General features: G+C 47.8%; 3 protein-coding genes and 2 non-coding genes across 5 annotated transcripts; 2 read left to right on the forward strand and 3 right to left on the reverse strand.

The window, feature by feature from the left end:
- Positions 1–2,773: 2,773 nt before the first annotated feature.
- Positions 2,774–11,681, forward strand: LOC119934747 (NXPE family member 1-like). Its single transcript, XM_038754292.1, has 6 exons — positions 2,774–2,781; positions 2,926–3,004; positions 7,292–7,998; positions 10,107–10,165; positions 10,595–10,810; positions 11,146–11,681. The coding sequence occupies exons 1-6, from the start codon at positions 2,774–2,776 to the stop codon at positions 11,679–11,681; spliced, it is 1,605 nt and encodes a 534-aa protein (XP_038610220.1).
- A 10,176-nt stretch (positions 11,682–21,857) lies between these two features.
- On the reverse strand, positions 21,858–28,322 carry LOC119934748 (NXPE family member 4-like). Its single transcript, XM_038754293.1, has 6 exons — positions 28,254–28,322; positions 28,102–28,170; positions 24,062–24,756; positions 23,446–23,507; positions 22,674–22,892; positions 21,858–22,393 (listed from the first exon to the last, which is right to left on the reverse strand). Exons 1-6 carry the CDS (start codon positions 28,320–28,322, stop codon positions 21,858–21,860), a joined length of 1,650 nt encoding a protein of 549 aa, XP_038610221.1.
- A 13,596-nt stretch (positions 28,323–41,918) lies between these two features.
- On the forward strand, positions 41,919–42,056 carry LOC119935271. The gene has a single exon (XR_005453158.1). It is a non-coding gene; the product is annotated as a small nucleolar RNA SNORA7 (small nucleolar RNA).
- A 1,733-nt stretch (positions 42,057–43,789) lies between these two features.
- Positions 43,790–43,927, reverse strand: LOC119935337. Its single transcript, XR_005453223.1, has one exon. It is a non-coding gene; the product is annotated as a small nucleolar RNA SNORA7 (small nucleolar RNA).
- A 1,841-nt stretch (positions 43,928–45,768) lies between these two features.
- LOC119934616 (NXPE family member 4-like) lies at positions 45,769–54,526 on the reverse strand. The gene is made up of 5 exons (XM_038754165.1): positions 54,448–54,526; positions 47,977–48,671; positions 47,413–47,474; positions 46,634–46,855; positions 45,769–46,354 (listed from the first exon to the last, which is right to left on the reverse strand). The coding sequence occupies exons 1-5, from the start codon at positions 54,514–54,516 to the stop codon at positions 45,819–45,821; spliced, it is 1,584 nt and encodes a 527-aa protein (XP_038610093.1). The 5' UTR covers positions 54,517–54,526; the 3' UTR covers positions 45,769–45,818.
- Between the last annotated feature and the right edge of the window lie 16,339 nt (positions 54,527–70,865).

The following is a 70,865-nucleotide window of genomic DNA, read 5'->3' on the forward strand; positions in this document are numbered from 1 at the left end:
AAGCCCGTGCTCTTTCCACTGAGCCACTCTGCTTCTGCTGCTACTACTATTACTACTACTACTACTACTACTACTACTACTACTACTACTACTACTACTACTACTACTAATAATAATAATAATAACTACTGGGTATTTCAATATATGCATAAATATAGAAAAACCCCAAGAAGCAGGTTCACAGAGTAAGATCCTTTTTTTTCTGGTAAAGCAGTAGATGATCTTGGAGCTAATCTTCTGTGTTGTCTTATGCTGTCAAGTCATGTCCGACCCATAGCGATGCCATAGACACATAATAACAATAATAATAATAATGGCATTTATTAAGTGCTTACTACGTGCAAAGCACTGTTCTAAGCGCTGGGGAGGTTACAAGGCGATCAGGTTGTCCCACAGGGGGCTCACAGTCCTAATCCCCACTTTACAGATGAGGTAACTGAGGCACAGAGAAGTGAAGTGACTCACCCAAAGTCACACAGCTGACAATTGGTGGAGCCGGGATTTGAACCACAACCTCTGACTCCAAAGCCCAGGCTCTTTCCACTGAGCCACGCTGCATCTCTCCCTCAGCAACCCACTACCACCTGCAATCGTTCTGGTAGTATCTTCAAAAATGGAGTAATTTCTCTCTTTCCCCCTGTCTCTTCCTCTCTACCTCTCCCCCTTTCTCTCTGTCTCTGTCTCACAGTGCTGTCAGCTGATATCTAAGAGCTGCAGTGGCTTAAAGTGAAAATGGGATAGTATTTTTAGCCAAAAGAAGTGCATCGAAATATGTCCCAAGATGCTATGGGACTCCCACTGGGTCGTCTTTTCCCAGAAAGAAGGGTCAGATGCAGTGGCAACGTGGGGACTTCTCAACTTTCAGAGCACCAGGAAGCCAGTGGCTGCTGCCAGGACTGTGACTGTGGCCACGGCTGGGACTGTTGGACTGTGAACTGTGACTCTGGGCCCCAAACTCTGCTCTTCTAATCACAACACCCTATCCCTCTTGCCGTGTGTATCGTTGTCCTTGTCTTCGATGTTGTTTCGTGTTTACGTTGTTTCATCCTCTCTTAAGGTGTCTGCCACCCACCCCATCTCTCCTCCCTTCTTCTTAGATTGTGAGCCCCTTGAGGGGCCAGGGATTGTGTCTGGCTTTTATCTGTGGATTTTTCCTCAGGGCTTAGTACAATGCTCTGCCCAGAATAAGTGCTTAATAAATACCATTGTTACTCCTACTGTCTTATAATATCAAGCCAAATTTTGCAAATAAAAGTATCATGCCTTTGGAATGATTTGAAAATTCAAATCCTGGCTCTGCTTCTTACCCTCTAAGTCACAACTTTTCTGTGCCTCACGGCTGTCATCAATAAAATGGGTATTCAGTACCTGCATTCCTCATACTTAGAATGTGAATCCCAGTTAGGGCAGGGACTGTTTTGAACTTGAATACCTTGTACCTACACTGTGCTTTGTATAGCACTGGGAACATAGTAGGCACTTAACAAATACTATTATTATTATTATCATTATTACTGTTATATTTCACTGTCTAGCACTATTCAACTGGTAGTCATATTTTCAGCTAGACTACTGCATCAGCCTCCTCACAGGTTTCCCTGGCACCTACTGCGTCAGCCTCCTCACAGGTTTCCCTGGCACCAGCATGTTTTCAGTTCTGCTGCCTGGATCCTCTTTCAGAAATATTAATTCTATACATACTTCTGCACCAAACTATATCTCTTGTTCACAAACAAGGAAATATTGCCAGCATAAAAACAATTCATAATATCGCTATCCGATGTCCATACTCCAACTATAACATAGTTGTCTAACCTACTCGGAGAGGTCATCACTGACGGTGGAACTCACTTTGGAGTGCATGAGAAGCAGTGTGGCTCAGTGGAAAGAGCATGGGCTTTGGAGTCAGTGGTCATGGGTTCAAATACCGGCTCTACCAATTGTCAGTTGTGTGACTTTGGGCAAGTCACTTAACTTCTCTGTGCCCCAGTTACCTCATCTGTAAAATGGGGATTAAGACTGTGAGCCCCCCGCGGGACAACCTGATCACCTTGTAACCTCCCCAGCGCTTAGAACAGTGCTTTGTACATAGTACGTGCTTAATAAATGCCATTATTATTACTATTATGTGTAACTGAAAAAGCCCATATGGGCCCACAATCCCAGTCCCATTGTCCACATAGAGTGGCTGTCAATCATCCAATCAATCAATCAATTGTATTTATTGAGTGCTTACTATGTGCAGAGCACTGTATTAAGCACTTGAGATAGTACAACAGAATTGGCAGACTATGTTCTCTCCCCTTAATGAGCTTACAGTCTAGAGGGGGAGTTAGACACTAATATGAATAAATATGCAATTTATAATATATAATATAAAGATATATACATAAGTACTGTGGGGGTAAGGGGGTGAATATCAAAAGTCCAAAGGTCACAGATCCAAGTGCCTCTAGACTGTGAGCTTACTGTGGGCAGGGAATGTGTCTCTTTATTGCTGTATTGTCCTCTCCCAAGTGCTTAGTTCAGTGCTCCGTGAAAAGTAAGCACTAAATAAATTTGATTGAATGAATGAGTGAATGCATAGATGCAGAAGGGAGAATGAGCTGGCGAAAAGAGGGCTTAATCTACTTCTTCTTCTCTTGGAGAAGATGTGACCTGTCCCTTAGTGTGTTGTCACATTTCACATTTGCAGCAGCTGGTGCTGTTTTTGCTTGTAATTTTGTCTCTCCGTCACTAGGTAATCTCAAAAAGAGTCACTCCTTCCCACACGATGGTCTGGTCTGGTCTTTTTTGTTGGCCCAGTCTGGTCTTTCCTCAGCTATGGATTCCCTGATTTCAGTGGGGACACAAGCGTGGTCTGAGATTTCATTTTACCATGTTCTTAAATAAGTTCCCCTGCCCTTCTTGTTTGCTGATTCCCAGTTTCAGCTCCCCCTACAGTTCTGGTCCCCTGCTGCTGCTCATTCTCCTCACATGTGTCACCCAGCATGGTTATGTTGAGGTGAACATAGCTCCAAAGCTAATGACGGCCTTCATTCCAAGACATCATTGTTACTGATCGTGTCTTACCATCTGATGTTGAGTCTGGACCAGAAATGATGTTGAAGGAAATGCCCCAAGTCAAATGCAATACTTGTGTGGGGTTCAGGTCTCACACCCTAAGAGAAGTTTGTACAACACCACAGGTCTGTAGGCCTGTAGTTTGGTGTGGAGCATGACACTCTACTGCCACCACCCTCTAGCAGTTCAGCACATATTAGTTGCCTAAAAATATTACTGATTGGTTGCTTATAGTAGCACTTGAGTGGCATGGGACATTTTAAATGATGTGGAATCAAGGAGGTAATTTGAACTAGGAAGCTGGGGCACAATTCTGCTGAGACATCTGGTGCAGCTGTTTCAGGTGCCTGGGTTCAGGGGCTTGGGTGGGCTTGAGAGGCCCCAGTGGAATTTCAGGGCTAGGTCCCAGCTGCAGGCAGAACCAATCTGAGTTGGTTCCATTTTGGTCGGGTAGTGGGTGAATTAGCATAGCTCCGCCAGTGTCTGAGCTCTAAGTCAGGAGCCCCTGGGGCTGGATTGGGAGGCAGAGTGACCTAATGGAGGGAGCATGGGACTGGGAATTAGGGACCTGGGTTCTGATCCCAACTCCACCACTGGCCTGGTGTGTGATCCAGGATCAGCCACTTAACCTCTCTGGTTCATTTCTGCTTTTGTTTTACCCATGGCTCTAGGGAAAGACAGAGGAAAGACTTTCACCTGGCTGTTCAGGAGTTTTTGAAGTATTTATTCCAGAAGCCAGTGTTGAGGAAATGATGAATCCCAGCTCTGCCACTGGACTGCTGTTTGACCTTGGGCAAGTCATTGAAACCCTCTGGTCTCATCTATTACTGGGGTTTTGATAGCTGCTCTTCCTAACTCTTAGATTGGGAATGCTGCCTGGGACAGGGTCAGTGTCTGATATTGTTATCCTTAATCTACCCCAGGGCTGAGCCCAGGGCCTTGTTCATAGAGAAGCCACCAGATGGCCTCACTGAAAGAGCAAAGGCTTGGAAGTCAGAGGACTTGGGTTCTAATCCAGGCTCCATCACTTATCTGCTGTATGACCTTTGACAAGTCACTTTACTTTCCTGTGTCATAGTACCCTCATCTGCAAAAAAGGGGATTTGATACCCATTCTCCTCCTACTTAGACTGTGAGCCCCATGTAGGACCTGATGATCTTGTAGCTACTCCAGCGCTTAGTACAGTGCTTGGTACATAGTGAGTACTTAACAAATACCAAAATTATTATCAGTTAATAATAATATTATTATTCCCCTCCCATCCCCTTACTGTGGGGGTTCCCCAAGGTTCAGTGCTTGGTCCCCTTCTGTTCTCGATCTACACTCACTCCCTTGGTGGCCTCATTTGCTCCCACGGCTTCAACTATCATCTCTACGCTGATGATACCCAGATCTACATCTCCGCCCCTGCTCTCTCCCCCTCTCTCCAGGCTCGCATCTCCTCCTGCCTTCAGGACATCTCCATCTGGATGTCTGCCCGCCACCTAAAACTCAACGTGTCCAAGACTGAACTCCTTGTCTTCCCTCCCAAACCCTGCCCTCTCCCTGACTTTCCCATCTCTGTTGACGGCACTACCATCCTTCCCGTTTCACAAGCCCTCAAACTTGGTGTCATCCTCGACTCCGCTCTCTCATTCACCCCTCACATCTAAGCCGTCACCAAAACCTGCCGGTCTCAGCTCCGCAACATTGCCAAGATCTGCCCTTTCCTCCTAATCCTCCTCGACCTCTCAGCTGCCTTTGACACTGTGGACCACCCCCTTCTCCTCAACACGCTATCTGACCTTGGCTTCACAGACTCCGTCCTCTCCTGGTTCTCCTCTTATCTCTCCGGTCGTTCTTTCTCAGTCTCTTTTGCAGGCTCCTCCTCCCCCTCCCATCCTCTTACTGTGGGGGTTCCCCAAGGTTCAGTGCTTGGTCCCCTTCTGTTCTCGATCTACATGCACTCCCTTGGTGACCTCATTTGCTCCCACGGCTTCAACTATCATCTCTACGCTGATGACACCCAGATTTACATCTCTGCCCCTGCTCTCTCCCCCTCCCTCCAGACTCGCATCTCCTCCTGCCTTCAGGACATCTCCATCTGGATATCTGCCCGCCACCTATAGCTCAACATGTCGAAGACTGAACTCCTTGTCTTCCCTCCCAAACCTTGTCCTCTCCCTGACTTTCCCATCTCTGTTGACGGCACTACCATCCTTCCCGTCTCACAAGCCTGCAACCTTGGTGTCATCCTCGACTCCGCTCTCTCATTCACCCCTCACATCCAAGCCGTCACCAAAACCTGCCGGTCTCAGCTCCGCAACATTGCCAAGATCCGCCCTGTCCTCTCCATCCAAACCGCTACCCTGCTCATTCAAGCTCTCATCCTATCCCGTCTGGACTACTGCACCAGCCTTCTCTCTGATCTCCCATCCTCGTGTCTCTCTCCACTTCAATCCATACTTCATGCTGCTGCCCGGATTATCTTTGTCCAGAAACGCTCTGGGCATATTACTCCCCTCCTCAAAAACCTCCAATGGCTACCAATCAATCTGCGCATCAGGCAGAAACTCCTCACCCTGGGCTTCAAGGCTCTCCATCACCTCACCCCCTCCTACCTCACCTCCCTTCTCTCCTTCTACTGCCCAGCCCGCACCCTCCGCTCCTCCGCCGCTAATCTCCTCACCGTACCTCGTTCTCGCCTGTCCCGCCATCGACCCCCGGCCCACGTCATCCCCCGGGCCTGGAATGCCCTCCCTCTGCCCATCTGCCAAGCTAGCTCTCTTCCTCCCTTCAAGGCCCTGCTGAGAGCTCACCTCCTCCAGGAGGCCTTCCCAGACTGAGCCCCTTCCTTCCTCTCCCCCTCGTCCCCCTCTCCATCCCCCCATCTTACCTCCTTCCCTTCCCCACAGCACTTGTATATATGTATATATGTTTGTACATATTTATTACTCTATTTATTTATTTATTTATTTATCTTACTTGTACATATCTATTCTATTTATTTTATTTTGTTAGTATGTTTGGTTTTGTTCTCTGTCTCCCCCTTCTAGACTGTGACGCCACTGTTGGGTAGGAACTGTCTCTATGTGTTGCCGACTTGTACTTCCCAAGTGCTTAGTACAGTGCTCTGCACACAGTAAGTGCTCAATAAATACGATTGATTGATTGATTGATTAATAATAATGATGGCATTTATTAAGCGCTTACTATATGAAAAGCACTGTTCTAAGCACTAGGGAGTTTACAAGGTGATCAGGTTGTCCCACGTGAGGCTCACAGTCTTAATCCCCATTTTACAGATGAGGTAACTGAAGCACAGAGAAGTTAAGTGATGTGCCCAAAGTCACCCAGCTGACAAGTGGCAGAGCCGGGATTTGAACTGATGACCTCTGACTCCAAAGCCCGTGCTCTTTCCACTGAGCCACGCTGCTTCAGTTATTATTAGCACTTAAAAAATCTCCAAAATATCATAATTAAGGACTGGAAATGAAATAAATCTTACCCCATAAGGGCTCCTTGGGAGAATCCATCCTAGTGGGTGGCTCATTCATTCAATCATATTTATTGAGTGCTTACTGTGTGCAGAGCACTATACTAAGTGCTTTGGGGAGTACAATACAACAATAAACAAGATACATTCCCTGCCCACAATGAGCTTACAGTATAAGGGCTGGAGACAGACCTGGGGCTTCCTAGATACCCTGGTGGCTAGTACCCTGGTGAATAGATGCAGCGTGAGAAGCAGTGTGGCACAGGCTTTGGAGTCAGAGGTCATGGGTTCAAATCCCAGCTCTGCCAATTGTCAACTGGGTGACTTTGGGCAAGTCACTTAACTTCTCTGGGCCTCAGTTCCTTCATCTGTGTAATGTGGATGAAGACTGTGAGCCCCCCGTGGGACAAGCTGATCACCTTGTAACCTCCCCAGTGCTTAGCACAGTGCTTTGCACATAGTAATTGCTTAATAAATGCCATCATCATTATCATGCCCTAGTCAACAGGTGCCTTGATGGATATAGGCCCTGGTGGCTCGATGTCCTGGTGACTATATGCCATTGTAGAACATTGTCCTGGTGGAGAGATTCTCTGGTGGTTAGATGCCCTGGTGGATAAGTGTCCTGTTGGATAGATGTCCTGGAGGATATGTGCCCTGGTAGGTATGTGCCCTGGAGGAAAAGAAGATGACACCAAAAGATGGCAATGATGTGGTCTCTGGAAGGTCATACTCCTCCCATTTGTTTTCAGTGGACACAGCCACTGTATCGACACCCCAGCATGCCCTCGCACCCAACCTCAGCCAAGCCAACCAAACCGCCCACCGAGGTTGATCTGGAAATCCAAGAAATCATCGGGAGGCTGGACCGGCTGGTGCCTGACCACCCATTCACACACGTGAATGCCACCACCAGTGCCCAGCACAGCGTGGCCACCCTCCTCCACCCTCGAGACACATTCTGCGTCGGAGAGTGGCTCGAGATCCGTGTGGAGGCCAGGGACCACCAGGGACGCCCCAAGGAGTACGGTGGCGACTTTCTGAGAGCCAGGATCTCCACCCCGGCCAGGAAGGCGGGCGCTTCGGGAAGAGTGGAAGACTTCCACAACGGCACCTACCTGGTCTCCTTCATGCTGTTTTGGGAGGGCCAAGTTTCCGTGTCCCTGCTGCTCATCCACCCCAGCGAAGGGACATCTGCGCTTTGGAGAGCCAGGAAGAGAGGCTATGATAAGGTCATCTTCACAGGCAGTTTCCTCAACGGATCGTCATACGTCCGCACCGAATGTGGCTTAATTCCTCGTGCAAACACCGAACAGTGTCAGTACCTGGACCAGCGAGACCAAGAAACGTTTTGTTGCAACAAGCCCCAACTTATATCTTGCAATGCTTTGACCCACATGACCACCAGGAGCAGTCCACTTTCATATCTGAGCATTGAAGAGAGAAGCCTCTTTGTCAGGTAAAAACCTTAGTAATTTATTGTCAGAATTAGTAGTAATAGTAGTCATAAAATGCCTATTAAGTGCAATACACTTGGCTAAACACATGGGAAGTCCAATTGAAACAAAAAACATTCCCTGCCTGCAAGGAACTTACACTCTAATGGTGGTGGAATCACATGAACAGTATTTCAGTATTATTGAAACATTGGACTTTGGGGGGCTTTGGAAACAGCTGATGTATCACTACTCGGCTCCATATTTTTCAGTAGGTTCAGTGTGTGTATTTTTGGTGGGGGTTTTTAATGGTACTTGTTAAGCACTTACAATGTGGCAGGCACTGTTCTAAGCACTGGGGTAGATACAAGACAATGAGATTAGACACAGGCCCTGCCCCACATAGGGCTCATTCATTCATTCATTCATTCATTCATTCAATCGTATTTATTGGGCGCTTACTGCGTGCAGAACACTGTACTAAGCGCTTGGGAAGTACAAGTTGGCAACATATAGAGACGGTCCCTACCCAACAGTGGGCTCACAGTCTAGAAGGGGGAGACAGAGAACAAAACAAAACATATTAACAAAATAAAATAAGTAGAATAAATATGTACAAGTAAAATAAATAGAGTAATAAATACGTACAAACATATATACAGGTGTTGTGGGGAAGGGAAGGAGGTAAGGTGGGGGGGATGGAGAGGGAGAGAAGGGGGAAAGGAAGGAGGGGGCTCAGTCTGGGAAGGCCTCCTGGAGGAGGTGAGCTCTCAGTAGGGCCTTGAAGGGAGGAAGAGAGCTAGCTTGGCAGATGTGGGGAAAGAGGGCATTCCAGGCCAGGGGGATGACGTGGGCCAGGGGTCGATGGTGGGACAGGCGAGAACGAGGCAAAGTGAGGAGATTACCAATAGAGGAGCGGAGGGTGTGGGCTGGGCTGTAGAAGGAGAGAAGGAAGGTGAGGTAGGAGGGGGTGAGGTGATGGAGAGCCTTGAAGTTAATCCCCATTTTACAGATGAGCTAACAGTCATAGAGAAGTGAAGTGTCTTGCCCAAGACTGTGAGCCCCGGGTGGGATGGGGATTGTGTTCAACCCAATTTGTTTGTATTCATCCCAGTTCTTGACACATAGTAACCACTTAATAAATACCACAATTATCTCCTCCAAGAGGCCTTCCCAGACTAGGCCCCACCTTTCTTCTTCTCCTATTCCCTTCTGTGTCACCCTGACTTGCTCCCTTTGTTCTTCCCGTCTCCCAGCCCCACAACACTTATGTACATGACCGTAATTTCTTTAATTGTATTGATGTCTGTCTCCCCACTCGAGACTGTAAGCTCACTGTGGGCAGAAAATGTGTCTTGTTTGCTGTTGTATTGTGTTTATGTATTTATTGTATGTATTGTATTGCATTGTATTGTATTGAAAAGCAGTGTAGCTCCGTGGGAAGAGCACAGATTTTGGAGCCACAGGTCATGAGTTCAAATCCCAGCTCCACCAATTGTCAGCTGTGTAACTTTGGGCAAGTCACTTCACTTCTCTGTGCCTCAGTTACCTCATCTGTAAAATGGGGATTAAGACTGTGAGACCCCCGTGGGACAACCTGATCACCTTGTAACCTCCCCAGTGCTTAGAACAGTGCTTTGCACATAGAAAGCGCTTAATAAATGTCATTATTACTATCCTTGTGCTTAGTAACAGTGCTCCACACACAGTAAGTGCTCAATAAATTCGATTGAATTAATGAATGAATGATTATTATTATTAAGGTCACACAGCAGGCAAGTGGCGAAGCCAGGCTAAGAACCCAGGTCCTTCTGACTCTCAGGCCTATGCTCCATCCACTAGGCCATGCACTGTCAGGGAATGTTTCCCTCAATGGGCACCATTAGAACTAAGCTTTCTGGCTGCAGATCATGGCTCTAAGACATCCAAGAGTCTAAGAGGTCCTCTGTCCCCTGGGCTGGTCCTCTCGGGTGCTTGGGCCAAGCCCTGAATGTGTCATGTGGAGGAAATGTGCCCCTGGCAGGGAGCAGGAAGGGATAGGTCTGGGTGGAAATTTAGCAATGAGAATGCATGCATTGCCTTCACTGCAACCCTTCTGATCCTGGGGTGTTTGTGTTTCTCTTTACTGAAGATCCAGAATGGGTGTTCCCATCTCGATGACGTTTGGCTCGGTCAATGTTCAGAGTTGTGGCAGTGAGTACCTCCTGTGGCTGATGGGGCAGCTGATGGGGAAGGTTCAGTACCAACCGAGGGCCCACACTGGGCCAGTAGAAGGTCAGGTATTCACCCTCGGGGTTTCTGGGCTGCTATGGCCTATGGGAAGGGCACCCTTCCCCAATGTGTCCCCCACAAGGGTATGGGCTACTATAGAAAGTGGGGTCAAGGGCGGGGAGTGGCACCTCAAGGTTGCATCATTCACAAGGGGCAGCATGGACAGATGCTGGGAGTTGGGCTCTGCATTAGGGAGGGGCAAGGGACCTTCATGGCCTCATCCCACCCACTGTCCAGGGGGAGAACATATTTCTTCCTATGCCGAGGCTTCGGGGATGGAGAAGCCCAGGCAGAAGTTCCCCGCTGGTCCGGCCCCTCGGTCTGCCAGCCGATTTCTTTTCCTTTCAGGGAGAGAAACCGTGACGGAGTCCTGCCGGGTTGGAATGGACTCCCCCTTCCCCAGTGGCTTCGTCTTGGAAAATGAGTGGAGGCCGGCCCTTTGCAGATTGTCCCGGTTTAGCACCCTGAATGGGACTCTCAACTGCCTGACGGGAAAACTGATTTACCTCATGGGAGACTCCACGCTTCGTCAGTGGATTTACTATTTCCAGAAATTTGTGACCAGTACGTCCCTCTTGTCTGCTCGGTTCTAAGTTTGAGTAGGAATTGTTTCGCCTTGTTCTAGGAGGAAACCCCTGTTACCACCTGGTTTTAATGGGCATGGGTCTTTGATTGTTTTTCCTCTCTTTTCACTGAGAAATAATTTCCTATAACTTTCAGAGCAAACACTGAAATATTGCAGTGGGTTTTAATTCACAGATTCATATCCTGCTTTTGGGAAAAAATTATTTTGGCTCTACCCCAGTGAGTCTTCCTAAAGAGGAGGTTATTTATACAATTGTGCCTGCTCTTTAAACGTTCTGTAGGCTTCCTTTTATATCTTATCTTTTTTCCACCAGCCCTAAAATTTTTTGACCATCATGGAATTGGAGTTTTGGGGATACACGTACTTATGGATGTTGGGAAACACATAAAGATTCAGTGGAAGAAACATGGAAAACCATTTGTGACCCAAAAAATATATGAAGTGAAAAATGATGAATATATCACTCGTGAAATTGACAAAGTTGCAGGAGACAAACGTACAGCTATCGTCTTCACCTTGGGCCAGCACTTCCGACCCTTCCCCATCGACATCTTCATCCGCAGGGCCATCAACGTCCGCCGAGCCGTCCAGCGTCTGCTCCTCCGGAGCCCGGACACCAAAGTCATCCTCAAGACCGAAAACACCAGGGAGCTGTTGGCAGAGCCAGAGAGATTTGGCGACTTTCACGGCTACATGCAGTATCTTGCTATGATGCATGTTTTCCAGGACGTACCTGTGGGGGTCATCGATGCCTGGGATATGAATGTGGCATTCAGCACGAACAATGTTCACCCTCCCGAACATGTCATTGGGAACCAGATTAACATGTTCCTAAACTACATTTGCTAGTGGATCGGCACATAAAAACATACCAAAGGAAATCCAAGCCTGAGGCAGACCAGCCAGCTCCTTGTTCTTTTTCCAACTGTCCTTGATTCTCTCTCTGACAGTAGCCTGGGAGAACAGTGAAGATCCAATGTATTGGTCATATTTGGTATCCATCTACCTCTTCCCGAGAGGACACAAACTATCATTCATGACTTTTGGAATCCTTCTCAGTCCCTCAATAGATTCTGCTACAGCATTCCTGAAGTCCTAAATCCCCTCAGCTAACTCCCTTATGTGTGTAAAAGGATTACCTCCTTTAGTTCCTCTTCACTTACCTCCAAATTTCCATAGGTGCCTCAGTAGTTAGGATTTCATAAGTGGCAATTCTAAGGTCACCATCCCCTCTGTCTATCCTGATTTTGGAGAGTTAAGTGGTGCTTTCTTGCTGGCTGCATCTGCCCAGGCTGAAGCATCCAAATCTTTCTGCCTATCCTCTCACTGAAGTTACTCCCCTCTTCTGGTCATTTTGTTTGCCCTTCCCTGTACTGTTCTTTGGACCTTTCTCTACTCCGTACCATTCCTAGTTTGGTGTTTCCTTCAATCTCTTCCTGGTGCTCTTCGTATCTGGCCAAAATTCCTTCTCTAGTAGTAGAAGTAGTAGTAATAGTAGCAGTAGTAGTGGTAGTGGTAGTAGTAGTAGCAGTAGTAATAACAATGATGGCATTTATTAAGTGCTTACTATGTGCAAAGCACTGTTCTAAGCACTGGGGAGGTTACAAGGTGATCGGCTTGTCCCAAAGGGGGCTCATGTCTTAATCCCCATTTTACAGATGAGGTAAGTGAGGCACAGAGAAGTTAAGTGACTTGCCTAAAGTCACACAGCTGACAGTGGCAGAGTCGGAATTTGAACCCATGACCTCTGACTCCAAAGCCCGGGCTCTTTCCACTGAACCATGCTGCTTCTAGTAGTAGCAGTAATCTAATTTATTGACTATCTACTGTATGCAATGCACTGCACTAAGTTCATTCATTCAATTCAATCGTATTTATTGAGCTCTCACTGTGTACAGAGCACTGTACCAAGACCTTGGGAGAGTCCAATACAACAATAAACAGACACATTTGGAAAGTACAACAAAAGCACAAGACACATTCCTTGCCTTCAAGGAGCTTACTTTCTAATGGGGGAAACACCTGTAAATATATCTTCAGAGAAGTCAGAATTAATAAACTGAATGTTCTGTTGACTAACATATTCATACAAATTCAAGCTTCAGCATCATCATCATCAATCGTATTTATTGAGCGCTTACTATGTGCAGAGCACTGTACTAAGCGCTTGGGAAGTACAAATTGGCAACATATAGAGACAGTCCCTACCCAACAGTGGGCTCACAGTCTAAAAGGGGGAGACAGAGACCAAACATACTAACAAAATAAAATAAATAGAATAGATATGTACAAATAAATTAAATAAATAAATAAATAAATAGAGTCAAAAAATATGTACAAACATATATACATATATACAGGTGCTGTGGGGAAGGGAGGGAGGTAAGATGGGGGGATGGAGAGGGGGACGAGGGGGAGAGGAAGGAAGGGGCTCAGTCTGGGAAGGCCTCCTGGAGGAGGTGAGCTCTCAGCAGGGCCTTGAAGGGAGGAAGAGAGCTAGCTTGGCGGATGGGCAGAGGGAGGGCATTCCAGGCCCGGGGGATGACGTGGGCCGGGGGTCGATGGCGGGACAGGCGAGAGCGAGGTACGGTGAGGAGATCAGCGGTGGAGGAGTGGAGGGTGCGGACTGGGCTGTAGAAGGAGAGAAGGGAGGTGAGGTAGGAGGGGGCCAGGTGATGGAGAGCCTTGAAGCCCAGGGTGAGGAGTTTCTGCCTGATGCGCAGATTGATTGGTAGCCACTGGAGATTTTTGAGGAGGGGAGTGATATGCCCAGAGCGTTTCTGGACAAAGATAATCCGGCATTCGGAACTTCAGCATGTAGTTCCTGGGACAGATCACTCTGAAGTCAAGCTGAGAAGTACCATGGCCTAGTGGAAAGAGCATGGTCCTGGGAGTCAGATTCTGCCATTTGCCTTCTGTGCCACCTAGGGCAGATCACTAAAGCACCCAGTGCCTCAGTTTCCTTATCGGTAAAATGGGGATGAAATGCCAGTTCTCCCTCAATCTTAGACTTTGAGCTCTGTGTGGGACAGGGGCTGTATCTTACCTGATCATCTTGTATCTACCAGTCAATCAATCATTCAATCAATCGTATTTATTGAGCACTTACTGTGTGCAGAGCACTGTACTAAGTGCTTGAGAAGTACAAGTTTACAACATATAGAGACAGTCCCTACCCAACAGTGGGCTTACAGTCTAGAAGGGGGAGACAGAACAAAACCAAACATATTAAGAAAATAAAATAAATAAAATAGATATGTACAAGTAAAATAAATAAATGGAGTAATAAATATGTACAAACATATATACATATATACAGGTGCTGTGGGGAAGGGAAGGAGGTAAGATGAGGGGATGGAGAGCGGGGTGAGGGGGAGAGGAAGGAGGGGGTTCAGTTTGGGAAGGCCTCCTGGAGGAGGTGAGCTTTCAATGCTTGGCATATAATAAGCATTTAGCAAATGCCACAATAATTGCAACCAACAAAGGGTGTAGTACAGTGCTGTGCATATAATCAGCACTCAGCAAAGGCCACAATTCTTGTACCTACTCCAGGGCATAGAACAGTGCTCTGCATCTAGTAAACCCTTAGCAAATACCAGTTATTCAACTGAATGAAGTCTTTACTCTGTGAATCAGTTCATTCATTCATTCATTTATTCAATGGCATTTATTGAATGCTTTTGGTGTGCAGAACACTATACTAAGTGCTAGGAAAGTACAATTGTCCCAAGGTGACCCTTGGGTACCAGCCATCTCAAGGTCAAATGCTATCTCACGGCCACCTGAGCCAGCAGGCAGAACTCGGAAGTGAGGATGAGATACCGCCCCCACAACCAAAACTGCTAGACTGACAGCCCAAGCTGGGAATACAGAAGATGTCCCTCTCCCCCATGCCAATCAAATTAGATATGGAGGGGGAGGGCAGAGATTGGATAAGCTGAGGCTGGAAGCTGGAATGGCCTAGGAGCACAGGTGATAAATACCTGCAGCCTCTGGCCCTCTATGCAGAGGATGGAGACTTGCAGCAGATGGCTGCAGGGCACCGCTGTCCAGAGCGTGAGAAGCCTGCTCTGCCTGCACCAGGTGAGAAGCCCTGGGATGGGAAGCGTCCTGTCCCACTGGATGCTCGTGGGGCTGGAAGCCAGGCGCTTCGCCATGGGTACGTAATGAATGAATGGATTCCTCCCAAATGGAAAAGCCTCTTGGGTGGGAGCTAGGGGCTTCCCCCATGGGTGTGTAACTCAAGTGGATTCCTCCCGAGTGGAAAGTGTACATGAGTGTAAACAAACTGTAAGGGAATTCTGCCTGGGTGGGACCTGGGGGTTCTGCCACGCACAAGTAATGTATATGTGTGTTCCTCCCGTTGGGGAAGCTCTAATGTTACTAATTGATTACATTTTTCCTGAAAGAGAAGTTCAATCCATTGCACCTTAACAATTTCGGAATTCAATTCACCTCGCGGAATAAATTTTATATAAAACTCAGGCTTTCTGTCCCTGGCCTCTCTCTCTCTCCACGTCAATTACTGAACAAACCTGTCTCCGCGGAAGACGGGTGATAACAATTCAGCAACAAAGAGACAGTCCCTACCCACTAAGGGCTCACAGTCTAGAATGGGGGAGACAGACATCAAACAAAGCAAACAGATATCAATAGCAACAACAACAACAATAATAATAATAATACTGGCATTTATTAAGCACTTACTATGTGCAAAGCACTGTTCTAAGCACTGGGGAGGTTAATATAAATAAATAGAAAAAATAAATAGAAATAGGATAAATGGATATGTACATGTCAAAACAAGTAAACAGGCATTGATATAAATAAATAGAATTATAAATATGTACATACATACACCCACCTCTCAGGGTCACACCTGGAGAGTTTCCAATACTCTGCCAGTCTCAACTAGGGACAGAGAGTCAAGCAGAGGCATACTCCTTCCATTTCTAGCTTGGGCAGTGGTTAATGAGTGGAAGGCAATTGGCTACAAGTTAAAACACCTGTGCTGGGCAGCAGCAGCATGGGAGAGAGTCAAGGTTTACTGCATGGAAGGAGGCAATGATAAACCGCTTTCATATTTTTACCAAGAAAGCTCTATGGATACACTACCAAAATGATTGCAGATGGAGAGAGGGGTGTTCAGGGAGGGATGTGTCCATGGTGTCACTATGGGTAAGCATAAGCATAAGGCAACAGCAACAGCATATACACACAGGTGTTGTGTGGTGGGGAGGGGGGTGTAGAGCAAAGGGAGCAAACTAGTGGGAGAAGAAAATCTCTTTACATTTTTGAGAACATTGAGGAGGCTGTTGGTGTCTCTAAGCTGCCAAATGTCCTGAGAAGAAATCATGCATTGGAAGATTTGCCCTCAACCCTCCAGGGGACTCTCCCTCCCTTCCCCACATTTCTGTTCTAGTATCCCCTCCACTCCTCATCCTCCCATCCCTCAAAACATTGTCAGTCCTCTTACCGTGCCCCTGCACACTCAGTCTCCATTTGCTTCCTCCTGCTCCCTCTTCTCCTCTAACACTATTCCCCTGTGATCTGGGGAATGCCAAGTTCATCAGGAACACATTACTCTCCATTACTGAACTGATCCTAGGCCCACTCATGCCTCCTTCTCACCCACCACCAAGATTTCCCTTCAAAGCCCTACTGAGAGCTCACCTCCTCCAGGAGGCCTTCCCAGACTGAGCCCCCTCCTTCCTCTCCCCCTCATCCCCCTCCCCATCGCCCCCCTTACCTCCTTCTGCTCCCCACAGCACCTGTATATATGTATATATATTTGTATGTATTTATTACTCTATTTTACTTGTACATATTTATTCTATTTATTTTATTTTGTTAATATGTTTTGTTTTGTTGTCTGTCTCCCCCTTCTAGACTGTAAGCCCACTTTTGGGTAGGGATTGTCTCAATATGTTGCCAACTTGTACTTCCCAAGTGCTTAGTACAGTGCTCTGCACACAGTAAGTGCTCAATAAATACGATTGAATGAATGAATGAATAAATTTGGCTCTGGCCTGATGATCCCGTCTTGCCTATGGCTCTTCCTCTCAAGGGGACTCACATTGTTTCCCCACCTCCCAGGGGGAAGGGGGACAGTAAACCTGCTTCTTGCCCCAACACTGACACTCCTCCTCTTGCTCACCCTCTCTTTTCTCACTTTCCTCTTCATTTGAAATGGTTATCGACAAGTAGGGGGAAAAATAAGTTAACCGGTGTAAATCGGCCACAGGGTTCGAGAACCCAAGGTGGTGAAGCAGATAGGAAAAATGATTTGGAGACATGAGTTCAGATACAGCAGTAGAGGGAAGAAAGCTGACTGCTTGCCCGTTCACCTCCCGAGAGGTACGAGTGACGAACAGCCCCGGTCCCAGCCGCTTCTTCCCTCTTTATTTGGTTCCCCATCGGAACTACACAAAGGAGTCCCGCGCTTATGGAACTTTGGCATCCAGTTATCAGGAGATGTTATCAGCAGACATCACCCACACAGGATGGGGTAGTCATAGACAGGGCGTACCCACTTTGATCAATGTCAGCCCTCCTTGATTAATAATAATAATGATAATACAGAATCTTACAGATTACAGATTACAGAATCTTCCGGGAGGCCATGCACCTATTCCTCACACATCCTGTTATTAAGACCTGTATACAGTGGAGTCGGTTATGCTAAGCCTTTAGGGAAAATGCAGTCGATGTCGCTTCTGCATACTGGAGTATAAGGCGAGGATGGACAACAGTACTAAGCACTTGGGAGGGACAACAATATAATAGAGTTGGTAGACATGATCCCTGTTCGCAAGGAGCTTACAGTCTAGAAAGGGAGGTAGACACTGAAATAAATACAGAAAGGAGAAATGGCACTGGTCCTGCCTTTGCATTTCTGCCTGGCTTTGACCCTTCTCTCTTCTTCCAACTTTCATTTTCTTGGTTCCTTGAGCCTTGGGAACCTCAAACCTCACGTTGATGATAATAATAATAATTGTGGTATTTGTTAAGCGCTTACTACGTGCTGGGGTGGAGACAAGCAAATCGGTTTGGACACAGTCCCTGCCCCATGTGGGGCCCACAGTCTCAATCCCCATTTTACAGATGAGGTTACTGAGGCCCAGAGAAACAAAATGACTTCCCCAAGGTCACACAGCAGACAAGTGGCAGAACCAGGATTAGAACCCATGACCCTCTGACTCCCAGACTCATGCTGTAGCCACACCATGCTGCTTCTCTTATCTCTCCGACTCTGCAGCTGGCTGCTTCCTCCCACTTCTAGTCTCTGCAGATTTGTCAAACTCAGTGCTCTGCAAAGAGTAAGTGCTCAATAAATACAATTGACTGACTGAGAAGATGGATCCACTCATAAACCCAGTAGCCTCTCAGGAAGATCCCCAAGTGGATTTACCTAAGAGGACACCCTCAAATCCTGGAAGATCAATGGTGTTGGTGGGGGGACACAAAAAGGAAAGTGACATGGAAGAGGGAAAGAAGGGAAGATAAACCCTGGGGGACACTTCCCTTCCCTTTGAGAAGTAGCATGGGCCTGGGAGTCAGAGGATCTGGGTTCTAATCCTGACTCTGTCACTTACATGCTGTGTGACCATGGGCAAGTCACTTAACTTATCTGGGCTTCAGTTTCCTCATCTGTAAAATGGAGATTAAATCTTACTCCCTCTTGCTTAGAACGTGAGCCCCATTTGCGGCAGAGACTGCGTCCAAACTGGTTATCTTGTATCTGCCCCAGTGCTTAGTAAAATGCTTGACACAATGTAAGGGCTTAACAAGTACCATATCAACAACAAAAAAGAAATAGGGACTGTGGGGTTGGGGGAGAAGAGAGAGGAGATTTTGATGGGAAAATAAAGAAAGAGTGTAAAAGCAATGCAGGAAGAAGAATGCTCTCACAAACTTGTCTCAAGGAGACAAAAACGGTGAGGGAAACTTATTTTGTTTAGCATCCTACCTGTGTCACATCAGGAAGCTATTCTGGCATTGCTCCTGAGAGACTGGCTCAGCATGGGGCACACCCATCTGCAAAGCCAGGAAAGAAGCAGTGTGGCTTAACGGAAAGAGCCCAGCCCTGCCCACTAGGAGGACCTAGGTTCCAAGCCCAGCTCCTCCACTTTTCTGCTCTACAATCCTGGCTAAGTCACTGAATTCTTCTACACCTCAGTTTCCCCCTTTGTAAAATGAGGATCTAAAACCTTCTCTCCCTGCTGCTTTGACTGTGAGCACCATATGGGACAGGGACTGTGTCTGATCTGATCACCTTTGTATCTACTCCATAAGCCTTTAACAAATATCATTATCATTATTATTATTATTGTTTAATGGTATTTGTTGAACACTTACTATGTGCCAAGCAATTGTACTAAGTGCTGGGGTGGATAAAAACTAATCAGGTTGGACACAGACTTTGTACTAGATGGAACTCAGTCTTAATCCCCATTTTACAGATGAGGTAGCTGAGGCACAGAGAAGTTGTGACTTGCCCAAGGTCACAAAACAGACAAGTGGAGGAACTGAGATTAGAACCCAAGTCAATCAATCAATGAATAGCATTTACTGAGCGCTTACTGCAGAGCACTGTACTATGCACTTAATATAGCAGAGTTGGTAGACCTCTGACTACCAAGTCCAGGCTCTTTCCACTGGGCCATACTGATAATAATGATAATGACAATAAATAATAATGAGAATGAGAATACTAATAATAGTAATAACAATATATGGTCAGACTGCAGGAAGGGATCAGCCTTTTTGGCCACAAACCCCCTCATGGGTAGGATCTCACTGCTAATAACTCCATCTTCAAAAACACTTTAGATGTCTGCAAATAGATGGTGGATATTCTCCCTATAGTAGTTGTATCTAGGGTGCAGTGGGAAGAGTCATTGATTTTCTAGATCTGTGAAATTGTGTGTGTCACATCTCAAAGATGGATAGACAAGGAAGTAAAGGACAAATCAAGGAGGCCTCCAAATTGTCTAGGAGAGTGTCAAGCAGGGTGTGGTGCCAGTGGTTTCATGGACTCAGGCTTCAGACGAAACCAAAGGTCTACAGAACTGCAGCACTGCCCAACCTTCTCTATGGCTGGGAGACCCAGACTCTGCTCAGACCCCACATCCGGCTCCTGGAGCCATCCATCTGGCTCATTTCTGGGCCGCACTCAGCATCAAATGGCAAGACAGAACCACAAACAATGCAGAGCTGGAATCAATCGATGGTGTTTATTGTGTACTTACTGTGTGCACAGCACTGTTACCAAGACCTTGGGATTGTACAAGAGTACAATACAGAGAAGCAGCATGGTTCCATGGAAAGAGCACGGGCTTGGGAGTCAGAGATCATAGGTTCTAATCCCGGCTCCACCAGTTGTCAGCTGTGTGGCTATGGGCAAGTCACTTAACTTCTCTGAGCCCCAGTTGCCTCATCTGTAAAATGGGGATTAAGATTGTAAACCGCACATGGGACAGCCTGATCACCTTGTATGCCCCCCAGCGCTTAGAACAGTGCTTCACACATAGTAAGCATTTAACAAATGCCATTATTATTATTATTAAGAGTTGGTAGACATCTTTTCTGCCCCCAAGGAACTCATGAAGTCAGTTTTGTAGGGTTGAAGCACTGCTTAACTCAACATAGCTATGCTGGGTGGGATCCAATGAATCAGTTAATCAATCAGTGGTATTTATTGGTTGTTTACTCTGGGCAGCACACTCTACTAAGCACTTTGGAGATTGCAATAGAGTTAACAGGCCTGATCCCTGCCCTCAAGGAGTTTTCAGTCTAGGTGGGAAGACAGACAGCAAAATAAATAACAAGTAGGGGGAAGCCAGGGAAAAATGGATTTGCAGTTTAAAGGGTCCATGGGCCTCTCATCCTGACACCCATCACCCATGCAACTCTCCCGATCACTTCCTGGTGGACAGACTGTGGCCAATGCCCGGCTTGTTTGAGGCCACCACAGCCAAGACCTAGCCCATTTCCCAGAGCCACGGGTGAGGGGCAGGAATGAGACAACCTGTGGAGTCAGAAGGAAGGCACATGGGGCTGGTTCTGGGTTTGGAATTGGGAGAGGGCTGTTACTTCCTGCCCCAGGGATGGTTTGTTCATTGTACATCATTATTAGTTGCCCAGTGGAATGGGGGAAATCCCGGAGGAGGATGGTTTATCCGCAGATTCAATGGTAACGTTAAAATGTAGTGGGTTGGTACACCACCCTCTGGAGCTGGGGGCTGGCATCACACCTCCTCCTGACACAGTCTGCTTTGCTCTAAACCTTGGTAAATCACAGTCAGTCACCCATCAGTGGAAAACCACTGCTCCTCAAACATCCCAGTCGTGTGCTCAACTGCTTTCCTGTTGTGCTCCGAACAACTAGCCCCACTCCAAACCAACCAGGCAAGTACCCTGCCTCTTCCGCCACCTTCTCCCCAGGGTTGGTTGGCTTTGGGCCTTCTCTAGCCCCTCTCCCCACATCACAATTCCTCCCCACAACAGTCTTCCTGCATCCCTAACCACTTCAAGTCTACTCTGGCATCTTCCGTTCCACCTCAGAGCTCAAAGTGACAGATCCCTCCTTGTCCGCCACTTACCTGGAGTTGAAAAATCAGGTTGGACCAGAATGGAGAAAGACATGATGGCTGAGGAGGAAGGGGAGAAATATTGGAAATCTCCCGCTTGCGCTCTGCCACTTCCCCCAAGAACCCACTTTCTACTTTTCTTCTCCTCTGGTATTGCAATCTGCTTTCCCAAATGTCCCCTGACCATTTGCAGCCCCCTGAGTTTTGGTCACAGGGGTGAGAAGCCCCAGGCCAAGGGGCTTGGAGCCATGGTGGTGACACTGAGGCCTACAATGGTGGCCAGGGCAAGCTTCTGGACCTAAGTGAGAGAGGTGGACATATTCTTGGGCCACTGTCTGAGACAGAATTGAGGACGGGTTGGAAAAAGAGTAAGGAGCTGGATGGTATGCCCCAGGCTGGGGTTTCTTTTTGTATATTTTTACATGCTGATTCATTAACAAATATAGTTTAGGAACATATTAATCTGGTTCCCAACCACGTGTTCGGGAGGGTGAACATTGTTCGTGCCAAATGCCATAGTCATGTCCCAGGCATCGATGACCCCCACAGGGACATCCTGAAAAACATCCATCATGGCAAGGTATTGCATGTAGCCATGAAAGTCACCAAAGCTCTCCGGCTCTGCCAACATCTCCCTGGTGTTTTTGGTCTTAAGGATGACTTTGGTGTCCGGGCTCCTGAGGAGCAGGCGCTGGATGGCTTCACGGACATTGATGGCCCTGCGGATGAAGATATCAATGGGGAAGGGTCGGAAGTGCTGGCCCAAGGTGAAGACGACTGCTGTGTTTGCCTCTCCTGCTATCCCATCGATGACCTGGTCCAGATATGCGTTGACTTTGACCGAATAGATAGCTGATCCGATCAAGGGGTAGCTGTGTCTTTGCCAATGAACTTGGATCTTTCTTCCCAAGTCCAGGGCATAAAGAGGCTGGAGCTTTCCAAACTCGTGGAGACTCAAAGGTGTCAGTGCTGATGACAGACATCACCAAGAAAACAAGCGAGAGAACTATCACCTTACAGTCAGGGATCCAACCTCTCCCAACTCCCCTCACCCCCATTGCCCCGATAGCAGCAGGACTATTAAATGCTGAATTCTCTCTGGAAAGCAACTCTTTCTCTGTCCCCAAAGTGACAATGCTAAGAGTTGGGGGTTTAAAGGCTGGAAAACATCGCCATCTTTGTTTCATTTTCCTGGAGAAGGATGAAGCACCAGGTGAGGAGCAAGGACAGAACCCAAAGGGAAACTCACTGGGAACGTGTTTCCCCAAGTATTCCATCCACTGGCGGATTGTGGAGTCTCCGAGGAGGTAGATGAGTTTCCCTGTCAAACAGGAGTTGATTTGGTCCAGGGTCCGGAACTGTGACACGAGGCAGGAAACCGGAATCCATGTATCTTGCCTGGTGAATCCACTGGGGAACGGAGAGCGCTGCCCGATCCTGCATTTCTCCCATGGGGCCGTAGTTTGGTCTACCAAAGGAGCCATAGACACAGTTTCAGATACACCCGTGTCTTAACCATCACCTGTCCACTCCCCCAGGGCATCTCTATACTAGGAAGTGGATCATGGGGAGGGAAGAAGCCTGCTTAGTAAAGGTAGCTCCATGGGTAGGGTGTTCTCACTACCATACTCTACGTAGCCAAGTGAATTCTCCAGCGGGAGACACTGAGTCCTTAAGAATTTCCAAACAAACTGCCAAGGTTCTCCATGTGAAGTGTTCATTAGCTGGACAGCTGGGGACCTCGTGGCCAGAAGCACATCATTTCAGAGCCATGAGGTGCCAGTCACTCTCCAGAGCAAACTTAGGTTTTGGGGGGGCCACCCGGAAAGGGCTCAGGAGCAATTTGGCCCACTGAGGCCCAGAGCAATGGTAGACTCTATTCCACACAACTCCCAGTTCTTGGTTAAAGGGCCACCCGTCCCTCAGATCAGAAGAGTGGCAACCAGGTGTAATGTCAGATCGGCATAGACTCCCCTCACAACCTCGAGTCCCAGTTGCCTCCACCCTTGGAGTAAACTTACTGTTACACTGCAACACTTCAATGGCTCCAAATCTTTTCTCAATGGCACCGTTCACGTTGGCCCTTCAACAGACAGAAATGCCAATGGACCACCTGCCAGGCTACATGCCACGCTACACTTCATGGGTGCTGTGCGTTTGACTGAAAATTTGACTGGCGCAGCCTTCAAGGGACAGGATTTCCAAGGCGCTGGGTAGGCCGACCCCTCTGCATTTGATTTCTTAGACCTCTGGCCAGGGAACGGGTGGCGAGAGGAGGGTAGGCATGGTGTGGGGTGCAGTCAGTAGCTGGAGCTCTCTAAGGGAGGGAGGAGAGTATATGGAAGGGAGGGGCCTAGCTGGAGATGAGGATGACAACTGTGAAGGTGAGCAGGGACCTTGGGCACACATCACTGGGAGCTCCAGAACTTCAGAGACCTCATGAGATTTTTCTACCTCCTCACAAGGCCACACTGGAGTTCTGTGGGGCAGAGATGAGCCCTCAGGCCCTCAGCCATGAACAACATGTGGGGACACAAAAAAGTCCTGACTAACCAATTGTTCCTAGAAATTCTGGGTCCACATCATGTCTAAATGGTGCTCTTGCTAGCCCGGATAGGATGCAGGGAAAGTCATTACCTGACTAAGAGGCTGTGTTCCTGGGGACTGAGATAGGACACCGGTTTGTTCTTGGACTTCATCTGGGTCAGGGCGCCACATGGCACGTGTGGTGGCTTCACGCAGTAGAACACCTGCTGCTCGCGTCGATCCAGGTACTGACACTGCTCAACCCCTGAATTGAGGGCGAAGCCACATTCTGTGCTGACGTACGATGATCCATTGAGGAAACTGCCTGTGAAGATGACCTTGTCGTAGCCTCTCTTCCTGGCTCTCCACAGCGCGGATGTCCCTTCGCTGGGGTGGACGAGCAGCAGGGACACGGAGACTCGGCCCTCCCAGAAAAGCGTGAAGGAGACCAGGTAGGTGCCATTGTGGAAGTCTTCCACCATTCCTGAGGCACCCGCCTTCCGGGCCGGGGTGGAGATCCTGGCTCTCAGGAAGTTGCCACCGTACTCCTTGGGGTGTCCCCAGTGGTCCCGGGCCTCCACGTGGATCTCGAGCCGCTCCCCAACACAGTATGTGTCTCGGGGTTGGAGGAGGGTGGCCACACTGTGCTGCGCGCTGGTGGTGGCATTCAAGTGTATGAAAGGGCGGTCTGGTGCCAGCCGGTCCAGCCTCCTGATGATTTCCTGGATTTCCCGATCAACTTTGGAGGGCAGCCCGGTTAGCTTGGTTGTGGTTGGGTGTGGGAACTCATCAGGGTGTTTGTACGACTGAAAACAAACGGGAGGAGCATGACCTTCCAGAGACCACATCATTGCCATTTTTGGTGTTGTCCTTCTTTGTCTCCAGGGTATCTACCCACCAGGGCATCTATCCACAGGATACTCTGTATCTCTCCACCGCCTTCCCCTGCTTCCCCCAGCCCCCGGCCGAGAAGCAGCTTGGCTTAATGGAAAGAGCACGGGCTTGGGAGTCAGGGGTCATGGGTTCTAAATCTGACTCCGCTGTTTGTCAGCTGTGTGACCTTGGGCAAGTCTCTTAACTTCCCTGTTTCTCAGTTACCTCGTCTGTAAAATGGGGATGAAGATTGTAAGCCCCAAGTGAGACAACCTGATTACCTTGTATCTACCCCAGTGCTTAGAACAGTGCTTGGCACATAGTAAGTGCTTAACAAATACCAACATTATTATTATTATTAAAGGCTTATTGAAGGCAAATCTCATCCAAGAGGCCTTCCCAGACTAAGCCCGCCCTTTTCTCATCTCTCACTCCCTTCTTCATCTCCCTGACTTGCTCCCTTTGTTCTTCTTCGTCCCAGACCCACAGCACTTATGTCGCATTTGTTATCTATTTGTATTGATGTCTGCCTCCCCTACTCTTGACTGTGAGCCCATTGTAGGCAGGAAATGTGACTGTTTATTGCTGTATTGTACTCTCCCAAGTCAGACACACACACACACACACACACACACACACACACACACACACACAGAGCTTAGTACAGTGCTTTGCACACAGTAAGCACTCAAGAACTATGATTGAATGAACGAATTAATGAATGAATCCACCAGGGCATCTATCCAACCGCGCATCTATCCACCAGGGCATCTATTCAGCAGGGCATCTGTCCTCCAGGAAGCTCCAGGAAGGGAAAAAGAAACATGCACCTTGTTGGTTTCTCTCAAGAAGCAATTACAGGGCAAGATTTCTTTCATTTTCAGCCCTCGGTTAGTTCCAGGATTGAGAAGCAGAGTGAGCTAATGAAAAGAGTTTTGGCAGGCAAGTCAGAGGACCTGGATTCTAATCATGGCTCCACTTTTGCCTGCTGTGTGACCTTGGGCACTTATCTTCTCTTTGCCTCAGTTTCCTCATCCATAAAATGTGGATTCAATTCTACTCCCTCCTCTTTAGTGTGTGAGTCCCATGAGGGACAGGGATTGTATCAGAGCTAATTTACTTGTATTCACCCCAGCGCTTAGAATAGTGGTTGACACATAGTAAACACTTAACAAACACCACAGTTATCACTATTATCATTATTTATAAGTTAGTTATAGTAACTGCTATGTACAAGGCACTGGGCTAAGCGCAAGAGTACATACAACATAATGATTAGACTCTAACCCTGTCTCATGTAGGGTTTCCAATCTAAAAGATGGGGAGAGCATGTATCAAAACCCCAGTAATAGATGAGATCTGAGAGGTAAAGTGACTTTCCCAAAGTCATACAGCAGACCAGTGGCAGAGGTGGGATCCATCACTTTCTCAGCACAGGCCTCTGGGGTAAATCCTTAGGAAACTCCTGACCTGCCAGGTGAAAGTCTTTCCTCTGCCTTTCCCTAGAACCATGGGTCAAACCTAAGCAGAAAGTGCTCAGAGAGGTTATTTCATTCATTCATTCATTCAATCGTATTTATTGAGCATTTACTGTGTGCAGAGCACTGTACTAAGCGCTTGGGAAGGACAAGTTGGCAACATATAGAGACGGTCCCTACCCAGGGTTAAGTGACTTGTTCAGGGTCACACAGCAGGACAGTGGCAGTCAGTATCGGAACCCAGGTCCCCGACTCCCAGGCCCATCTTACCTTCGCTAGGCCACACTGCCTCCCAATACAGTCCCAGAGGCTCCGTGGGCTCCACCCCTTAGTGGGTTTAGAGCTCAGACACTGGAGAAGCTGTTCTAATTTACCCACTACCCAGCCAAAACGCTGCCATCTCAGATTGGTTCTGCCTGGAGCCGTGGATAAGCCCTGGCATTCCACTGGAGCCCCTTGGCCCCCCAATACCTCAGAATCTGGGGACCCTGAAACAGCTGCTCTAGTTGTCCTAGCAGATTTCTGTCCCAGTTTCCTAGATTAATCTCCATCCTTGATTCATCAACATTTTAAACTTCCCTTGACATCAAGTAATGCCATCATCAACCAATTATTTGGTATTTTTTAGACACCTCATGTGTGCAGAACTTTCAAACGGGATGTGGTGACAGTAGAGTGTCAGACTCCATAGCAAACTGCAGGCCCATAAAGCTGTGGTGTTGTCTAAACTTCCCTAAGACTGCGAGACTTGAACCCAAGTGCCACGCTCGACTTTGAGTATTTCCATAAACATCATTTCTGGCCCAGACTCAACATCAGATGGTAAGACAAGATCACTAACGATGAAGTCTTGGAAGGAAGGCTGTCACCTAGCATTGAAGCTATGTTCACCTCAACATAACCATGTGGGGTGGCTCTAAAAGTTGAGATGACCTCACGTTGCCATTGCATCTGACCCCTCTGGATGGGGAAGGATGATCCAGTGGAAGTCCCATGGCTTCTTGGAATGTATTTCTAGGCACTTCTTTTGGGTAAAAATACTATCCCATTTTCACTTTAAGCCACTGAAGGTCTTAGTTATAACTGACAGCACTGTAAGAGAGAGACAGAGAGAAAAGGGGAGAGATAGAGTGGAAGGGACAGAGAGAAACAGAAATTACTCGGTTTTTGAAAAAGACACTTCAGATGATAAGCTCCAAGGTCATCTACTGCCTTATCAGCAAAGAGGGAAAAGAATCTCACTCTGTGAACCCACTTCTTGGGGGTTTTCTGCATCTATGCATATATCGAAATGCTCAGTAGCAATAGTAATAATAGTGGCACTAGTAGTAGTAGCAGATGCAGCAGCAGCATTTACTGAACACCTACTTAGTGAGTTGCACTGTATTAGGCATTTGGGAAGTACAGAATAACTGACACATTCCCTGACCACTCACAACTTACACTCTAAAGGGGGAGATCCACATAAAAATATTTAAAACCAGAGAGGTCAAAAATGAATGGATTGAGCACACACATATATATACATGAGTGTTAAAGGGAGACTAAGTCCATAAGTGTTAGAGATGGCTGAAGGGATGAGGTGGCTCAGAGCCAGGGGGAATTAATCAGGGAAAGTTTTTTGAAGGAGGAAGGATTTGAGGAAAGATTTGAATGTGGGGAGGCCTGTGGTCTGTCAGATGTGGGGAGGAGTACTGTGACAAAAGGAAATTCAGGTTTTGGATCCTTCCCTTTGGATACATATTCCAACCCCAAGATCATTTCTACTAGGGTTGGTGGGGTTTGCACCCCAGCACTGACCTGCGAAGCGGCCGGGGGCACCACCACCTCCAGAGACAATGCCTTGTGGAGGGGCCGGCCCCCTGGAACCTATACGAGAACCAGCCCAACATCCCGGCCCCCCCGAGAAGTCCCTACTCCAGAAGGAAAGTGGAGAAGAGTCTGTTGATTACCTTTAGTGATTTGATAGAAAAAATGTAAACCACAAGAACAACAAACACAAATATGGGCACCAGCAGCATTTTCCGAGTTGCCATATATAGAAACATGATGGATGTCCTGGAAGAGATAAATGCAGATGAGTAGAGGATATAGTTGACCAGTTACCCTTTCATCACTATTTGTAAACACCGCTCCCATATCCCACCTTTCTTCCAACTGCTTTAATACACTTTGTATCCAAAGAGCTCTAAAAACCTTACACATATCATCTCCTTTACACTTTTTAAAATGTATTGTTTATAGAAAACCGACTTTAAATTTTTACAAATCCCCCCTCCCCCCCGGCCCTTGGTGTCAACGATCACTAATAAGAGAGATTGCTATTACATTTTTTGCATAGCCCTGCACTTTGGGATTTCACTTTCATGAACTGCTACATCCTGCCGGTTCTTCCTTCACATTTCCTGGATCCACCCCTCTCTCTCCACCCAAAAAGTCACCAACGTGGCTCAAGCTCTCATCCTATTTCTCCTCTTCTCACTTTCACCCCACTACCTCCCCACTCCTCAAAAACCTCCAGAGTTGCTCATCCACCTCTGTATCAAACAGAAACTCCTTAATATTGGCTTTAAAGCACTAAATCTCCTTGCCCCTTCTTGTTCTCTCCCAAGCGTTTAGTACAGTGTTTTGCACACAGTAAGCACTCAATCAATACGATTGAATGAACAAATGAATAGCTTACCTGATTTTTAAAAATGGTATTCGTTAAACGCTTACTATGCGTCAAGCAGTGTTGTAAGTGTTGATTTCCTTGGTGGGCCTCGGTTGACATGGCAGCCTTTTGTACTCAGTGGAACTGCTGGCCTGATAGGACGAGGTTGACTAGCTGGCCCAATTTTTTGCAAGCATGGTTTAAAGTCTTGTTGTTGGAGTGGATTTAATAGTCAGTGTGCCGATGCGTGGCCAAGTAAGGCCTTCCTTTTATGCATGGGGGCTTCTGTAGGTGGATTTGTCACCAAGCTAGGGCTGGTTGAGGGGTCCAGGGATGTATTGGCTGCCTCACCAGCTCAGGGGCTCCCCCAACACGGTGCCCTGTGGAGGCAGGTCTCTGTTCTAGTTCTGAGGGTATGAGTCGGGCTGTCCCTGTGTGTCTCTGAGGTTTCTTCATTCAGTCACATTTATTGAATGCTTACTGTGCACAGCACTGTACTAAGTGCTTGATAATAATACCTGTGTGTCCATGTAGTGCTTTTATTACCAAAGTTCCTTACACTAGCTAGTTATTGAGAAGCAGTTACTGAGAAGCTGACTGGTGTAGTGGATAAAGCACAGGCCTGGCAGTCAGAAGGTCATGGGTTCTAATACCGGTTCTGCCACTTGTCTACTGTGTGACCTTGGGTAAGTCACTTCACTTCTCTGGGCCTCAGTTCCCTCTTCTGGAAAATGGGGATTGAGACTATGAGCCTCAAGTGGGACAGGGACTGTGTCCAACCTGATTTGCTTGTACCCACCCCAGCCCTTAGTACAGTGCCTGGCATACAGTAAGCACTTAACAAATGCCATTATTGTTCTCTCTGGACTGTGAGCTTGCTGTGGGTAGGGATTGTCTCTCTTCATTGCTGCATTGTACTTTCCCAAGCGCTTAGTACAGTGCTCTGCACACAGCAAGTGCTCAATAAATACAATTAAATGAATGAATGAATTTATCTCTATCTCTATCCCTTGGTGTTTCTCCTCTGGCCCTCTCAGTCCCTTTTTAATAATGATGGTATTTGTTAAGTGCTTCCTATGTGCCAAGCACTGTTCTAAGAACTGAACACTGTTCTAACCTGAGTTCTGTTTTCACCAGCTGGCTCTCCATCTCTCTCTGCCTCCCAGCTTTTTGTAGCTCTCTCTTGGGCTTTCTGTTTCTCTGTCTCTCTTGCTTTCTGTCTCTGGGTCCATCTCTCTTTCTCTCTCTCCCTCTCTCTGTGTCTCTCTTTCCCTGTCTCATTGTCTCATTCTTTGTCTCTCTCTAGCTCTCTCGATCTGTGTATGTCTTTTCCTGATTTGGTGGTCTTCCAGAGGTGTAAGTATAAGGGGCAAAGGGGGGCACTCTGCCATTGAACAAGAGCAGAGAAGGCGGTGTTCCCCAGGGTGCAGTTTTGGACCTCTATGTAACCCACCCCATGGCTGAGGCTCCCTGGAGCAATTTTGGAGTTTCCCCACCCTCAGCAGGGACCTGAGGGGATGACAGGACTGGGGCACCAGCATTTGCAAATAATGGGCAAAGGGCCATGGGTGGGCCCACGTGATGGCAAGGGTCTCTGCCCACCCAAGCCTCGTGGCATGGCCTTTGAGACCTTCACTGAACCCAAGACCTTAGAGTGTTCTCCAGGGGTGGCGGGGCCAGGAAGCTGGCATCTGTGTTTGCCAGCAGTCACTGGGGTCCTGGATCAGACCTTGACCTCTCTTGAACTTATTCCTTTAGTAATCAATTCAGCTCTGATGGCAGGTACAGAATTTTCCCCTGTTCTACAAGGAAGACCTGGCCCTCATTCTGCTGTGAACAAGCGGAGAACAAGATGGGGAGAGGGGAGAGGGTTCCTCCAAACACCTCCAAACTCAGGGGGGCTACGGCTACTAGGTGGATCTTGATGGGCAACTCTGGAGAGCTGCCCCCTCCAGTGGACATCCAAGAACCCAAGATAGCCCACTGACAAGAAGAGCAAAGAGACTGTCTCCTGAATTAGGTTTAAGGAGATCATTTTTATGGTTCCTGATACTGGTTCTCCTCGACTCCCTTGTTCCATTGTGCCATCTATGCCTTACTATTAGTGATTTGTGTTTGACTCCCAATATATTGGATTATTTTGTTTATTGCTCATTGGGTTGTTTTTTTCACTGTTTACACATTATTCTGTGTACACATTATTCTGTCTCCTGCTTGCCAAATCCAACGGCTCATACAACATCCTAATTCTCCTCGACAGTGGAACTTGTTAAGTGCTTACTAAAAGCCAAGTACTGTTCTAAGCACTGGGGTAGAAACAAGGAATTCAGGTTGGAGACAGTCTCTGTCCCACATGGGCTCACAGTCTCAACCCCCATTTTAAAGATGAGGTAACTGAGGCACAGAGATGCGAAGCTATTTGCCCAAGGTCACACAGCAGACACGTGGCAAAACTGGGATTAGACCCACATCCTCTGACTCCCAAGCCTGTGCTCTTTCCACTAGGCCACGCTGCTCCCTCTACCAGTCCCAGATGCAGGATCAGACTGGTGCCCAGAGCAAGTGGGCCACTGATCTGTCCCATTGAATATGCTTGGGAGCTATACAGTCAAGGGCGGTTACTGTGACCAAGCTGACGGGTACTGGGGCCACGGGTGGATGGCCCTTATAAGCCATAAGCCATAAGGGTGGCCTTATGGCTTCTGGCAATCTAATAATAATAATAATAATGGCATTTATTAAGTGCTTACCATGTGCAAAGCACTGTTCTAAGCACTGGGGAAGTTACAAGGTGATCAGGTTGTCCCACAGGGGGCTCACAGTCGTAATCCCCATTTTCCAGATGAGGTAACTGAGGCCCAGAGAAGTTAAGTGACTTGCCCAAAGTCACACGGCTAACAATTGGAGGAACCGGGATTTGAACCCATGACCTCTGACTCTGACTCTGACCTGTGGCGTTGGGAGGCTGGAGAGGGGCGTGCATTTATCAGACTAAAACCAACCCGGTTTCCCCCTGCTCTCTCTCCCCCCGATCTCTCACCCCCTTCTCTACCTCTCCCCTCCTCCTCCTGCCCTCTCCGCCCCCCCGCCTCCGCCCTCCCGACCCGTCCAGGTGTGGTGCTGGCGGGGGCGGGGGTGTCGGGTGTGCGTGGGGGTGGGCGGAGGGGTAGGTTGTGGGGTGGGGTCAGGGCGGGGGACCGGCTGTTTCACCTCACCCCCTCCCACCTCACCTCCCTTCTCTCCTTCTCCAGCCCGGCCTGCACCCTCTGCTCCTCTGCCACCACTAACCTCCTCACTGTGCCTCGTTCTTGCCTGTCCCGCCGTCGACCCCCGGCCCACATCCTCCCCCTGGCCTGGAATGCCCTCCCTCCGCACATCCACCAAGCTAGCTCTTTTCCTCCCTTCAAAGCCCTACTGAGAGCTCACCTCCTCCAGGAGGCCTTCCCAAACTGAGCCCCCTTTTTCCTCTCCTCTCCATCCCCCCCCCCACCTCCTTCCCCTCCCCACAGCACCTGTATATATGTTTGTACAGATCTATTACTTTATTTATTTTACTTGTACATATTTACTATTTTATTTGTTTTGTTAATGATGTGCATTTAGCTTTAATTCTGTTTATTCTGACGACTTGACACCTGACCACATGTTTTGTTTTGTTGTCTGTCTCCCCCTTCTAGACTGTGAGCCTGTTGTTGGGTAGGGACCGTCTCTATATGTTGCCAACTGTACTTCCCAAGCGCTTAGTCCAGTGCTCTGCACACAGTAGGCGCTCAAAAAATACGATTGAATGAATGAATGAATGACTCCAAAGCCCATGCTCTTTCCACTGAGCCACGCTGCTTCTCTATGTCACCAGGTTGGGAGTGTTAGACTGTACTCTGCTACAGTCCTTTGGAATAAACTTGATTCACTTGCCCCACTGTCGCCTGTTTTTTATTCACACTGACAATCCCGAGCCCTGTGTACCCTCCAGCCTCACTTCCTCCTCTCCTGCCCTCATGCAGCGGAAGAAATCCAGAAATTGGGCCAATCTCCACCACTGCAATTTACCCTCTCACATGCTCTAACTCTACCTTTCCTTCTACTCAGGAAAAGCACTTTGCTTCTCACATTGATCTCCACCCCTACAGCCCCAGCTGACTGTTCCAGACCTTTAACTCCCTCCCAAAGTGTCGCCGCCTTTTCACTAGCCAATCCCTGATGGCATTGATAATTGCTTTGTTGGCAAGATAGAACCTGAAAGATAGACTCTCACATTCAAACTGTGGGAGTCCCCCAAGGCTCAGTTCTGTGTCCCCTTCTATTTTCTATTTCCACGTAATTCCCTCAGAGAACTTGTTCTCCCCAGTGCTTCAACTGCCATCTCTATGTGGATGATTTCCCAAATCTTCATCTCCAGGCCTGATCTCTCTCCTCTCCAGTTTCACATTTTCTCCTGCCCTCAGGACATCTCTACTTGACTGTCCCGCCAACACATCAAACTAAATATGTTCGAAACAGAATTCATCATTTTCCCACCCAAACCCTGTCCCCACCCTTGATTTGTCCATCACTGTAGAGAGCAACACCATCCTTCCTGTGTTACAGGCCCATAACCTTGGCGTTTTCCTCTACTCAGATCCCTCATTCAACCCATGTATTCAATGTCACTAACGCCTTTTGGTTCTACCTTCTCCAAAGAGCTAAAATGCACCCTTTCCTCTCAATCCAAACTGCTACTAAGTTATCCAAGCACTTATCCTATCCCACCTTGACTATTGCATTTGCCACCTCGCTGACCTCCCTGGCTTCTCTTTCTTCCCACTCCAGTCCATATGTGATTCTGCTGCCCAGATCATTTTTCTAAAGACCCAATCAATCCATGTTTCCCCTCTCCTCAAGACCCCTCAGTGGTTGCCCATTCACTTTTGGATCAAACAATATGTTTTTTCCAATTGCTTTAAAGCACTCAATCACCTTACCCCTTCTTATCTTACATTACTAATTTCCTTCCACGATCAAGCCCGCACACTTTTCTCTTCTAATGCCAACCTATTTACCATACCTCAATCTCATCTATCTCACCACTGACCTCTCTTCCACATCCTGCTTCTGGCTTAGAACTCCCTCCCCCTTCACAACTCATAGACCACCGGTCTCCCCACTTTCAAATCCTTATTAAAATTCCATCTCCTCCAAGAGTGACTTCTAGACTGTGAGCCCACTGTTGGGTAGGGACCGTCTCTATATGTTGCCAACTTGTACTTCCCAAGCGCTTAGTACAGTGCTCTGCACACTGTAAGTGCTCAATAAATACGATTGAATGAATGAATAAGGCCTTCCCTAAGCCTTCATTTGACCTACTTCCTCTTCATTCAGCATCACACTTGCACTTGGATCTGTACCCTTTAAGTACTTGATATGCAGTCCACTCTCAGTCCTGCAGCACTCATATATATATATATATCCAGAATTTATTTTAGTGCCTGTCACCACCTCTAGATTGTAAGTTCCTTGTGGTCAGGGAACATAGCTTTTTTAGATGATATTTGTTGAGCTTTTTATTTGCCATGCACTGTACTAAACTCTGGGGTAGACACAAGGTAATCAGGTGGACACAGTCCATGTCCCACATGGGGCTCACATTATTAATCCCCTCCTACAGATGAGGAAATGAGGGACAGAGTAGTTAAATGAGTTGCCCAAACCACATAGCAGACAAGTAGCAGGGCTGGGATTAGAACCTAGAGTCTTCTGACTCCCAGGCTGGTGCTCTATCCACTATGCAACACTGCTTTTCAACGTATTCTACCAACTCTGGCAATGTATCTACCAATTCTGTTGTATTGGACTCTCCCAAATGCTTAGTATAGTGCTCTACACACAGAAACCACTCAATACCACTGATTGATTGATCCCAATTTTACTATGGACCACTAGCCTCTTCAGTGATCTCCAGCTATCACATCCACTTTCTCCTTCCGGGCTTCCTCTCATCCACTCTTAAATCTGACCCCTCTGCCTGTGACTTAAATCAATCAATCAATGGTATTTATTTAGTGCTTAATTTGTGCCAAGCACTGTACTAAGTATTTAGAGATACAATATAACAGAGTGGGTAGACACATTCCCTGCCCATAGAGAGCTTACATTCTCAACATCTTTCATCATCATCATCAACATCAATCGTATTTATTGAGCGCTTACTGTGTGCAGAGCACTGTACTAAGCGCTTGGGAAGTACAAATTGGCAGCATATAGAGACAGTCCCTACCCAACAGTGGGCTCACAGTCTAAAAGGGGGAGACAGAGAACAAAACCAAACATACTAACAAAATAAAATAAATAGAATAGATATGTACAAGTAAAATAAATAAATAAATAAATAAATAGAGTAATAAATATGTACAAACATATATACATATATACAGGTGCTGTGGGGAAGGGAAGGAGATAAGATGGGGGGATGGAGAGGGGGACGAGGGGATCTCATCTCTCTGGCCCTCCCCTCTTACCTCTCTGTGATCTTCAACCTCTCACTCTCCTTTGGTTCCTTTTCTTCTACCTTTAAGCAAGCTCATCTCTCACATGCTAAGAAAGTTTCCTCTTGGCACCAGCCCACTCCCCACTGACTGCCTCATCTCTCTCTGGGCACTCTTGTTCAAAGTCCTCCAATGATAGTATAAAGCCACTACCTTCACTTCCTCTTTATTGATTCCTTTTTCTAACTCCTACATTCTGAGTTTCACCCCCTACTCTCCACTGATCCTGCATCACCAAGGTCTCTCCTGACCTTCTTTTGGCCAAGTTGACTAACTTCCACTCTGTCCTACTCCTCCTTGATCTCCCAGCTGCCTTTTAATACTGTCGATCAAATCCCACACTTAGAAATTCTCTCTGGTCTTGGTTTCAGTGATAGTATTTCCCTGGTTCTCTTCCTACCTCCTTGACCACTCCTTCTCACCTCCTTTGTTTCAACTTCTTCCTTTACTCACCTTTCACTGGGGGTGTTCCACAAGACTCAGTTCTGGGTCCACAATTCTTCTCACTGGACACTCACTCTCTTGAGCAGTCTAATATGCTCACATGTCTTCAGCCACTAGCCCGCTCTTTTTTTTTTTTTAGAAAAAAAAGACACTTGTTAAACTCTTACTATGTGCCAGGCACTATGGCGCATAGAAACAGTATGGCATAATGGATAGATCATGGTTCTGGGAGTCAGAAGGTCATGGGTTCTAATCCTAGATCCTCCATTTGTCTGCTGTGAGAGCTTGGGCAAGTCACTTCACTTCTCTGTCCCTCATTACTTTATCTGCAAAATGGGGATTGAGACTGTGAGCCCCAAATGGGGCAGGGACTCTGTCCAACCCAATTTGCTTGTTTCCACTCCAGTGCTTAGAACACACAGTAAGTGCTTAACAAATACCATTATTACTATTACTATCATTACTAAGCACCGGAGTAGATACAAGCTAATCAGTTTGGACAAACTCCATTTACCACATTGGGTTCACAGTTTTCATCCCCATTTTACAGATGAGATAACTTAGGCACAGAGAAGTTGAGTGACTTGCCCATGATCACACAGCTGACAATAATAATAATAATAATAATGGCATTTATTAAGCACTTACTATATGCAAAGCACTGTTCTAAACACTGGGGAGGTTACAAGGTGATTAAGGTGTCCCACGGGGGGCTCACAGTCTTAATCCCCATTTTACAGATGAGGTAACTGAGGCACAGAGAAGTTAAGTGATGTGCCCAAAGTCACACGGCAGACAATTGGCAGAGTCGGGATTTGAATCCATGACCTCTGACTCCAAAGCCCGTGCTCTTTCCACTGAGCCACGCTGCTTCCCCAGATGCACGGAGGAGACATTAGGGAGTTATTAGGGAATTCCCACAATTCTGTCCTCGTTGCTTTCAGATGTCGCACCAACAGGTAGACCTGTCAGCAGGGGAGGAATGCAAACACTTTTTGGATTTTTTCAAGATTCCAATGAAATTCTCCAAGCATTCTCTTCGTGATGCACACACAAGTTAGCCAACACATTCCGTGCTGCCTGTCAGCCTCCCCCATCGGCAACCCGGCTAATGCGCTGAGAATGCTAACCCATCAATGAGAGGCACTGTCTCCCAGTTGTGTGCTGGCATTGGGAATGATGAGGGTGAGGCTCTGAAACAGACCCCAGGACCCTTGCCACCCACCTTCCATGTGAAACACCATTCAAGCCAGAAACGGGCCATCTGGTGGATCCAGAATTAGAAATCAGGTTCTGACTCCCAGGACCACATTCCTTCTACTAGATCACACTACCTCTTTGACTGATTCCTTAATCACTTTCTTCCCTTTCAATCTTACCTTATTTCCAACATCCAGGCCACGTGGGTGACTCTCTGGCACCTTAATCACAGTAGGCCAATAACTGAACTCTTCATATTTCCTCCTGAACTTAGCCTTCTTCCTATCTTTACCATCGGGGTAACAGCACTACTATCCTCCCCATTCCAGAAACTCACAACCTCAGTGTAAAATTGCCTGCTCTCTGACTTTCATCTCACATTCAGTTTGTCTCTAGATCCTGTTCACCTCCATCATAATAGTACCATTCCCACGAAGCAGGCTCCAAGTTAGAGACAAGATAAATGGATCATCAGAGTTGCTCAGATTCCCAGGAAAGGTCTTGTATTTGGAAGGACTAGAAAGAAAGCTTAGGTTTCCTGGTTCTGGCCCCTCCTGTTCTGCTCAGATCCTCTAGACTATAAGCTTGTTGTGGGCAGGGAACGTGTTCATCCACACTGCTCTATCATACTCTCTCAAGGGCTTAGTACAGTCCTCTGCAAACAGTAAGTGCTTGGTAAATACAATTGATTGATTGATTGTATGTGGGTGGTCCGCTTTGTCGATGGCATCTGAGTGGTTGAGGAGGATTAGGATGGAATGTAGCAAAAATGAGGTCTTTGGAAACTTCTGAAAGGGCAGTTTACTTGGAATTAAAGAGGGAGAAGTTCAATTGGAGGGGCTTAAGGAGGAATTGGAGGAGATGAAGTGAAGGCTGTGGGTGTAGACAATTCACTCAAGGAGCTTGGAGAGGACTGGTAGGAAGGGAGAGAATGATATAACTGGAGGGAGCCATGGTGTCAAAGGAGGTTTTGGGGTTTTTTTTTTAGGATAGGAGAATACATGAGCATGTTTGAAAACAGTGGGAAAGCAGCCATTGAAAAATGAACATTAGAAGATGGTTGCTGTGGGTTTTTTTTTCCTGTGGAAGTTTTTCAATGCTTACTATGTGCCAGGCAGTGTACCAAGCACTGGGGTAGATTCGAAATAATCAGGTTGGACACAGTCCATGTTCCCTGTGGAGCTCACAGTATTAATCCCCATTTTGAGGGTGAGATAACTGAGGCACAGAGAAATGAAGTGACTTGCCCAAGTTCACACAGCAGACAAGCAACAGAATCAGGATTAGAACTCAGGTCCTCCTGATTCCCAGAACCTTGTTCTATCCACTAGGCCAAGTTGCTTCTGCACATATCTCCTCACACACCTCCCCTGCTCTACCTCTCCAGTTCCTCTCTTATCTGATGGGAAAAAACTCCTCTAGCGCTGTTGCCCTTGAGTGGGGCTTGGAACTAAACTTATGCTGCAAGGTTCCTGTGAGGTGGCATTTGCTGTGCCCATTTCAAGTCAAACGTGTTTCCTCTACTGGCTCAGGCCGCTGCCAGTCAGAAAGATCCACTGAGGCTTAACTGTGACATTTCCGGCACTGATCCAGAGATGCTACTTACAACAGCCTGGATGTCCCCTCCCCAAAACATCAGGTGGGGTCATCAACTCAAGGTTCCTGGTTGCCCAGTCTCCTTTGGGAGGTTTCCTGGCTGGACACCCTTGAGATTCCTCCAGAAAATCATAACACCAACCCAGCTGGACAATTACAGCCTCCAAAGTCCCGGGAACCATGGAGACTCCACTCTGCTTCTCCACTGCCTCCTCTCCCTGGGCAGAGTTATAATAATAGTGTTTGTTAGGCCCTCACTATTTGCTAAGCACTGTGCAGAGGCTCCTCTGTCACTCTCAAGGGGAGACTCCATCTTTATTGTCATTATTGTTTGGAGGGCACTGTCCTAAACCTTTAATAATTATGACATTTACTAAGCTCTTATTATATGCCAAGGCCTCTGCTAAGTGCTGGGGGTAGATACAAGAAAATTTGATTGGACACAGTCCCTTCCCCTGTCTAAGAGGGAGGGAGAACAGGTATCTCATCCCTATTTAACAGTTGAGAAAACTGAGTCCCACAGAAGGTAAGGAACTTGCCCAAAGTCATACCATAGGCAAGTGACAGGGCTGGGACTGGAGCCTTGGTCTCCTGAGTCCCAATTCCAGAATCTTTCCATCAAACCATGCTTGTGATAATTCCTTACATGAATGATGTTTTCCAGTACATTTAACCATTTGGTCTATCACCTGGGGAGAAGGAAGTGTCACTGCATTGTACCCTTCGAAATGGAAATACCCATTCTTGGTCATAACTCAACTTTCAACACTCCTGCTTCATTCTATTGCTTCCCTTCCCTCAACCCTTTCTGTTGCCTCAAATAAAAGAGAGGGAAAGAAAAGGAGAACAACTAGGACCCATTAAAGTGTAAACTCCTTGTTTACAGGGAGGAAGCAGGTCAATTCTTTGTTTTGTACTTGCCATGCGCTCATTACAGTGCCCTGCACCTAGTGGGTGTTCATTAAATATTTATACAACTAACACTACAACCCAACCAGCCGAGTGGTCCCCACCTTCGATTGGGGGTGGGAAGGAAAGAAGGTGATCAGGAACCATTGCATTCAGTTTTCATTCATTCATTCAACCATATTTATTTTGCACTTATTGTGTGCTAAGCTTAGTACTTAAAGCTTAGTACTGTGTACTAAGCACAGCACACAATAAGTGCAAAATAAATATGGCTGAATGAACACAGTACTAAGCATTAAGTACTAAGCTTTACGTACTAAGTACACAGTACTAAGCACTTGGGAGAGTACAATATAACAGTAGACAGAGACATTCCCTGCCCGCAATGAGTTTACAGTCTAGAGGGCAAAATCTATAGAGTCTTCTCTCTATAGAGTAGAAAAGAGATAAATGGGTTGTTTTCACCCACTCACCTGGCCATCCCTCTTCCCTCAACGACGGTCCGGCATTCCCACAACGGAGGGGAGTCAGTCGCCGATCATGGGATCCGGCTCCAAGTGCAAAACTCTGACCTCATCATGGCACGGTGCCTGGTCTGACTTTGAGGAAACCGGTTAGGTCTTGGAGGCAGGAACAGGTCTCATCTCAGAGCCTTTGATCCCCAGTTCATTCCTGAGAGCTCCAGTTTGAATGAGTGGTGCAGACCGCCAAACGGCTTCTGTTCCCAACTACTTTCCAGTTCCTCGTCCCGCCTCCTGGGAGTACTGCAGCAGCCACAGCCTCTGGGCGACCTCAGGTCTTGCTTCCTTATGCCCTTTCTAGTTCAGATTGGAATCCCCCTGCCTCCACACCCCTACATTCCCCTTTCACTAACTGAGTGCTGAAGAGTTGCCATTAATCAATCAAACAATGGTATTTATTCATCCTTCTATGTAGAGGGATACACAGAGAATATATGCCACTGGAGAGAAGCAGTAGGGAATAGTGAATAGAGCATGGGCCTGGGAGTCAGAAGGTCATGGGTTCTTACATGCTCAGGGTCAAGGCTGAAATGCTCCTCCATGAGTGGTCCATCAATGATGCACTAATCATAGGTTGTACATGGGTGCTGTATACCCTAGGGGAAAGAGTCTGGGACTAGAATTCAAAAGATCCAGGCTCTAATCCAGGCTCTACCACCTGCCAGGTGTGGGTGACATTTGTTTGTTTTATTTCATGATTTTTTAAGTGCTTACTGTGTGCCAGGCACCGTACTAAGTGTTTGGATAGATACAAGGACACAGTCCCTGTCCTGCAAGGGGCTCACAGCCTTAATCCCCATTTTACAGATGAGGTAATGGAAGCACAGAGAAGAGAAGTGACCTGCCTGAGGTCACACAGCAGACAAGTGGCAGAGCTGGGATTAGAACCCAGACCCTTCTGTCTCCCAGGCCTGTGCTCTATCCACAGGGCCATGCCACTTCTAGTGGAACATGACATGGAATTAAGAGAAGGAGGAAGAAGGGAAGACGAATCCTGGCAGTCCTTTTTACAACCGAGAGCAGAGGTTGAAGAAATTTGCTTTCTGGAATATTTGTTTCCCATGGGAGTGGTGTTTATATGCTGAATATGATCCCTCATAACTTGTGGTCTGTCTTCCACCTGCCTTCTCACAACATTTTCCTTTGTTTTATTGATGGGATAATCTCTGTTACTAGGATCTGGGGATCAAATAAAGAAAAACTGGGTGTAAATGGGGACTGGGGGAGTAGAGAGGGGAGATCTGGATGTGAAAATGAAGAGAAAGTGCAAAAGGAATGCAGAAGGAAAGATACTCAAGGGGTCAAAAAGGGTGGGGGAAATTTATCAAAAACATTCATTGTCCTGCCTGTGTCTCCACAGAAAGTTAACCTGTAGCTGATTTTGTGAGACCGGCCCAATGTGGAACACACCCACCTGCTCAGACAGAAGCAGCGTAGCTTAATGGATGGGGCTCATACTTGGGCATCAGAGGACCTGGGTTCTAATCCTGCCTCCACCACTTGTCTATAGTATGATGCAGGGCAAGTCATTTAACTTCTCTATGCCTCATCTGTAAAATGGAGGTTTAATACCTGTTCTCCCTTCTTCTTAGACTGCGACCACGTTTAGCTTACTACAGTGCTCTGCACACAGTAAGCGCTCAATAAATATGATTGAATGAATGAATGAGAGACAGGGGTTGTGTCAGAACTGATTATCTTGTATCTACCTCAGCACTTAGCAAATGCTTAACAAATTTCATTATTATTATTAGCTGTAATACTATTAGTATTCCCTTTTCAGGGTCGTGCCTGGAGAGTTTCCAGTACTCTACCAGTCACAACTACAGGAGGGAAAGTCAAGCAGAGGCATACCCATTCCATTCCTAGCTTGGGCAGTGGTTAGTGAGTGGAAGGCAATCTGCTACAAATCAAAACTCCCCTGTGCTGGACAGCAGTGGCCTGGAAGAGAGTCGAGGGCAGAGATTCGTTCACTGCGCGGAAGGAGGCAATGGTAAACCACTTCTGTATTTCCAGTAAGAGAATGCTATGGAATCACTGCCAGAACAATTGCTGATGGAGATGGGGCATTCTGGAAGAGATGTATCTATGGCGTCACTATGGTTCGGACATGACTTGACAGCATAAGACAACAACAATAACTATTATTATTATTATTATTATTATGTAGTCACACTGTGGGAATGGAGGTTGGTCACAGATCAGCCTTTTCAGCCTTATTTGCCCTCATGGATAGGATCTTACTGCCAGTAACACCATCTTAAAAACAATTTAGATGTCAATAAATAGATGGTGGATCTTCTCCCTCTAGTAGGTGTGTCTAGAGCTCACTTGGAAGAAACGTTGAGTTTCATTCATTCAATCATATTTATTGAGCACTTACTGTGTGCACAGCACTGTACTAAGCGCTTGCAATTTCTGTAAAGTTGGTGTGTTTCACCTCAAAGATAGACAAGAAAGTAGAGGACAAATCAAGGAGGCCTCCAGATTCTCTGGCAGACTGTTATATTGGATGAGGTCCGGCACTTTGGAGCTCTGAAGGGGAATGGAAGATGTCAGAGTGGACCTGGAGTGGTTGGGGGTGCAGGAAGACTTTGGGAGGGAGGGATTGGGATGTGAGAAGTGGGGGCTAGAGAAGGCTCAAAGCCAACCAACCCTGGGGAGGGAGTGGGGGAAAAGTCAGGGTACACACTCAGTTGGAGTGGGGCTAGTTCAGAGCACCGCAGGAAAGCAGTCGAGCACATGACTTCTGGGGATGTTTGAGGAGCAGTTGTTTTCCCTGATGGGTGACTGTGTTCTACCAAGGTTTAGAGTGAGGAGGTCTGAGTGGGAGATTGTTATACTGTACTCTCCCAAGTGCTTATGCTCTGCATACAGTAAGCGCTCAATAAATATGATTGACTGACTGTCAAGTAGGGTGGGGTGGCAGGGTGGTTTGGTGGTTTCAAGCTTCAGATGGAGGCAATGGTCTACAGAACTGCAGAGCTGTCCAACTTTCTCTACTCAGACTCCACATTCAGCTCCTGGAGCCTTCCATCTGGCTCATTTCTAGGCCACACTCAACATCAAATGGCAAGACAGAATCACAAACAATGAAGTGCTGGAATCAACCAATCAATCCATCTATTTGGGAGAGCACAAGAGCGTTGACAGTCACATTCCCTGCTGACAAGGAAGTAGTATGGCCTAGTGGACAGAGTGTGAGCCTGGGAGTCAGGAGGACCTGGGTTCTAATCCCTGCTCTGCTACTTGTTCACTGTGACCCTGGGCAAATCACTTCACTTCTGTGTACTTCAGTTACCTCATATGTAAAATGGAGATTAAGACTGTGAGCCCTATGTCTGACAGGGACCATGTCCAACCTGATAATATTGAATCTGCCTCAGTGCTTAGTACCTTACTACCTAGCAGATGCTGTTGTTGTTGTCTTATGCTGTCAAGACATGTCCGACCCATAGCGATGCTATGGACACATCTTTCCCAGAATGCCCCACCTCCGTCTGCAATCGTTCTGGTAGTGGATCCATAGAGTTTTCATGGTAAAAATACAGAAGTGGTTTACCATTGCCTCCTTCCGCGAAGTAAACGAGTCTCTGCCCTCGACTCTGTCCCACGCCATTGCTGGCCAGCCCAGGGGAGTTTTGACTTGTAGCAGATTGCCTTCCACTCAGTAGCCACTAACCAAACTAGCAATGGAATGGGTATGCTTCTGCTTGACTCTCCCTCCTGTAGTCGAGACAGGTAGAGTACTGGAAACTCTCCAGGTGCGACACTGAGAGGATACCTAGCACGTAGTAAGCATTTAATAAATATTATCAAAAATAAGCTCATGAAATCAGTTTCATAGGGTTGAAGCTCAATACAGCTATGCTGGCTGGTACCCAACCAATCAATTAATCAATCAGCAGTATTAATTCATCATTTACTCTGGGCAGAGCATTCGATTAAGTACTTGGGAGAATAAAATAGAGTTAACAGACCTGATTCCTACCCTCAAGAACTGTACTGCTCGGTGTGGACAACTGTATTCAATGTTTTTGGGCAGGGAACATGTCTACTAACTCTGTTACACTGTACTCTTCCAGGGGCTTAGGAAAGTGCTCTGCATACAGTAAGTATTCAATGAATACAGTTGATTGATTGATTGAGTTCAATAGAGTTAGGAGACACATTTCCTGCCCTCAAGGAGCTTTCATTCTAGGTGGGAAGACAAATGCTAATATAATTTATGGGTGGGGGAAGCCAGGGAGAAATGGATTTTGAGTCTATTGGGGCCTGTTATGTTGACACCCATCACCCGTGCAACCCTCCCGGACACCCAGTGGCTGCTGCTTGGCTTGTCCAAGTCCATCAGAGCCAAGACCCTGCCCATTCCCCAAAGCCATGGATGATGGGAGGGAATGAGACAGCCTACGGAGGCGGAGGGAGGGGCAGTGGGGCTGGTTCTGAGTTTGGGAATGGGGTTGGGAATGGGGTTGTTACTCCATGTCCATGGGATGGTTTGTTCATTGTACATCATTATTCATCACTTGATGGGCTGGGGAAATCCCAGAGGAAGACAGTTTATCCACAGGTACAATGTTAACCCAAAACTGTAGTGTCCTGGTACTACTTACTCCGGAGCTGGGGGACTGGCATTCTGTCTCCTTCTGACCCGATCTGCCTCGCTCTAAACCTTGATAGAACACAATTGGTCACCCATTATAGAAAAACCACCACTCCTCAAACACCCCCAGAAGTCATGTGCTCAACTGCTTTCCTGCCCCACTCTTAACAACTAGCCCTGCTCCAACCAGGCATGTACCCTATCTCTTTCCTCTCCCCCTCCCCAGGGTTCATTGTTCTTGGGCCTTCTCTAGCCCACTCTCCACATCCCAGTCCCTCCCCACAAAACTCTTCCTGCACCCCCAAAACAATCCAAGTCCCCTCTGGCCTCTTCCATTACCTCTCAGTGTTCCAAAGTGTTAGATCCCTCCCCCTCCACCACATACCTGGAATTCAAAAGTCAGTTTGAGCCAGAACGGGAAATGGGAGATGTGGTGGTTGAGGAGGAAGGGGAGAAAGATTGGGAATCTCCCAGTACCCCTCAAATCTCCCAGTACCCCTCAACAACTTCCCCCAAGAACCTACTTTCTTCTTCTCTTCTCCTCTGGTGCTGCCATCTGCTTTCCCCAGTAATAATAATAATAATTAATTATGGTATTTGTTAAGTGCTTACTATGTACTGTTCTAAGCACTGTTCTAAGCACTGGGGTAGATACAAGGTAATCAGGTTGTCCTACTTGGGTCTCACAGTCTTCATCCACATCTTACAGATGATGGAACTGAAGCACGGAGAAGTGAAATGACTTTCCTAAGGTCACACAGCAGACAAGTGGCAGAGCCTGGATTAGAACCCACAATCTCTGACACCCAAGCCCATGCTCTTGCCACTAAGGCACAGTCCCTTTCTCAATGGACCCTGACCAACTGCAGCCCCCTGAGTTTTTGGCCACAGGGGTGAGAATCCCCAGGCCAAAGGGCTTGGAGCCATGGTGGTGGCATTGATACCTGCAGTGGTGGCCAGTGACCATCTCCTGAGGGAGACAATAGAGGATGTTTGGAAAAATGGTATGGAGCTGGATGGTCTACCCCAAGCTGGGATTTTTTTTCTATCTTTAATGTGCTGATATATTAGCAAATGTAGTTTAGGAACATGTTAATCTCGTTCCCAACCACGTGTTCAGGAGGGTGAACATCATTTGTGCCAAATGCCATGGTCATGTCCCAGGCATCGATGACTCCCACACGGATGTCCCAGAAAATGTCCATCATGGTGAGGTACTGCATGTAGCCATGAAAGTGGCCGAATCTCTCTGGCTCTGCAAACATCTCCCTGATGTTTTCGGTCTTGAGGATGATTTTGGTGCCCGGGCTCCTGAGGAGCAGGCGCCGGATGGCTTCGCGAATGTTGATGGCCCTGCGGATGAATATGTCGATGGGGAAGGGTCGGAAGTGCTGGCCGAGGGTGACCACAACAACCGTGTTTCTCTCGCCTGCTATCCCGTCAATGACCTGGTCCAGATATGTGTTGACTTTGGCCGAATAGATAGCTGACCCGATCAAGGGGTAGCCGTGCCTTTGCCAATGAACTTGGATATTTCTTCCCAGGTCCACAGCGAGCAGAGGCTGGAGCTTCCCAAGCCCATGGAGACTCACAGGCATCAGTGCTGATGATGGACACCACCGAGAAAACAAGTAACAAAACTGTCACCTTACAGTTGGAGATCCAACCTCTCCCAACTCCCCTCACCCCCATTGCCCCGACAGCAGTAGGAATATCAAATGCTCAGTTCCCTCTGGAAAGTAGTCATTCTCAGTTCCTGAAGTAACAACTCTAAGAGTTTGTGGTTTAAAGGCTTGAAAACACCACCATCTTTTTTTCATTATCTTGGAGAAGTACAAAGCACAGGGTGAGAAGCAAGGACAGAACTCAAAGGGAAACTCACTGGGGACGTGTTTCACCAAGTATTCCATCCACTGGCGGAGTGTGGAGTCTCCGAGGAGGTAGATGAGTTTCCCCTTCAAACAGGCATTGATCCGGTCCAGGGTCTGGAACTGCAACATGTGGCAGAAAACCGGAGTCCACCTGTCTTGCCAGGCGAATCCACTGGGGAACAGGGAGCGCTGCCCGATCCTGCATTTCTTCCATGTGGCCGTAGTTTGGTTTGCTGAAGGACCCAAGTGATACAGTTTCAGATATCCTACCCCCACCACCCCCATGTCTTAACCATCACCTGTCCATTCCACCCAGGGCGTCTCTACACGAGAGAAGTGAGTGCAGGGAGGGAGAACGCCCTGCTCAGTGGAGGCAGCTCCATGAGTATGGTGTTCTCACTGCCATGGTCTAAGAGGCCAAGTGAATTCCCCAGTGAGAGACAGAGTCCTAGAGAAATCCCATCAAACTGCTGAGATTCTCTATGGGAAGAGATGATAAGATGGACTGCTGGAGACCCAGTGGCCAGGAGTACATCACTTAAGAGCCATGAGGTGCTGGTCACTCTCCAGACAAATCTTAGGCTCTGGGGGGACCACCTGAAAAAGGGCTCAATTCAGTCCGTTGAGACCCAGAACCACGACAGACTCTATTCCAAGCAACTTCCTGTTCTGGGCCAAAGGGCCACCCATCTCCCAGGTCAGGAGAGTGGCGGCCAGGAGTTCTGTCAGGTCGGCATATACCGGCCTCAAGTCCCGATTGCCCCCACCCCTGGAGCTGGGGGAAACTTACTCTTACACTGCAACACCTCAATGGCTCCAAACTTTTTCTCAATGGCACGATTCATGTTGGCCCTTCAACAGACAGAAATGCCAATGGACCACCTGCCAGCTCATATGCCACATCTAAAGGGTACTGCATGTTAGACTCCATAGACAAGCCTTGGAGCAGCCTCAAAGGGATGGAACTCCTTGGGTGCTGGGTCTGCTGACTACTTTGTGTTAGATTTCTTACGTCTCTGGCCAGAAAGGGTTCTGGGAGAGGGGCTGTGGTCAGTGGTTGGAGGTGTCTGAGGGGGGAGGAGAGTAGGTGGAAGAGAGGAGGCCTTGCTTGAGATGAAGGCAATGAATGTGAAGGTGGCAGGGGTCTTGGGCACACAGCAGTGGGTGCTCCAGAACTACTCAGACCTCATGGGGTTTCCAAACCTCTCATGAGGCCACACTGGGGCACTATGGAGAAGAGATGGAGCCCCAGGCCCTCAGCCATGAAAAGCACGTGGTGACAGAAATTCTGGGTCCACATCATGTCTAACAGTGGCCCTGACAGCCTGGACAGGATGTGGAGAGCCTCACTTACAAGACCAAGAGGCTGCGTTCCCGGGGACTGAGATAAGACAAAGGTTTATTCTTGGACTTCAAGTGGGTCAGGGCACCACATGGCACGTGTGGTGGCTTCACGCAGTAGAATGCCTGCTGCTCACGCCGATCCAGGTACTGACATCGCTCAGCCCCTGAGTCGAAGGCGAAGCCACATTCGGTGCTGACGTTCGACGATCCATTGAGGAAACTGCCTGTGAAGATGACCTTATCATAGCCTTTCTTCCTGGCCCTCCACAGTGCGGACGTCCCTTCGCTGGGGTGGACGAGCAGCAGGGACACAGAGACTCGGCCCTCCCAAAACAGCGTGAAGGAGACCAGGTAGGTGCCTTTGTGGAAGTCTTCCACCCTTCCCGAGGCACCCGCCTTCTGGTCCGGGGTGGAAATCCTGGCTCTCAGAAAATCGCCGCCATACTCCTTGGGGCGTCCCTGGTAGTCCCGGGCCTCCACGCGGATCTTGAGCTGCTCCCCAACACAGAATGTGTCTCGAGGGTGGAGGAGGGTGGCCACACTTTGCTGTGGGCTGGTGGTGGCATTCACGTGTGTGAAAGGGCGGTCAGGGAACAGCTCGTCCAGCCTCCCAATGATTTTCTCAATTTCCCAATCGACTTCGGAGGGTGATATGGTTGGCTTGGCTGTGGTTGGGATCGGGGACTCCTCGGGGTGTTGGTACAGCTGAAAACAAATGGGAGGAGCATGACCTTCCAGAGACCACATCATTGCCACCTTTTGGTGTCGTCCTTCTTTGTCTCCAGGTTATCTATCCACCAGGGCATCTATCCACCAGAATCTATCCTCGACAACATTTATCCACGAGGGCATCTCTCCACCTGGTGGGTATTTATCCCCACCAGGGTGTATAATAATAATATTATTAATAATAATGATAATGGCATTTGTTATGCACTTGCTATGTGTGAAGCAGTGTTCTAAGCACTGTGGGGGGGGGGGGGGGAACAAGGTGATCAGGTTATCACACATGGGGCTCACAGTCAACCCCATTTTACAGATGAGGTGACTGAGGCACAGAGAAGTGAAGTGACTTGCCCAAAGTCACACAGCTGACTAGTGGTGGAGCCGGAATTAGAACCCATGACCTCTGGCTCCCAAGCCCATGCTCTTTCCACTGAGCCACGCTGCTTCTCTTATGAGAAACAGAATGACACAGTGGATATAGCACAGGCATAGGAGTCAGTAGGTCATGGGTTTTAATTCTGGCTCTGCCACATGTCTGCTGTGTGACTTTGGGCAAATCACTTCACTTCTCTGTGTCTCAGTTCTCTCATCTTGAAAATTTAGATTGAGACTGTGAGTCCCATGTAGGACAGGGATTGTATCCAACCCGATTTGCTTCTATCCACCCCAGGGCTTAGTACAGTGCTTGGCACATAGTAAGAGCTTAACAAATACCACAATTATTATTATTAGTAGTAGTATTATATATCCACCAGGGCAAATGTTGACCAGGGCATCCATCTACCAGCTATTGATCAGGGCACATATTCACCAGGGCATATTTCATTTATTTATTCAAATATATTTTTTGAGTGATAAGTGTGTGCAGAGCACTGTGCTAAGCACTTGGGTGAGTACAATACAACAATAAATAGACACTTTCCCAGCCCACAACAAGCTTACAGTCTAGACCTCCTGCTTACCAAATCCAACGGCACATACACTATCCTAATCCTCCTCAACCTCTCAGCTGCCTTCGACACTGTGGACCACCCCCTTCTCCTCAACACGCTATCCAACCTTGGCTTCACTAACCCCGCCCTCTCCTAGTTCTCCTCTTATCTCTCCGGTAGTTCATTCTCAGTCTCTTTTGCAGGCTCCTCCTTCCCCTCCCATCCCCTTACTATGGGGGGTCCTCAAGGTTCAGTACTTGGTCCCCTTCTGTTCTCGATCTACACTCACTCACTTGGTGACCTCATTCACTCCCATGGATTCAACTATCATCTCTACGCTGATGATACCCAAATCTATATCTCTGCCCCTGCTCTCTCCCCCTCCCTCCAGGCTCGCATCTCCTCCTGCCTTCAGGACATCTCCATCTGGATGTCTGCCTGCCACCTAAAACTCAACATGTCCAAGACTGAACTCCTTGTCTTCCCTCCCAAACCCTGCCCTCTCCCTGACTTTCACATCACTGTTAATGTCACTACCATCCTTCCTGTCTCACAAGCCTGCAACCTTGGTGTCATCCTCGACTCCGCTCTCTCGTTCATCATCAATCACATCCAAGCCATCACCAAAACCTGCCGGTCTCAGCTCCACAACATTGCCAAGATCCGCCCTTTCCTCTCCATCCAAACCGCTACCCTGCTCGTTTGAGCTCTCATCCTATCCTGTCTGGACAACTGTATCAGCCTCCTCTCCAATCTCCCATCATCATCATCATCATCATCATCATCAATCATATTTATTGAGCGCTTACTATGTGCAGAGCACTGTACTAAGCGCTTGGGAAGTACAAATTGGCAACATATAGAGACAGTCCCTACCCAACAGTGGGCTCACAGTCTAAAAGGGGGACCATCCTCCTGTCTCTCCCCACTTCAATCCATACTTCACACCGCTGCCCAGATTGTCTTTGTCCAGAAACGCTCTGGGCATGTTACTCCCCTCCTCAAAAATCTCCAGTGGCTACCAATCAACCTACGCATCAGGCAGAAACTCCTCACCCTCGGCTTCAAGGCTCTCCATCACCTCGCCCCCTCCTACCTCACCTCCCTTCTCTCCTTCTACAGCCCAGCCTGCACCCTCCACTCCTCTGCCACGAATCTCCTCACCATGCCTCATTCTCGCCTGTCCCGCCATCGACCCCCCGGCCCACGTCATCCCCCTGGCCTGGAATGCCCTCCCTCCCCACATCCACCAAGCTAGCTCTCTTCCTCCCTTACAAGTCCCTACTGAGAGCTCACCTCCTCCAGGAGGCCTTCCCAGACTGAACTCCCTCCTTCCTCTCCCCCTCCTCCCCCTCTACATCTTCCCACCTTACCTCCTTTCCTTCCCCACAGCACCTGTATATATGTATATATGTTTGCACGTATTTATTACTCTATTTATTTATTTTACTTGTACGTATTTATTCTATTTATTTTATTTTGTTAATATGTTTTGTTTTGTTCTCTGTCTCCCCCTTCTAGACCGTGAGCCCACAGTTGGGTAGGGACCATCTCTATATGTTGCCAACTTGTACTTCCCAAGCGCTTAGTACAGTGCTCTGCACACAGTAAGTGCTCAATAAATATGATTGATTGATTGATAGAGGCAGGGAGACAGACATCAATACAAATAAATAAAATGACAGATATGTGCATAAGTGCTATGGGGCTGGGAGCAGCAAAGTGCAGAGGGAGCAAGTTAGGGTGACGCAGATGGGAGTGAGAGAAGAGGAAAGCTGGGGCTTAGTCTAGGAAGGCCTCTTGGAGGAGATGCACCTTCAGTAAGACTTTGAAGGTGGGGAGAGTAATTGTCTGTCAGGAGAAGCAGCATGGCTCAGTGGAAAGAGCACGGGTTTTGGAGTCAGAGGTCATGGGTTCAAATCCCGGCTCTGCCAATTGTCAGCTGTGTGACTTTGGGCAAGTCACTTAACTTCTCTGTGCCTCAGTTACCTCATCTGTAAAATGGGGATTAAGACTGTGAGCCCCCCATGGGACAACCTGATCACCTGGTAACCTCCCCAGCACTTAGAACAGTGCTTTGCACATAGTAAGCGCTCAATAAATGTTATTATTATTATTATTTGAGGAGGGAGGGCATCCAGACCAGAGGCAGGGCATGGGCTAGGGGTCGGTGGCGAGGTAGGCAAGATGAAGGCACAGTGAGAAGGTTAACACTAGAGGAGTGAAGTGTATGGGCTGGGTTGTAGAAGTAGAAAATGAGGTATGGAAGGAGGGGGCAAGGTCAGGTCCTTCTGACTCCCTATCCATAAGGGCATTTATCCATCAGGGCAACTATCAACCAGGGAATCTATCCACCAGAGTGCCTATAGGCCAGGGCATTTGTCCACCAGAGAATCTATCAACCAGGTCACATACCCACCAGGACATCTATCCACCAGAGTATCTCTCCGCCAGGGTATCTATCCACCGGGACATCTATCCACCACAGAATCTATTCTTTCATTCATTCATTCAATCATATTTATTGAGCACATACTGTGTGCAGAGCACTGTACTAAGCATTTGGAAGAATACAATAAACAGACACATTCCCTGTCCACAATAAGTTTAAGATTATCTACCCACTAGGGCACATATCAACCAGGGTATCTATCCCCTAGGAAGCTCAAGGTAAAAACTATCCACCATTTACAGTTTCTCCCAAGGAGCAATTACAGCGTAAAATTTCTTCCATTTTCAACCCTTAGTTGGTTATGGGATTGAGAAGCAACGTGGCCTAATGGAAACAGTCAGGGCCTTGGAATCAGAGGATCTGGATTCTAATCCTGATTCTGACACTTGTCTGCTACGTGCCCTTGGGCAAATCACTTAACTTCTCTTTTACTCAGTTTCCTCATCTGTAAAATGGGGATTGAATCTTATTCCCTCCTCTTTAGAATGTGAGTCACATGTACGACGGGGACTGTGCCCGACCTAATTAATTTGATCTACCCCAGCGCTTAGACTAATGCTTGACACATAGAAAACACCCAACAAATACCACATTATTACTATCATTATTATTATTCATGAGATTTATTAAGTGTTAACTATGCACAAGGCACTGGGCTAAGCAGTGGTGTAGATACAGTGAAGCAGCATGGCATAGTGGATAGAGTGTGGGCCTGGGAGGTCATGGGTTCTAATCCCAGCTTCACCACTTGCCTGCTGTGTGACCTTGAGCAAGTCACTTCACTTTTCTGTGCTTCAGTTACCTCATCTATAAAATGGGGATTGAGGTTGTGAGCCCCACATGGAGCAGGGACTGTGTCCAACTCGATTTGTGTGTATCCACCCCAGTGCTTAGTACAGTTCCTGGCACACATTGTAAGCACTTAACAAATACCATCATTATCATTATTGTTATTACAACATAATGAGATCACACACTGACCCTCTCCCACACAGGTTGGGAGAGCAGGAATCAAAACCCAAGTAATGGATGAGACCCTAAAGGTTAAGTGACTTGTCCAAGATCATAAAGCAGGCTGGTGGCCAAGCTAGGATCCATTGCTGTCTAAACACAGGTTTCTGGGATAAATCCTTAGGAAACACTTGACCTGCCAGGTTAAAGTTTTTCCTCAGTCTTTCCCTAGAACCATGGGGCAAAATTAAGCAGAAAGGGTTCAGAGAGGTTAAGTGACTCCCCCAGAGTCACACAGTAGTCCAGTGGCAGAGTTGGGATCAGAACCCAGGTCCCTTAATCCCAGATCTATGCTCTCTTCACTAGGCCAAACTGCCTCCCAGTACAGACCCAGGGGTTCTTGTGTGGGTTTACAGCTCAGGCACTGTGGGAACTGCAAAAATTAACATGCAACCCCACCCAAATGCAGATGTTTCGGTTTGGTTCTGCCTGGAGCTGGGCCTGAGACCTGGAATTTCACTGGGGCTGCCCAAGACCCCAGAATCCAGGGATCCTGAAACAGCTTTTCCAGTTGTCCCAGCAGAGTTCTGCCCCAGCTTCCTAGCTCAAACTGCATCCTTAATTCGGCATCGTTAAAAACCTCCTCTGCCCCCTAAAGATTTTCCTGCACAAAGAAATAGTTTCTGATGAACTCAACACTGAACTAGAAAATAATGTCAACAGTGCTGAACTTGGATTTCAGAATTTAGTTTGACATTGCAAGCTGACAAATATTGCAGTTTACTGATATTCTTGCCAAAGGGGTTTAGTAGAATATATTTCTCAAGACAATATTGGCTATTATAACATTACAGTTTCACTTTTAAGTAGCTGAAGATCTCTCTCTCTATATATATACATATATATATATATATATCTGTATAAGTGAAAGGGAGAGAGAGGAAAAGAGAGAAGGGGAGAGGAGAGGGACAGGGAGAGAGAGAGAAAGAGGTAGAGAGAGAACTTCCTATGCTGTAGAAAATGACAGTGCAGACTGTAAGATCCAAGATCTGATCCTGCTTTATGGGCAAATGATAAAAAGAATCCCTCGCGGTAAACCCTTTTCTGGGTTGTTGGGTTTTTTTTTTTGTCTCTCTGCATATATTCTAGTGCTCAGCCTGAGGCTGTTTAGCACTGCGACACAATGAGAGTTACATTTTGGACCCTGTCTTTTTGATACATACCTCAACCCAGAGACCATGGCTACCAGGGTCGATGGGGTCTGGCCCCCAAACTCCAGCACTGACTGGTGAGGCAGCCGAGGGCACCACCACCTCCAGAGTCAACACCTCATGGGGAGACTGCGAGAACCAGCCCCACATCCCGGCCCCCTGGGAAGTCCCTGCTCCGAAAGGAAAGTGTAGAAGAGCCCATTGATTACCTTTGCTGATTTGGTAGAAAAAATATAAACTACAGAAATAACAAACACACAGAAAGACACCAACAGCATTTTCCGAGTTTCCAGTTTTGGAAACATGATGGATGTCCTGCCGAAGACAAACACAAGGGAGTAAAGGACAATGTCTGCCCACTGGACTTTCATCATCTGTAAACACCCCCACCATTACACTCTGACATAACTGTCCTGCTCTTCCAAAGAGAAGAAAGAATTTTACATATGTATCACCCCTCTAGACTGTAAGTTCATTGTGGGCAGGGAACATGTCTACCAATTCTTTTGTATTGGGTAGGAATTGTCTCTGTTGCTGAATTGCACTTTCCAAGCACTCAGTACAGTGCTCTGAACTCAGTAAGCACTCAAAAAATACTATTGAATGAATGACTATTGTACTCTCCCAAGCACTCTATACAGTGCTCTGCACACAGTAAGTGCTCAATAAATAACATTGATGATGATGATATGATGATGATGATGATGATGGAAATGTCCCAAACTCAGAAATAAAGCAGATTTCCCTGGGATCTGAATATTCATTTGTAGTTCTACTACTGTTGTTGGAACACCAACAAAATGCTGAGAGAAGTACTGTGGCCAAACCACTTGTCAGCTGTGTGACTTTGGGCACATCACTTAACTTCTCTGTGCCTCAGTTACCTCATCTGTAAAATGGGGATTCGGACTGTGAGCCCCAAGTGGGACAACTTGATTACCTTGTATCTACCCCAGTGCTTAGAACAGTGACTGGCACATAGTAAGTGCTTAACAAATACCATCATTATTATTATTAAGTGGAAAGAGCATGGGGCTTGGAGTCAGGAGGACCTGGGTTCTAATCTAATCTGCTGAGTGGCCTTGGGCCACTCTCACTTCACTTCTCTGGGCCTCATTAACTGCATCTGCAAAATAGAAATTGAGACTGTGAGCCCCATGTGGGACAGGGACTGTGTCCAACCTGATTAACCGCAGTTAGAACAGTTCTTGGGGCATAGTAAGCACTTATAAATTACCATAATTATTATTATTATTATTATATATTATCACTACTACTACTACTACTACTACTAGCATCCCTAGAGTTGCAGGGGTAAATCCCTGTGACCGGATGTCTGTGAATCCTGTTTGGGCACAAGCGTGGCCTAGTAGAAAGAGCACAGGCCTGGGAGTCAGAAGGTCATAGGTTCCAATCCCAGCTCTGCCACTTGTCTGTTGTGTGACCTTGGCCAAGTCGCTTCACTTATCTGGGCCTCAGTTACTTCATCTGTAAAATAGGGATTGAGACTGTGAGCCCCACATGAGACAGGGTCTGTGTCTAATTTGATTTGCTTGTACTCACCCCAGGGATTAGTACAGTGTCTGGCATATAGTAAGGGCCTAATAAATACCATCACTGTTATCATCTCCCCGACCATCCCCACTTCCTATCCCCTGCTGGACTGCCAATGATGTGACTAAACCAAACCTACTCTTGAAGAGCAAAGGCCTCTCCCAGATCATCCCTAGCGTTGCAGGAAGCAAATGGGAAGCCACTTGTCCACCATGCTCCCTCCCACCCTGCCTCCCCTTGACCATCAGGCAACCGAAAGGTGACACATTCAGTAAAATGTGAGAACAGGAAGTGATCCAACAACTTGGTTGCCCCTTGGTGACTGTTGCACCTTGAAGGACCACCTGTTTGAAAGTTCTTGATGTGGCGGAGGCCAGCATAGCCTTTGATCTCTTGTTCAACCCACCACCACCTATTCCCAGTGAATGGATGGTGAATGGGAGTAGGTGACGGGTGACAAAAGGAGGAAATTTTTTGCACAGAAAAGAAGTTAGCTGAGGGAATTCAAGACCACAGGAACACAGTAAGTAGAATCTATCAAGGGATTGAGAAGCGTTACAAAAGTCATGAATAATAGTTTGTGTCCTTTCAGGAGGAGAGGTAGATGGATACCACAGGTGATCAACACATCGGGTCTTCAACTGTTCTCCCAGGCTACGGTCAGAGACAGAAGCAAGTACGGTTGGAAAAAGAGTATGGGGCTGGATGTTCTGCCCCAGATTGGGATTTCTTTTCATATCTTTTTATGTGCTGATCCACTAGCAGGTGTAGTTTAGGAACATATTAATCTGGTTTCCAACCACATGTACAGGAGGGTGAGCATCATTCATGCCAAATGTCACAGTCATGTCTCAGACATCGATGACCTCCACAGGGACGTCCTGGAAAACGTCCATCATGGCGAGGTACTGCATGTAACCATGAAAGTCGTCGAATCTCTCCAGCTCTGCCAACAGCTCCCTGGTGTTTTCAGTCTTGAGGATGATTTTGGTGTCCGGGTTCCTGAGGAGTAGACTCCTGATGGTTCCACGGACGTTGATGGCCCTGTGGATGAGGTCGATGGAGAAGGGTTGAAGCTGCTGGCCCAGAGTGAAGATGACTGCTGTGTGTTTGTCTCCTGCTACTTTGTCAATTTCACGGGTGACATATTCCTCCTCTTTCACTTCATGTGCTTTTTGGGTCATAAATGGTTCTCTGTGCCTCCTCCACTGAGTCTGAATATGTCTCTTTGGGCCCAAAAATACGTGCTTCTTGCACTTTCCATTTGCATGATGATCAAAAGCTTTTAGGGCAGGTGGGAAAAAACCAGTATTTGAAATGAAAGGATGATCTACAGCACTTTTAAAAGATGGACACAATTGCATTAAAAAAAAATCAAAAAACCTGTTTAGGAAGACTCACTGGGGTAGAGCCAGAATAATTCTCCCCTGCTGGGGGAGACAGGGACCAGCCTATTAGGATTAAAATGCAACACATTTTTTTATTAGGCGATGCAAGAAGGATGCCGCAGTTCAATGTCTGTTTTGCAAGTTAAAATAAATTAGTTCTATGTGATAAAAAGAGCAAAACCCACCAGAATTGAACAGAGCAACTGTGGCCTAATGGAAAGAGTATGCAACTGAGAGTCAAAGGGCCTAGGTTCAAGTCCCAGCTCTGTAACTGGCCTGCTATGTAACATTGGCCAAGTTCCTTAACCTCTCTGAGCTTCAGTTTCCTCATCTGTGAAATGGGGATAAAATAGATTGTGAGGGCAGGAACCTGTGTCCAACATTTTAATACTGTATCTGCCCCAGTGCAAAACTCACAGTGAGCAATTAATCAACATCATTATTAACAATAGAACAAGGACACAGAAGCTCCTCTTAGAAAAATACAAGACAATTCCAACTTGAACTTAGAACCGAGTAGATGATGATGATGATGATGATGGCATTTATTAAGCACTATGTGCAAAGCACTGTTCTAAGCGCTGGATGGTGGGAACATACTGGTCACGAATATCTGGAAGTAGTCGGGCCACTGATGAAGTAGTCTTGGGTCCCATTAAACTGGGCCAGTCTGCAAAGTTCTGGCCTCCCCTCATTTTCCAAGATGAAGCCACTGGGGAAGGGGGAGATCATTCCAGCCCGGCAGGTCTCTGTCACCATTTCACTCCCTGAAAGGAAAGAAAATCTGGTGGGCAGACACGGGGGCTGGACTGGCAGGGAACATCTGCCTGGGCTTCCCCGTCCCCAAAGCCTCGGCTCAGGCAGAAATGGATTCACTCCCTGGCCAGGGGTTAGGCTGAAGTGGATCATGAAGGCCCCTGCACCCTGCAGCCTCCAGCATCAGTCTATACTGCTTCTCATGGGTGATGCAGGTTATGCAACCCCCTCCTCCCTTGCCCCTACTTTTTCCAGTAGCCCATACCTAACAGGCCATAGGGCACAGAACTGCAATCTTCCACTGGCCTGATGTGAGCACTCGGTGGGCACTGGCCCCTCCCCATCAGCCACAAGAGATGCTCACCGACACAACTCTGAATGTTTCCTGAACCAAGCGATTCTGGGCTGGCAACACCCATTTTGATCCTTCAGTGGAGAGGAACAAGTACCTCATAGTATCAGAAGGGTTGCAGTGAAGGCAATACGTGCACTTTCTCACTGCTAAATTTCCACCACTTCCTTCTTGCTCACCATGGGTTTCCTCCTCAGGTCACATTCAGGGTTCGGCCCGAGCCCCTGACAGGGCTGTCCTTGGGGACAGAGGGGACCCTTGGGCCTCTTGAAGCCGTGATTTACAGCCAGAAAGGTGAGTTCCAATTGCACCCATTGTGAGAATAATAACAGTAATACTTGTATTTGTTAAGTTCTTACTGTGTGTCAAGCACTGTTCTAAGCATTGGGGTAGATTCAAGCTAATCAGGTTGGACAAGTCCCTGTCCCATATAGGGCTCAGTTTTAATCCCCATTTTAGAGAGGAAGGAACTGAGGCACAGGGAAGTAAAGTGACTGGCCCAAGGTCACGCAGCAGACATGTGATGGACCCAGGATTAGAACCCAGGTCCTCAGGACTGTGCTCTATCTCCTAGGCTACACTACTTCCCCAATCGTTCCCTGATAGTGAACATAATGAGCCAACCGAAAACGTCCACATTTACTGTGTCCACTGTATGCCAAAGCACCACACTAAGTGCTGAGATAGATACAGCATTATCAGATGGGATGCCATCCCCATTCCACCTCGAGCTCGTAATGTAAGTGGCTGAGTAGCAATAGAGCAACCTGTACAGATCTTCAGAATGATTCAAAATTAAACATGGTATTTTTTAAGCACTTACTATGAGCCAGGCACTATAGTATGCGGTGGGGTAGATACAAGCTAATCTGGTTGGACACAATCCATGTCTCACGTGGGGCTTACCATCTTAATATCCCCATTTTACAGATGAGGTACCTGAGACATAGAGAACTTACCTTACTTGCCAAAGGTTACACAGCAGACAAGTGGAGGAGCCAGGATTAGAACCCGGGTCCCTTTGACTCCCAGGCCAGTGCTCTATCCACTAGCCTATGCCGCTTCTCATTCAGAGCATAAACTCCCCGTGGGTAGGAAATTTGAATAGTGACTCTGTTGTATGTTTGGCACAGTGCACTGCACTCAGTAGGCCCTCAGTAAATGCCCTTGTTACTCCTACTTCCACTAAATTCACAAGATTTTTACCTCATTGCATGGCCAGACCCTGAGACTCTGGGATCCCCATTTTCCTCTCTTCAGCTTCATATGCTTCCCTCCCTTCACTTCCAAGAGCCTGTTGGCAGGTAGACAGGGGAATGAAATGACATGGGGCTCTGGGGGTGAGCATTGGTAAGATCCAAGATCTGATCCTGCTTTCTCAGCAAACAATGAAAAGAATCATTCACGGTGATCCATGAGTGAACCATTTTCTGGGGAGTTTCCTGTCTCTCTGCACATATTACAATGCACAGCCTGAGGCTGTCAGCACTGCAACACTATGAAAGTCTGGAATGTGCCCTTTGGATACATACGTCGACCCCAAGAACATGTCTACATGAACATATCCGAAATTTATTTATTTGCATTAATGTCTGTCTACTCCTCTAGACTCTAAGTCCATTGTGGGCAGGGAACATCGTGTCTAACAGCTCCGTTGCATTGTACTCCTCCAAGAGCTTAGTTCAGTGCTCGGTACACAGTAGCGCTCAGTAATACCACTGATGGATTGACTGATACCACGACCAGTGGGGTTTGGCCCCCAATCCCCAACACTGACCGGGGTCACCACCCCCACCAGAGACTGTGGGAGGGAGACTGTAGGAGAATCAGCACCACATCCCTGCCCCCTGTGAAATCCCTGCTCCAAAAGGAAAGAGGAGAAGAGCCCATCGATTACCTTTGCTGATTCAGTAGAAAAAATATAAACCACACAAACAACAAACACACACACATGTACCAACAGCATTTTCTGAGTTTCCAGATTCAGAAACATGATGGAAGTCCTGGAGGAGAGGAACACAAGGGAGTAAAAGACACAGTCGACTGGCTACACTTTCATCTGGTTATAACCTCCCCTCACACTTCTCCCTACCCTGATATAACCGTCTTTCTCTAGCAAAGAGCACAAAGAACCTTACAGACCCTCCACGAGAAGGGGGTTTCATGTTGAAAGTGAGACAAATGGGCCATCAGAATTGCTCAGAGTCCTAGCACAGGCCTTGCATTTGGAAAGTTTGTTAAAGTTCAGGACTCTTGGTCCTTACCCCTTCTGCTCTAGTCATGGGAAGCATGCTAAGTGTCCACATTCTGGGGATGCAGAACGGATAGAGTGGATAGAACATGGGCCTGGGAGTCAGAGGACCTGGGTTCTAATCCGAGCTCCACCACTTCTCTGCTGTGTGACCTTGGGCACATCACTTCACTGCTCGGGGCCTCAGTTCCCTCACTGTAAAATGGAGAGTAAGACTGTCAGTACCATGTGGGACAGGGACTGTGTCCAACCCTATTTGCTTGTATCTACCCCAGCGCTTAGTACAGTGTCTGGCACATAATAAAAACTTAGCAAAAACCACAATCATTGTTATTATTATTATTAATTATAATAATAATATTAGGCCTTCTAACCCATTGGATTGTAATCCTTTACAGGGCAGAGATTGCGTCTCTTGCTTCTAGTGCACTCTCCTTAGCGCTTAGCACTGTAGATGCTCAATAAATACCATTGATGATGATGATGATGAAAATTATGAAATAATAATAATAATAATGTTGGTATTTGTTCAGTGCTTATGTGCCAGACACTATTCTAACCGCTGGGGTCTATACAAGGTAATCAAAGTAATCAGGTTGTCCCACATTGGGCTCACAGTCTTCATCCCCATTTTACAGATGAGGGAACTGTTCACAGCTTGTCTGAACTGATGGCGGTTGAGTTTATGCCACCAACGCAAGTTACCTGTGAGGAGAAAACTATGCTAGCACAGGTGCCCCTGAGAGAGATTTAGAACCGAATTTACATGACAGGGTTCCCGGGAGGTGGTATTTGAGGTGTTCAAGCTCAAGTTGAACATATTTGCTCTCCTGCCTCAGGCCACTGGCAGGCAGAAAGGCCTGATGGAATTTATCTGTGGCAGTTCCAGCACAGGTCCGGAGATGCCACCAACAACAGCCTGGGTGTTTCCCTCCGTGAACCTTTGGGCTCTGTCGTCATCCTGAGATCCCCAGCCTCCCAGGCACCCCCCGGAAGTGTCTACTGGCGGCTGGGGCACCTAGATTTCTTCTAGACTGTGAGCACGTTGTTGGGTAGGGACCGTCTCTATATGTTGCCTATTTGTACTTCCCAAGCACTTAGTACAGTGCTCTGCACACGGTAAGCACTCAATAAATGCAATTGAATAAATGAATGAATTTCTCCGAGATGTGGCTGCCACCATCCTCTGACACAGTTACAGCCCCTGAAAGCCACAGGAACCTCCTTTTTGTCCTAGGCCTGGAGCCATGCTCTAAGGAGTTACTGGATCACCCCCATCCCTCCAAAAGTGGGGTCACAGCATCGGTGGTTGGGTGGGGGAAACTCCACAACATCCAGGCATCACCCACGGCACATCATCATCATCATCATCAATCGTATTTATTGAGCGCTTACTATGTGCAGAGCACTGTACTAAGCGCTTGGGAAGTACAAATTGGCAACATATAGAGACAGTCCCTACCCAACAGTGGGCTCACAGTCTAAAAGGGGGAGACAGAGAACAAAACCAAACATACTAACAAAATAAAATAAATAGAATAGCTATGTACAAGTAAAATAAATAAATAAATAAATAGAGTAATAAATATGTACAAACATATATACATATATACAGGTGCTGTGAGGAAGGGAAGGAGGTAAGATGGGGGGATGGAGAGGGGGACGAGGGGGAGAGGAAGGAAGGGGCTCAGTCTGGGAAGGCCTCCTGGAGGAGGTGAGCTCTCAGCAGGGCCTTGAAGGGAGGAAGAGAGCTAGCTTGGCGGATGGGCGGAGGGAGGGTATTCCAGGCCCGGGGGATGACGTGGGCCGGGGGCCGATGGCGGGACAGGTGAGAACGAGGTACGGTGAGGAGATTAGCGGCAGAGGAGTGGAGGGTGCAGGCTGGGCTGTAGAAGGAGAGAAGGCTAGGTGAGGTAGGAGGGGGCGAGGTGATGGAGAGCCTTGAAGCCCAGGGTGAGGAGTTTCTGCCTGATGCGCAGATTGATTGGTAGCCACTGGAGATTTTTGAGGAGGGGAGTAATATGCCCAGAGCATTTCTGGACAAAAATAATCCGGGCAGCAGCATGAAGTATGGATTAAAGTGGAGAGAGACACGAGGATGGGAGATCAGAGAGAAGGCTGATGCAGTAGTCCAGACGGGATAGGATGAGAGCTTGAATGAGCAGGGTAGCGGTATGGATGGAGAGGAAAGGGCGGATCTTGGCAATGTTGTGGAGCTGAGACCGGCAGGTTTTGGTGACGGCTTGGATGTGAGGGGTGAATGAGAGAGCAGAGTCGAGGATGACACCAAGGTTGTGGGCTTGTGAGACGGGAAGGATGGTAGTGCTGTCAACAGAGATGGGAAAGTCAGGGAGAGGGCAGGGTTTGGGAGGGAAGACAAGGAGTTCAGTCTTGGACATGTTGAGTTTTAGGTGGCGGGCAGACATCCAGATGGAGATGTCCTGAAGGCAGGAGGAGATGCGAGCCTGGAGAGAAGGGGAGAGAGCAGGGGCAGAGATGTAGATCTGGGTATCATCAGCGTAAAGATGATAGTTGAAGCCGTGGGAGTGAATGAGGTCACCAAGGGAGTGCGTGTAGATTGAGAACAGAAGGGGACCAAGCACTGAACCTTGGGGAACCCCCACAGTAAGAGGATGGGAGGGGGAGGAGGAGCCTGCAAAAGAGACTGAGAAAGAACGACCTGAGAGATAAGAGGAGAACCAGGAGAGGATGGAGTCTGTGAAGCCAAGGTCAGATAGTGTGTTGAGGAAAAAGGGGTGGTCCACAGTGTCAAAGGCAGCTGAGAGGTCGAGGAGGATTAGGACAGAGTATGAGCCATTGGATTTGGCAAGCAGGAGGTCATTGGTGACCTTTGAGAGGGCAGTTTCCGTGGAATGTAGGGGACGGAAGCCAGACTGGAGGAGGTTGAGGAGAGAGTTGTTGTTGAGGAATTCTAGGCAGCACGTGTAGACAACTCGTTCAAGGAGTTTGGAAAGGAATGGTAGGAGGGATATGGGGCGATAACTAGAAGGTGAGGTGGGGTCAAGAGAGGGTTTTTTTAGGATGGGAGAGACATGGGCATGTTTGAAGGCAGAGGGGAAGGAACCAGTGGAGAGTGAGCGGTTGAAGATGGAAGTTAAGGAGGGGAGAAGGGATGGAGCGAGAGATTTCATGAGATGAGAGGGAATGGGGTCAGAAGCACAGGTGGCCGGAGTAGCACTTGAGAGGAGGGAGGAGAGCTTCTCTGAGGATACTGCTGGGAAGGATGGGAGAGTAGCAGAGAGTGTTGAGAGCCGGGGGGTTGGAGAAGGGGGGGAAGAGACTTTGGGGAGGTTGGACCTGATGGATTTAATTTTGTTAATGAAGTAGGAGGCCAGATCGTTGGGGGTGAGGGAAGGAGGAGGGGGAGGAACATTACAAAAGAGGGGAAAGGTATTTGTTTCACTGGAGCTGTGGTATTCACAAGAGGTGGAACTTGCATTGCTGAGTTTAAGCTGAACATTTAGATCTAAGCTCTACTGCCTCAGGCTGTTGGCAATCACAGAAAGTCTGATTTGGTTCAGTGGACTAAAATTAATGGGCAGGGAATGTGGCTACCAAGTGTTATATTGTACACTTTCAAGTGCTTAGAACAGTCCTCTGCACACAGTTAATGCTCAATAAGTAACATTGATTGATGAATTGATTGATTCTTTTTATGTTTGATCTGCTTCTTCTTCAGTAGCTGAAGAAAACAGGGATCTTGGCACTGTCTGATCTGTTTATCTTATACCTATTCCAGCATTTAGTACAGTGCTCTGCCCATAGTAAATGCTGAGCAAATAACACAGTTATTATTATTATTACTATCACTATTTCCGATCCGGGTTGAGGGAGGATTATGCAGTCTGTGAGTTTGAATTTTATCTATTCACACTGATGTCCATTTATTTATATTGATGTCTGTCTCCGTCCTCCAGACTGTGAGCTCATTTTGGGCAGGGATTGTCTCTACTGCTGTACTGTACTTTTCCAAGCACTTAGTACAGTACTCTGCACACAGTAAGTGCTTGATAAATACAACTGAATGAATGATTGAATCAATCAATCAATCGTATTTATTGAGCGCTTACTGTGTGCAGAGCACTGTACTAAGTGCTTGGGAAGTACAAGTTGGCAACATATAGAGACAGTCCCTACCCAACAGTGGGCTCACAGTCTAAAAGGGGGAGACAGAGAACAAAACCAAACATACTAACAAAATAAAATAAATACAATAGATATGTACAAGTAAAATGAATAAATAAATAGAGTAAATAGAGTAAATAGAGTAAATTTAAATAAATAGAGTAGAGGATTGAATGATTCCTCGTAGCCTCTAATTCCCAATGTTTCTTCCCTGGCTTGATTCTGTTCTCTCCATTCAGGCTCCACCAGCCTCTCCGGACACACTTAAAAAATATTTGTCTGGCCCCAGTCTGGGAGCCAGTGGAGGAGGCTTCTAGTTCTAGCTAGACCCTTGGGGTATTGGGTGGCCAGTAGCAAGTCTCAGGGCCTCAGTTTCCTCATCTGTAAACTGGGGATAATAACATCAGCCTCTATCTAGAAGGAAATTGTGAGGCCCACAAAAGACAGCGATCCAATTCCCCACTGTGTATTCTTTCCCAGAGCTTAGTAGGTAGGCTGCACACACTAAGTGCTTAGTAAACACTATTGCTACTGCTAAAGGTCGGGCAGACAAAATGAGATAAGGCAGGTGAAAGTGCTATGGAAACACTAAAACCTATGGCAACTCAAGATGTTGTTGTTGTTGTTATTGTTGCTGTCATTATTAGCATGTTTGTGTAATTTTACCTCTATACTCTTTGGACTTTACATTTGTGCCTCTAGGCCTGTCCAACTTCTTCCTCTACCAAGGCAGTCAGTCCTTCCAGGAAGACACTTATTTTCTTCCCCCTGACCTGTCCTCAGGCTAAGTATTGTGTGTCTATGGATGGGTGTGTGTGTGTGTGTGTGTGTGTGTGTGTGTGTGTTTGGGTCCTGTCTCCCCCATCTGGTTATCAGTCCCTGGAGGGCTAGGACCCTTCCCCAATGTCCAGTGTGGTGTGATGGGTGTGTTTGTGTGTGTGTGTGTGTGTGTGTGTGAGATGGGTGTGTGTGTGTGTGTGTGTGTGTGTGTGTGTGTGTGTGTGTGTGTGTGTGTGTGTGTGTCCGGTGTCCCCTATCAGATACCAAATTGCGGGCACCTCACTGCTGCTCTTTCCCTGACTCTTCTGTTCTCCCCTCCCCAACCCCCTTCCCCCCAATCTTTCTCCTCTCTTTCCTCTCCTCTCCCTGCCCGGCCCAGGGCCGGAACCTATGACCCCTGGACCTCAGCTGATCTCCCTCCTGTCCAGGTTGGTCAGCTGGGCAAAGGGCAGGCGCCAGCTGGCCGGTCTCTCCCTCTCTCCCATGCCCACCCTCACTTCCCGGGCCTCGACCTGGAGGTGATCTGGCTCTGTGGATGGAGCTTCCGCAGCCCCTGGGGTCAAGACTGCTGGACACGTGGCAGGGTGGACAAGGGCGCAGTTTCCAGAGCAGGCCCCCGGCTGGCATGTGTGTGGGTGGATGGATGGGAGGGGGGTTCGGATGTGGGGTGCACATCTATACCAGTGGACTGGGCATCACCGGGGGCAGAGGGGGCAAGGTGCTTAACATTCAGCAGAGGACAAATAAGAGAAAATTAAAAGGCTGGGTTTTTGCAGGAGATGATTGGTTTCCATTCCCCGTAATTACCAATGCTTGGGGAACCTGCCCTCATAAACTCCTCCACCCTTAGAGTTCCCTTTTAATGCCTTTTTAATGAAGTGGCTGTCAGGAGGGAGGAGGGAGAGGAGGAGGGAGGGAGGAAGGAAGAGGGAGGGGAGAGAGCTCACCCTCCTCATGGAGGAGCCGGGGTTGCAGTGACCCCTGCTGTCTTCCCTTAACAACGCCCCTTCCTAAATAATAATAATTGTGGCATTTTTTAAGTGCTCACTAGGTGCCGAGCATTGTGTTGGGGCAGACGCAAGAAAATCATCATCATCATCAACATCATCAATGGGATTTATTGAGCGTTTACTATGTGAAGAGCACGTTTAGGAGAGAACAATACAGGTGGAACAGAATCCCCATTCCCCAACGAGGCTCATAGTCTAAAGGGATGGGAGAACAGGAATTGAATCCCCATTTTGCAGATGAGGGAACCGAAGGACAGAGAAGTCTGTGACTTACCCAAGGCCATGCAGTAGGTAAATGGAAAGAACCTGGATTAGAACCCAAGTCCCTTGACCCCCCAGCCCAGGCTCTTTCCACTAGGTCACGCTGCATTTCTTAAACCCACAGGTTCTCCAGCATCAAGGCTGTAAGAGGTTAGCCCCTTTCCAACTCCCCAAGAAGTCATGCCCCTCATCACCCTGGCTACTAGGTCACAAGATTTCAATCAATCAATCATTGGTATGCATTGAGCATTTACCCTGTGCAGAGCAATCCATAGTGCAATGCAGAGCAATGTACTAAGCACTTGGGAGAGTGCAATCTGTCTCCCCCTTCTAGACTGTGAGCCCGTTGTTGGGTAGAGACCGTCTCTATATGTTGCCAACTTGTACTTCCCAAGAGCTTCTCTATATGTTGCCAACTTGTACTTCCCAAGAGCTTAGTACAGTGCTCGGCACACAGTAAATGCTCAATAAATATGATTGAATGAATGAATGAATACAATACCGCCCAGCTCCCTGGTCTTCCCTGAGCCCCAGGCTCCTGCAGAGATGGCTCCAGACATTTCACAAGATTCTCCAGGCCTTCAGCCTTGGGAAGCATCGGGGTTGGGCCCCGGGGCTGTCTCTACACTGTCCCCTAACTCCGGCCTTCCGGGATGGAAAGAGGAACTCCAGGTTTGTCTCTGGGGAGTCCCTGCCCTGTCCACCCCCTTGCCCCACCCTCCAAACAGGCTCTTTCAGACTCCCCAACAGACTCTTATTTCCCCTCAGCTAGTTCTTCTCATCCTCCTCAGACTCTCCTTGCCCCCTTATCAGCTCCTCCAACTACCTCACAAGCTCTCTCTCTGCCCCTCCTCCAGATTTCCCTGCCCCCATAGACTCTCCATACTCCACCACAGGCTCTCCCTGCCCCCTCATCAGCTCTCCCTACTCCCCCACCGATCCTCCCATGCCCCTCTCAGTCACCAAAGCAGAACTCTCCAGAAGCAGGTGATGCCTGCCTGTTCCCCTGGGGCCCAACCTGGGGCTCTCAGACCCTCTGCTCTTCCCCCAGTGCATCCCAGCACCGTTGACCTTTGGCCTGGTGTCTTCTAGGCTGGAGTGAGCTTTGTTTGGTGGTGAGGTCCTGCCTCTGAGGCAGGGGCACAGATAAGAAGACCTCAGTGAACTGCAGTTGAGGGGGTTGTTTGATCCCTGGGTGGGTCAATGGGCTCTCTTTCCTCTGTCACCTGCGATGCTGACCTGCTGACCAGTTGGCTAGCTTCTTGGCTAGGTGACCAAACTTTCTGAGTGGCAGGTGGCCCCTTCAGGAACAGACTCCTTGAAAATTTAGAAAATAATAATCATAAAAAAACTGTGGTAGTTGTTAAGAGCTTACTATGTGTCACACACTAAGTGCTGGGGAAGATACAAGATAATCAGGTCAGATGCTAACCCTACTGCCATGGGGCTCATAGTCTAAATAGGAAGGAGAACAGGTATTCAATCCCCATTTTACAGATGAAGGATCTGAGGCACAGAGAAGTTAAGTGATTTGCCATAGTCACACAGCAGGCAACTTGTGGAGCAGGGATTAAACTCTAAGTCCTCAGACTCTGGGCCCATAATCTTTCCATTATTTGTCTGCTCACTCTCCCCAGTCCCCTTCCTTCCATATGAAATGGAAAGTTTGAAATGGTTTAAAAATGGTTTAAAAGGTTTAAAATGGAAGGACTATAGAAATGGTCCTTCTTTTCTCCCAATTTGGTCTGTGAGAGGGATAGAAAGCTTCTGGAAAAGTTACCCAGGAAATTCAGGTCCCAATACCACTGAGGCTATGAGGGGTCAACTGGTCCAGCCCCCTGCCTCTTCCTGGGTCCAAGGGACATCTGTCCCTTGTAGAACTCCAGGGACCAGAGTGCCTAGGTACTTCCCTCAGGCTCTGGTTTCAGTAACCAGTCCCCACTGAGAGCCAGAGAGAGCTGGGGCTGCTCATCTCTGCTCACCTCTCAAAGACTCTGCCTGTCTGACCTGACCTTCTCATCTGGCAATTGTTTCTTTCTGCAGAACCGACCCTGCTGGGAGAGGGGAGTGAGAGGAGGAGAAGGGAGAGGAGGGGGGAGAAGGGGGATGAAGGGGAGGAGGGGGAGAAACAGGAGATACATTCGTGGCAGTCCAGAGGGGGAGCTCCAGGATTAGAAAAAACTTTGGGGTCGTGAGAGAGAGAGAGAGAGAGAGAGAGAGGAGAAAGAGAGAATAATGAGAGGAGTGAGAGGAAAGAGGTGAGAAGGGAGAGAGTGGATAGAGTGAGGAGTGTGAGGTGGAAAGGGAGAGAGAGGAGAGAGAGAGAAAGAGGAGAGAGGCAGGAAGGGGGAGAGGAGAGAGAGGTGGGAAGGGAGAGAGAAGAAAAAGGAGAGCAAGGTGGGAAGAGAGAGAGAGAAGGGAGAGGCAGGGAGCTCTAGAGAGGAAATACAGAGAGGCAGGAAGGGAGAGAGAGGAGAGAAAAGTGGGAAGGGTTATAGAAAAGAGAGAGGCAGGAAGGGAGAGAGGAGAAAGAAGAGAGAGAATCAGGAAGAGAGAGAAGATTAAGAGGTGGGAAGGGAGTGGGAGAGGAGAGAAAGAGGAAAGAGAGGTGGGAAGGAAGAGAGTGGCGAGAGAGAGGAGAGAGAAGGGGGAAGGGAGAAAGGGACTAAGAAAGAGTGGAGAGATGGGAAAGGAGAGGGAAAGGAGAAGGAGAGAGGTGAGAAGGGAGAAAGAGAGGGAGAAAAGAGAGGGACAGAGGGAGAGATGGAGAGGTAGAGGGGGGAGGAGGAAGAGGGAGGGAGAGATAGACAGGTAGAGGCCCACATACAGGCTCAGAAACAGAGAGGTCCAGAGACACTCCCCCACTGCCACAAGTGTACAAGGAGCATAAGCTGGTGCCTCTGGCTGTTTAAGTGGAAAAAGTCCTTTGTGGAGCCGGGCTTGACGGGCACCCGTTTCCCCACTGCCTTTTCCATCCCTGGCTGCTGAGCGGCAGGAAATTGCAGCCAGTGCGACCAGCATGGGAAGGGTGAGACGGACACGGCCCTGAGGCTCCCGGCTCTGGCTCCAGGGGTGCTGAGCCAAATCGGGGAGGGGGTGGGGGACTCTCTTGCTCAGGACTGGTTCCCCCAACAGAAGCGAGAAGATGGCGTCACTCCCGGCCGGAGCCGGCAGCTCTGGCAGGCTTCGGCCTCAGGATGAAAGAGGATGATCCTGTCCCCAGCCCCCGTGCTGCCAGGCGTGTTGGATGTGAGGAAAAACCTCCTAATAACCTCCTATTTGTTAAGCAGTTTACTATGTGACAAACACTGTACTAAGCACCGGGGTAGATACAAGATCATCAGGCCCCACGAGGGGCTCACGGTCTAAGTTGGTGGGAGAATGGGGTTTGAATGCCGATTTTAGAGATGAGGAAACTGAGGCACAGAGAACTGAAGTGATTTGCCCAATTTCACACAGCAGATAAGGGGCAAAGCTGGGATTAGATAGATGCCAGGTTCTCTGACTCCCAGGCCCCGGATTCATTCCACTAGGCTCTGCTGCTCCTTACACTTGCAAATAGCTTACCAGCCCACATCCACCTTGTCAATTTGCCCTCTCCCACAGTTAGAAATGAATTCTCCTGGATCCTTGGCTGGCCCCCGTGGCCATCGGAGTAGGACCACCTTGGGGGGAGTGGAGGGGCAGTGGGCTGCTTCCTCACATCTTCACCCTATCTAGGGTGGGGTTTTCATCTTACCTAGCCCCTTTTCTGAGCAAAAGAGACGGGTGGGGTTTTCATCTTACCTAGCCCCTTTTCTGAGCAAAAGAGACTCCCAAGTGTGTGTGTGCATTGTGGGGAGGGGAGGCGGGAAGAGAAAAATTTCAACAAATATGACAGACTTAGTTGACTGATGATTAGCAAGAAGGCCAGATGACCCATTTGTTGTTGCTGTCTTATGCTGTCGTCGTGTCCGACCCACAGCGAGGTCATGGACACATCTCTCCCAGAATGCTCCACCTCCATCTGCAATCGTTCTGGTAGTGGATCCATAGGGTTATCTTGGTAAAAATACGGAAGCTGTTTACCACTGACACCTTCCGCGCCGTAGACCAGAGTCTCCACCCTCGACTCTCTCCCATGACGCTG

The sequence above is a fragment of the Tachyglossus aculeatus genome, chromosome 11 (assembly GCF_015852505.1).
Source record: "Tachyglossus aculeatus isolate mTacAcu1 chromosome 11, mTacAcu1.pri, whole genome shotgun sequence".
Classification (NCBI taxonomy): Eukaryota; Metazoa; Chordata; class Mammalia; order Monotremata; family Tachyglossidae; genus Tachyglossus; species Tachyglossus aculeatus.

Bases quoted from the DNA above. Each gene is read 5' to 3' on its own strand.
- LOC119934747 (XM_038754292.1), top strand. The intron at 10,166-10,594 runs GCAGTGAGTACC...TTTTCCTTTCAG, and splicing joins GGTCAATGTTCAGAGTTGTG to GGAGAGAAACCGTGACGGAG. The intron at 10,811-11,145 runs GTACGTCCCTCT...TTTTTCCACCAG, and splicing joins TTTCCAGAAATTTGTGACCA to CCCTAAAATTTTTTGACCAT.
- LOC119934748 (XM_038754293.1), bottom strand. From the start codon at position 28,322: ATGCTGCTGGTGCCCATATTTGTGTTTGTTGTTCTTGTGGTTTACATT. The intron at 24,757-28,101 runs GTCAGTGCTGGG...GTTTGTTTTCAG, and splicing joins TGCCCCCGGCCGCTTCGCAG to TCGTACAAACACCCTGATGA. The intron at 23,508-24,061 runs GTAATGACTTTC...TGTCTGTTGAAG, and splicing joins GAACACAGCCTCTTAGTCAG to GGCCAACGTGAACGGTGCCA.
- LOC119934616 (XM_038754165.1), bottom strand. From the start codon at position 54,516: ATGCTGTTGGTGTCTTTCTGTGTGTTTGTTATTTCTGTAGTTTATATT. The intron at 48,672-54,447 runs GTAATCAATGGG...ATTTGTTTTCAG, and splicing joins TTTCTACCAAATCAGCAAAG to CTGTACCAACACCCCGAGGA. The intron at 46,355-46,633 runs GTGAGTTTCCCT...GTCCATCATCAG, and splicing joins CTTGGTGAAACACGTCCCCA to CACTGATGCCTGTGAGTCTC.